Source organism: Lactuca serriola, chromosome 6 (genome assembly GCF_051521515.1).
Source record: "Lactuca serriola cultivar US96UC23 chromosome 6, Lser_US96UC23_V15, whole genome shotgun sequence".
Classification (NCBI taxonomy): Eukaryota; Viridiplantae; Streptophyta; class Magnoliopsida; order Asterales; family Asteraceae; genus Lactuca; species Lactuca serriola.
In genome coordinates, this window is record NC_136413.1 from 60,095,494 (window position 1) to 60,167,582 (window position 72,089).

The following is a 72,089-nucleotide window of genomic DNA, read 5'->3' on the forward strand; positions in this document are numbered from 1 at the left end:
AACCTTATTAATATATTAGAACTTATAATATATTAACCAACCTTAAGTGTTATTTCTCTCATTATAGTCTATCCAAATGCATGATGCCATGCAACCCAAATGGACCATGTCGGGTCGGGTCAAGTCTTACGAATTATAGTTATGGCCTTAGACATTAATCCAACAGTTTATGGAGTACCTTGTAAGGTTAAGGACTTATGAGTATGATGTACTATGATGATAGGTGGTGGAACCTGTGTCAAGTGATTCGAGAGTTGGAGTTTACCTTTTGTGTCGACATCTGCGAGGTGAGTTATCCTCACTATATCGATAGGGTCTATGGCACCAAGGTCGGCCCTTTAGTTGTTATTGTTATGGTATGTTGCATGTGGTTATGATTTGTTAGTTCGGAATCGAGGTAGATAGTATGTTATGCTTTTATGATCCGTAGGGATTGGTGTGTTAGTGACCTGATAGGTTGGTACTCTAGTTACAGGAGAATTATATGATTATGATCAGTGAGATAGATATGCTTGATGTTTGTATATGCCAGTATATGATAGTTATGCGCACATGGTTATTTGCTTGTTGGTTGGATTGAGGCGGTCCTGCTTTGTGCTGAAGGCCAACATATCCTTTGAGCGGTCCGGGGAGACTGTAGGCCCACGTGGCGGACCAGTCATGCCGAAGGCTCGGGATAGATTCAGACAGACTGTAGGCCCGGTAGGGTGGTCCAATCAGGCTGATGGACCGGTATGCATGATGATTGGTTGATTATTACTGATATGGTATTGTCAGTGTGGTATTGGTATTTTGGGGGTAGCTCACTAAGCCCTCAGGCTTACAGTTTTCAGTTTGTTGTTTCAGGTACTTCATGAGTCCATGGAAAAGCGAAGGCGTGACCGTACCGCTCCTCGTCCTTATGTTATGATTTTTTGGGACACTCTGATGGAAAATGATTTGAAAACATTTTGTAAACGATGCTTCACGGTTTTTTTATTTATGATTGAAAATGTTTAAATTTGGCGTAAAATTTATGGATGTTACAAATTTAACTAAAATATGTAAACACTTCGCATTGAAAGTCTATGGTCCAATTCAAAGTCTCTGTTATCAATTCCAACCGAACCAAATTACATATTGTCTCGACATAGATGCATGCATTCATACACAAACATATCAATAATCAAAAATAGATAAAAATAAAACAAATTTGCAAAGAAAACAAACCTTTAGGCAGTGTTTGGAAAAATTAATCATTAATTGTATGTAATACCCAGATTATTAATATTTCAAATTACTAAAAACTCAACAATTTCAATCGGATCAAAAAGATGATTTATTTAGTATGCTTTAATTAGTATAATGCTTTCAAACTATATTTCATTTTATTTGAAATTTGTACGAAGCCACTCCACCTACTCAAAAACTTAAATGTATTACTTTTTGTTGGGTTGCAGATTCGTTTAGTATTGCGTCATTGGGCTCGGTTAAAAGTCCAATTATTTTGTACTCCGGTTTGGGCCTGTCCAACCGTGAGCTGTTAGGTTTACTATATAAGAATATGCTTGCATGCATATTAGGTTAACGATCTAGAATACAATAGAGAGAATTACGATAGATTTGATTTTCTTCATCGTTCCTGTAAACCTTTTAACCCTCTACAGTTGATGTTCTTGATCGAGCTCTTCTGAGGGTTGTTTTATAATCATTCGACACGTTTGATTCATTCTTGAGTTGTTTATTGTTTTCGTGTTCTTGCTGTTTAATCTTTATTTTACCTGTTTAAGATCTAATCGATCTTCAAGATTAAGTTTTAATCTCATCAATTGGTATCAGAGCAGGAGGCTGTGTAATCGATACACTTCTTTTCTGTGAAAAAGGTTTCAATTAGGGTTTTCCGCAATTACTGATATTTATTGAGCCGTCATCTCATTATTGACGTATCTTGATATTTATTGTTTGAACAGGTTATTCGATCATTATGGACGAGTCGCAATCGAATCCCATCAATATTTCAAACAGCATCGGATCAATAACGAAGATTCCCATCCTATACACCCACAATTATGAAGTCTGGGCGCATCACTTTGAAGACTATGTTATAGGATCTGAGGATAATGGATACCTCATCTGGGAAGCAATTGTTAATGGACCGTTTTCTCACTCTGCAACTTCAAGGATTATTAAAACTCAAAAGGAGTATAATGATCTCCTAAAGGATGTTAAAGATATTGCGCAAGATGAAAAAGATAAATTCCAATGCAATATCAAGGTGCTAAGATTGATCAGATTCGCCCTTCAGTCCGACACTTTTAGGCTGGTGAGTTCATGCACGACGGCAAAGTAGATTTGGGACAGGCTACGTGAATTGTACTCTACAGACAAGGATCTTGAACACTCAATTCAAACCTTACTCTTGTCTGAGTTTGGTGAATTTAGGCAAGGTGCCGATGAATCCGTGACCCAAACGTTCGACCGCTTCAATCATCTTCTTAGCAAGATGATCAAACATGACATTGAAAGGAAGCTTATTGAGCAGAAGTTTACGTTCTTAAATGGTCTCAGATTAGAGTGGAGGGCAGTTGTGTCAACTGTAAAAGTCCACAAGCAATTTAAATCATATTCATTGGCGAAACTGGTGGGTATTCTCAAATCTCAGGAGAAGATTGTGTTGCAGGAAAAGAATGTGGTTTCAAGCCTAGGTTCGTTGGCCCTCCTGTCCAAAAGTAAAGCTGTAATGGAGGACGAAGACCTCAACTTGGAGGATTATGACCTCACGTCTGAAGATTATGCTATGATGGTGTCTAACCCCAAGAGGTTCATCAAGAAGAGATTCCCCAACAACAAAAACCGAAACTGGCAGGGGAGTTACAGCTCAGAAAAGGTTAAAGATGAACCGAAGGTTGAAGAGTCTAAGAAGGAACCGAAGGCAGAAGGTGATTCTGGAGTAAGCTGCTACTATTGTGGGGGAAAGAACCACTATGCAAAGGATTGTGTCCTCAAAAAGATGGCTGAAAAGGATGAGGAAGCTTTGCTGCAGAAAAAGCTTGATGAGATAAGGAAGAAGAAATCTACCGCTAACCCTTCTATGAATGCTCTAATTGTGCAGGGTTCAGTTGTTGATGACGAGTTCGGTGGCGTGGAGGTTTGGTCAACCGATTCTGAAGACGATGAAGTGAGGAAGCCGTCTCATGGAAAAGCTTGTGTGGCAAAAGAGGAAAGCAGTGGAGGAAGGTGCTTGATGGTGTCTGACGTATCTCGGATGAGGGGATACAACACTGATGGTGGAAGCAATGAACCGAAGGAGCAGCAGGATATGTGCTTTACAACCAAACCGTTCAGCATGCAGTTCAACAAGCTCGATGAACTGATCAAGAAGGTACAATCGGTTTTTGTTTCATTTAAAGTTCCACAGTGCTCATATGAAAAAGAACTAAAAAGTGTTAATTCAAGAATTTCTCATCTAGATAGTAGTTTAACTCAAACTCGGGTCACCAATTCTAACCTAACTGATCAATTAAGCAGGGTGTCTTAGAAGAGTGAGGAACGGCGCATGTGGATCGAATTGAAGGAGTCGGAATTAGTCAAAATAAAAGATGAAAACATTTATTTACAAAGAGACAATTTAAAGTTGTTGAAACAGCGAAATGTTTTTTGTATGATTGCTAAACGTCTTTACTCTAATATTACTCAGCTTCATTTGGATTGTGAAATAGGACAAAATATTCATCGCATGATTTTGCCCTTCCTTGAGTTTAAGGAGGATGAAATTGATGCTGAAGCGTATAATTGTGAGAGTGTGATATCATCTGAGGACGTTAATCCGACCTATATGTATGGACTGGATAAAATAGAATCTTTCATTAAATCCAAGGACCATAAGGACATGCTTAAAAACCTTTTGGATGAAAATGATAGACTGAAACTGAGAACCGAAACCATACAAAAATTTGACTCCTTAAACTCCAACTTGAGCTCAGAAAACAAAATTGATGTTGAAAATGCATCTGAGCTCAATGAGGATGACAATATGAGTGAAATTTCTGTAGAGGACACGGTTGACTGCTCAGAATTTGTGAAAAGCGAACCTGAAAACCACAAGAATCTAATTTCAGAAAATTCAGTGGAGTTCGCTCGATTGTCCCAACAAAAGTCCTCGATCCTAGCGGAGAAGGCCGTTGTGTATCAAAAGGTTAGGACCTCTCCAAATCAAGTATACAAGGTCACAGGAGTAACCGAACATCAGACTGCTGAACTCACAGCAATTGTAAACGAAGACAATGCTGATGGCTGCGATGAGTTTTTCTGGTCCGCTCCAATCGATAATGCTGATGAAACGGTAGGGTTATCAGAAAGGACCTCATGGAAAAGTAAAGGTAGATACATACCAGAACCCTTGAACAAGCCAGATAATTTTGATGTGCCAAGTACTAGTGGTACGAAAGACATTCCTCAGGAAAATGGAAGTCCGGCAAAAGAAGATACTGACATTCCTCAGGAAAATGGAAGTCCGGCAAAAGAAGATACTCCATCTAGTGAAACTTCCTCAATTGAAAGTGAACCAACCAAAGAGAAACCAAAAATGAAAGCCAACATCCATCATCAACCAAAGCAGATGAGAAATCAGAAACGTCAAAGGAATCAGAGATACAGGAAGAATCTCTCTGAAAGAAAAAAGTTCTGGCAATCCCAGAATGCTTATTTTTCACATCAAGACAACAACCTGAAGTATGAGAAAAATCCTGGTGAAATGCACGAGAGCCACAATAACCGAAAGCAAAGGTTCGGTTCTGAGAATAACTCCAACCGAAAGCAAAGGTTCGGTTCAGAGAACGAAACCAACCGAAAGCAAAGTTTCGGTTCAGAGAACGAAACCAACCGAAAGCAAAGGTTCGGTTCTAAGAATAACTCCAACCAAAAGCAAAGGTTCGGTTCAGAGAACGAAACCAACCGAAAGCAAAGGCTCAGTTCTGAAATCAAAAGAGATCAAAACTCTAAGGTCAGTCCCACCAATGATCAAAAACAAAAGGGTCACCTAGAGTCTCCAGCCAAGAAGTCATCTCAATCTAAGCCTTCTCATTCTCACTCATCTAATTCTTCTAATTCTTCCAATTCCTCTCCACCTCGTTCTAAATTCCATTCTGTTCCTTCTCAAAAATCTCAATCTTCAGCTGAACAAAAAGGGAAACAGAAGGTTTCAGTGTCTAAATCTGAGTCTAAACCGAACGCACCTAATCCTAATAAAATCAAAGTTTTTACCATAAAAAAGAAAGATGAAACAACACTAATAAAACGAACATATCATGTTAACATCTCTCTTACTATTCCTGTACCTGTGAAAGGCTCACGTGGACCCAAGAAACTTTGGGTTCCTAAATCTGCTTAACTTTTGCAGGTTATCAGTGATGAGTAGTTTGACGAAGAATGGTACATTGATAGTGGCTGCTCGCGTCACATGACAGGGAGGAAAGAAGAGCTCAGGGAATACCGGTCTCTTTCAAATGGTGGAAATGTCAAATTTGGAAATAACTCCTTCGGTACCATAAAAGGCTATGGAATGATTACCAATGGTGATTTCACTATAAGGAAGGTGGCATACGTGGAAGGACTACAACACAACCTCATCAGTGTATCTCAGCTCGTTGGAGGTACCGGTCTCAAAGTCTCATTCGACGATGAAGGTTCTGAAATTATTGAGAAGAAGACAAAGAAAGTTATTCTCAAATCGGAGCGTAAGGGTGAAATGTTTTCTCTAAACCTCAAACCCATAAAAGGAAACCCAGCTATATGTCTGTTATCAAAAGCACAATCTAACGAAAGCTGGTTGTGGCACCGAAGACTCTCTCATCTCAACTTTAAATACATCAACAAACTTGTCACTGGAGGTCATGTTCGAGGTCTTCCACTGCTCAAGTATGATAGAGATCATTAGTGTGCTGCATGCGAAATGGGGAAGCAGAGTCGTCAAAGTCATCCATCTATAATTAACACTAAAGTTGTTGAACCACTTGAATTACTTCATGTTGATTTGTGTGGTCCTTCATCAATCGAAAGCATTGGTGGTAGCAAGTATATTCTTGTTATTGTTGATGACTTTTCGCGTTTTACATGGGTGTTCTTTCTAAAGCTTAAATCTGAAGCGACTCACAAGCTAAAGGTGTTTATCAAGCAGATTGAAGTACAGCTGAAGAAGGTCGTTTGCAACATCAGGAGCGACAATGGTCTGGAATTCAAAAATAGAGAATTTGAAGAATTCCTGACAGAAAAGGGGATAAGCCATAACTTCTCAGCTCCCTACACACCTCAACAGAACGGAATTGTTGAAAGACGAAACCGATCTTTGTGTGAAGCTGCACGAACCATGCTAAGTTTCGCTTCCTTACCTCTTTATTTTTGGGCTGATGCTATTTCTGCTGCCTGTTTTACACAGAACAGGTCATATCTCAACAAACGGTTCACGCTCACACCTTATGAAATTCTCAACAACAGGAAGCCCAATGTGAAATTTTTCCACGTGTTCGGTTCACGGTGTTTCATCTTTAACTCTAAGGAACACCGCAACAAGTTCGATGTCAAAGCCGACGAGGGAATCTTTCTGGGCTATTCTCTCACTTCTAAAACGTACAGGGTTTTAAACAAGCGTTCAAAGAAAAGTGAAGAGACTTACTACGTGACCTTCGATGAAAGCTATGTCAAAAGGCTAAAGGCCAGTGAAAACACTGCAGGGGAAATCTTTCCTCAAACTGGCCAGGTTACGGTCTCGATCGCTAATCTATACGAGAAGGTTCTGGAGCTATTCGACGAACCAGAGAAAGCTACTCTCTCAGAAGCAGGCGCCTCAGATAATAAAGTAGATCACTTGAGGCAAATTGTCGAAGAAGCTGCCAGGAGAATAAATGAAGGAGGATCAAACTCTGACGAACCTCCATCACCCAATGCTTCAGTCGAGGGGGAGAATCCACCATCATCATCCCAGCCAAGCTCACAAGTTGAGGGGGAGCCAAGCACTTTGCCAACCGAAAGCACTTCACCAACCGAAAGTGCTTCACCATCCGAAGGTGCATCAACGCCTGAAAGCCCAGCACCACAAGAAACCTCTGAATCTCAAGTTTCTCAAAGTATTCCTGAAAGCTCATCTATTGAGGGGGAGCAAGCTGATATGTCATTCGACTACAAAAGCCAATCCGAGCCAGAAGAAATGATCAATGCTGAACTGGATCCAACCTTTGATCCAAACTACCCTCCCCTTACCAAATGGACCAGAGATCATCCTATCTCTCAAGTTGTTGGTGATGTTTCTGAAAAGGTTCTAACCCGATCACAACTCAAGGCAAAACAGACATCCTTATTTTCCAAAGTTGAATTTTGCATGTTTAACTCATTCGTATCAAAAGTTGAACCGAAGACAGTTAACACTGCTCTTGATCACTCCGATTGGGTTCAAGCAATGCAAGACGAACTGAACGAATTTGAAAGGAACAAAGTCTGGCGTCTCATTCCAACTCCTCCAGAAGCCTCGGTTGTTGGTCTCAAATGGGTCTTTAGGAACAAAATGGACAAGGAAGGAAACGTCATAAGGAACAAAGCTCGTCTAGTAGTGAAAGGATATTGTCAAGAGGAAGGGATTGATTATGAAGAGACTTTCGCTCCTGTAGCTAGGCTTGAATCCGTCAGAATATTCCTTGCCTATGCTGCCCACAAAAACTTTGAAGTTTTCCAAATGGACGTCAAGTGCGCATTTCTTAATGGAGAACTCGAAGAAACAGTGTATGTGGAGCAACCTCCTGGGTTCGTGAATGAAAAATATCCAAATCATTGCTACATTCTGGATAAAGCTGTATACGAATTGAAACAAGCTCCGAGAGCCTGGTATGAAACGCTAACTAAATTCTTAAAGATGTCTAAATTCAAACAAGGTTCAGTTGACCCAACCTTCTTTCGCAAAAAGGAAGGTAACCACCTTATGATCGTTCAAATTTACGTTGATGATATCATCTTTGGCTCAACGAATCCCAGCCTAACAGCTGAATTCAGAAAGCTGATGGAGACTAAATTTGAAATGAGCTCAATGGGTCCTATTAACTTTTTCCTTGGCTTAAATATTAGACAGGGACCCGAAGGCATCTTTATTAATCAGGAAGCTTACACGAAGACTCTCCTAGCAAAGTTTGGTATGATGGGAGATTCCAAAGTCAAAGTCCCAATGGCATTCGGCACCAAGCTAACTCCATCCCTGGACAAACCGGCTATTGATATCACGCTCTATCGTCAAATGATAGGCTCACTGATGTATCTCACAGCTAGCAGGCCTGACATCATGTTTTCTGTGTGTTACTGTGCTAGATTTCAGGCAAACCCACGCGAACCTCACATGCTTGCAGTGAAGAACATTTTACGATATCTCAAGCGAACTGCCTCCTTAGGTCTATGGTATCCTTCCAACTCATGCTTCTTCGTTCAAGCCTACTCAGATGCAGACCTTGGAGGATGTGGACTCGACAGAAAAAGCACCACTGGCGGCTGTTAATTCCTTGACGGGAAGTTGGTTAGCTGGCAATCAAAGAAACAAACGTGCGTGTCGTTGTCTACTGTCGAAGCTGAATACATAGCTGCTGCATCCTGTACCTCTCAAGTGATTTGGATCCAAAGTCAACTTCGAGACTATGGACTCAATATGAAGAAGATCCCACTATATTGTGACTCTGAAAGTGCAATTAGGATCTGTCATAACCCAGTGCAACACTCCAAAACCAAACACATAGCACTGCGGTATCACTTCATCAAAGATCATGTGGAAGATGGAAACGTTGAAGTACACTTTGTTCGAACCACTGATCAACTGACTGACGTCTTTACCAAAGCTCTTCCTGAAGCATCATTCAACAGAATTCTACAAGGGCTAGGTATGATGGAATCAGAGTCAGTACTTCAAACTACCTCTCAACCTCAAACGTAAGAAGCGAAATTGACCGAACGTTCAGGTTCGGTTAAATCCTCTGACTCGCTCATCACCACAAAGGTAGTTTTCTTGCTTGTAAATTTCATGTACAAAGTCATTTATCTTATTGTCAAAAGTATTTTCTTATTACTAGCCTCAATTCCTTGGTTTTCAAAATTTTCCAAAACCGAAACCTACCGAAGGTTCAGGTTCGGTTTTTCAAAATTTTCCAAAACCGAAACCTACCGAAGGTTCGGGTTTGGTTTTTCAAAATTTTCCAAAACCGAAACAAACCGAACGCTCGGGTTCAGTTTTTCAAAATTGTTCTCAACCGAAACCAACCGAACGTTCGGGTTCGGTTACCAATTTTTTCCAAAGTTTTTTTTAATCTTTCTAAGTCTTATTTTTTTTTTCTTGCTTACTTTTTTATTTATTTTATTTTATTTTTTTATATATCAAAAATTCCAAAAATATATTTTTTTATTTTTTTTTGTGTGTGTTCGTTCGTCTATGGGGATAAAAATTGATGGATTAGTTAAGTGTCCCTAGAAGCATGCTGTTGTATGTGTCCCAAGCCTCATAAGATTTTGAATAATAGCCTTAATGACCTGGTATAAACAAACCTTGTCTTCCCAATTAGGCTACCACATTTATTCTAATCGTGAGCTACCTCACTCTCTTCTCATATTAGATAAGAGTTTTCTGCTTGGTCCTTATTTTTGCAGCTGAGGTACTTTAATTTCTTACATCATCTCCATTACATTTCTCCATTACATTCGTTTCATCAACGTAACCCTTGAGACTCTCAGATATTACCACTGAGGTTTATGGTACACAACAACTGTGTTTATGATCTTAGTTTCGTGCCACTACGAGCTGAGTGAAACCCAAAATTCAAAACCAAATCTGAATTGACGGTGAACAATTAATTTGCTCAAGTTTTCACCAAAGAATTGACGGATGTATCTTGATGAAATCTCAAAATTTTATTTTGTGTCATTCCTATGAAATTGTTAAACACCATAACATTTCTTCCCTTGGGATCCAGTTTTACATTTTTTGTGTTGAGATTTCATATCTTCCAAGCCACTTTAAAATTAATTTCTACCTACTTGTTCAACAGACTACACCGGTCTCACAAGTACTTTGTTCACTTTCTTTCTTATTTCAAGATTAGAATTGTTGCATCAAAGCGAAAGCCACCCTTAAGTAGCCTAATTAAAAGAAGCCTTTCAACATTTATTAATAAATGTTTGATCGTCATTCAACGGGAAACCACATCAACACTTTAAGGTCTCTCTTGACCTTGAAGGAAGAGATTCGTGCCCAGGATCATTTGTTTTGTGTCATTATTGACATCACATTTATTCCTAAACAGAGTTGCTTTATTTCTTTTCTCTTTACACTCTTAGCACGAAAATCTTTGATTTTCCGAAATTCTTGTACTAATAATTACAGGTTGTCTTATTGCATTGGTGGTTAATTATTAAGACGTGGTCAAAAATCATCCACGTGGGAGTATCCTTCAAAAGATGCCGTTACACGGATAAGATGAAAGGGTTGCTGACTTAGGCGGGAGATAAATGGATTGAATTTCAAACGGCGGTAAAAAGGGACGCATGCGAATTTGAAACGCCCATTCTTTAACTGACATAATGGACGCGTGTGCGAATTTCAAGCGGTTCCTCTCTGGCACATAAAGGCGCGTGTGGATTTGAAACGGTTTCTTCATAAACGGCGCTTGTTGGGCGGCGTGTTACAAGGAATCTGACACTCTCTCTCCTACGTGATCATCGCATGCCTTAACTGTCACACATCTATCATTCCGGGAAACCCTTTCGTATTTCGATCGAAGATTTGAACAGATTTTTCTCTCTCCTTTCACCCACTATAAAAGGCAGTCTCCTCTCCCATTTACCTCTTTACTGCATCCGAATTTCCAAGAGAGCAAACATTCCCTAAAGCCTTTACTGTTCATCTTCTTCTTCCCAACTTCAACAATGGCAGAATCATCCTCAGTCCATGCTACCTCACACATCCTTCCCATTCGCCCTCAGCAGTGTTTAGTGATTGACCTAACCCCTCAGGCGTACGATTCCTACATGTTTCCGATCATCGAGTGCCTGAAGTACTCACCAATCGCTCCTGCACTTTCTAGGGTTGAGTCTGTGCCCATGGAGCTCCTATCGCAGGTGTATGCGACTGCACATTACGATAAAGCAGTCGATAGGGTTTTCTTCGAGGTTTCTGATCACAAGACCTCCATTTCAAGGCAACGATTTGGCGCATTGCTAGGGTTTGCTGCTGACCCTTCAAGGATTAATCCGGAGACGATTCCGATTGGGCATCTCTACAATATGTTTTACAATATGGGGTACACGGAGACGCTCACCTCCGTCGCGAAATTTACAAAATCATGCTTGTCGCCACAGTGGAACGGCATGTTCACGGTCCTCTTCAAGGGCTTATCTAAACGGAGCTCAGGATCCGACGGCTCCAGTCGACTCTTCTTGTCGATCATGTATGGCGTCTACAACGGTGTCAATCTTGACTATGGGGTTGTTCTCTGGCAACAACTCATCCAGAGCCTCTCTTCTTCTTCACGACATTCTGAGGTGTCGTATGCACGGTTCTGGACTCTCATCACCAAGTGGGCGATGGATAAGTTCGATGTCCCCACTGCTGCCGGTGCATCGATGTCTTCGATCGGTACTTTTCATACCACGAAGATTATCGTCTCAGATGCATCCAAGTTCTCTTTCATTGGCTCAATTCCGGAGACCATGTACGGCGATGTTCCATCTGACAACATGATCATCAGGACTATTAAGGAGTTCAAGGCGTCTGGACCTAGGGCACTCACACAGGAAATGCTCAAATCCATCCATGAGGCTGATAAGCCTGATCATAGAGGCAAAAAGGCAGATAAAGGGAAGCAAGTGACCAAAGGGGCTAAAGGTCCTTCTCCCAGGAAGCGGAAACCAACCAAAGTTGCACAATCCCCGCAGCCGAAGAGGCGGAAGACTCAACCGAAGCGCAAGCTCATAATAGCTTCCTCTTCGAGTGAATCAGAAGGTGAGAGTTCGGATTCGGACGGCTCTCAAAGAGGTGAAACCCCTCCAAGAGGCAACACCCCACCCCGATCACCTACCCCAGACATGGAAATCCATGTCTCACCAATTCCCTCTCATACTCAAACAATCCCTACTTCCATTCCCACCATAAACCCCTCTACCACCATTCCTAAAACCTCTTTCCCTATACCACCACCCATTTTCACTGATACAACAACAACAACAACTGCAAAGGTTACAACCAACGTATCTGATACGGGGGTTCATACCGATGCAACCGAAACACCACCTGTAACCGAACCTCCTCATACAACCGAAACTCAACCATCAACCGAACCTATCCACACTCAACCACCACCCGAAACTACCCCCACCAACACTCAACCTGAACCTACACATACCACAACACCCCCAGCTTCACCACCCCCAACATCTCCAGATCATGCCTCTGATGGAGATAACCCTTTCCTTGGAGGGGAAAATATGACCTTCGATTCGGTCTACTTTAGTCCGTTTCAGGTCCAAAGCGACGACGATGAGGAAGCTCCAGTAACAAAGAAACATCTTAAGGAGCTGCATGAGAAGGTTGATCTGCTTATTGCTTCATCCTCCAACTCACAATCCTCTCTCTCTGAAGCCGCTCTTCAGAAGATCGTTGATGCCTTTTCAAGGGCTCAACATGATTCTGTTGCCTCTGCCACTGCAGCAATTGTTGCCTCCACAAAAGCTTGTGAGGCAGCGACCGCAAAAGTCGATAAACTATTCTCTGAAGCCTCTTCCCTGTTAAAGTCCTTACAGGAGAGCGCAGATGCAACAAAGACAATGTTGGAACCAATCGTTCAACAATTGGCCACGTTCGTCTCAACGGAGTTGAAGTCGTTCACTACCCTTCGCCAATCCATCAGCGACGACAACTCGGCCCTTCGTGCCTCCATTGACGAGCGTCTCTCTAAACTTCAAGAGGATCTTGCTGCCGAAAACTCGTTAATGGACGTTCTTGCTAGTAAAACCACCGCCCTCAAGGTGAAGAGCGCTCAGCTTTCCAATTCTCAGCAACAGATTGAAGCTCTTCGATCCGAACGGGAGGTTATCAAAACATGTGTTTCGGATGTACACTCTGCCCTATCCAACATCCTGGAAGCACACGATCCGATTCTCAATCATTCGGTGAGGCGAACCCTTGCTGAAAAACTTGCTCCTGCCCTGGACCTTCTCAGCAAAATTGAAGGGCTACCTAGTTTCGTGTCCACTCCGAAACAAGGGGGAGAAGTGAAGTCTGGATCGAAACCACCTCTTTCCTCAAAAGCTGCTCACACAACCGAACCTCCTCCTACTGGTCAAACTTCGGGTTCGGGTGTGAAGGATAAAGGAAAGAAGATAGCTGAGGAAGAAGATGAAGATGATAAAGAAACCATTGCTGACTTGCTGAAACGCAAAAATAGTCACAATGTTGAAAATGACAACATTCGTGTGGCGCGAGAAGCTGAAGAAGCCGAACGCAAGAAGAAAGAAGCTCACGATCTCCTCGAGAGCAAGAAGACTCTTTTCCCTGCTTGAACTCGAGAGAGAGAATGATAAAGGAGGCTATCGATACTCCAAGCATCCTATGGCTCGAACCGGTGATCTCCTTCGACTGCTACAATTCTGTCGATTCGCAGTTTGATATGCCCTTGACCCGAAAGGCGTTTATCTTCCACGCCTTCTCCAACATTTTTGAAGTCCCTCATCCTAATCCTGAGGTTGATCGGGAGTTAATCGAATTCTATCTGAAGGCTGCTCAACCACAGTACCAAACATGGAGCGCTCAGAAGATCGTTAATGTTCGGGTTTTGAAGCCATATACCGAAGGGAGATTCATCAACGTTCGGTTCAGGGTGATCAGAGGGTCTGCAAGAACCGAACATCTTATATCCTTAGCAGATCTACCGAACCTCAACCCCCATGATTGGATCGTTCTGCATAACATCCTTTTGACGAATGAAGCTGAATATGGTCCGATTATAGACCATCTCAAAAGGATGATAGTTTGTTACATCATGGAGGTCGCCTTGATGGATCAGGAGATAGCCACAGTCTTCAAGAAGAAACTGAAGATCTCTCCTGTTGGATCGGCCAGTGATCTCAATCAGATGAAGATGGGCAAGATTGACCCGAGGCGTAATTCGATCATGTTCACTAGAGCAGAAAGACAGAAATGTCTCTTTGCCTTAGCGGATAAACATCTTTATACCACTGCTTCTCTAGAGCATGTGCTATCGATCATCCATCGGTGTAAAGAGAACACAGCGGATGATATCAAATACTTCAACGATATGATTCAATGGTACATCAGATTCAGACAAACGATACTTGCTCTTATCTCTCGTCTGTTTCAGACTGTAAAGAAGAAGGTACCTGCCGCTGCTATTGTCCCAAGTAAAAAGTGAAGATCTCGCTCCAATTGATGCAAAGGGGGAGATTGTTGGGTTGCAGATTCGTTTAGTATTGCGTCATTGGGCTCGGTTAAAAGTCCAATTATTTTGTACTCCGGTTTGGGCCTGTCCAACCGTGAGCTGTTAGGTTTACTATATAAGAATATGCTTGCATGCATATTAGGTTAACGATCTAGAATACAATAGAGAGAATTACGATAGCTTTGATTTTCTTCATCGTTCTTGTAAACCTTTTAACCCTCTACAGTTGATGTTCTTGATCGAGCTCTTTTGAGGGTTGTTTTATAATCATTCGACACGTTTGATTCATTCTTGAGTTGTTTATTGTTTTCGTGTTCTTGCTGTTTAATCTTTATTTTACCTGTTTAAGGTCTAATCGATCTTCAAGATTAAGTTTTAATCTCATCACTTTCAATAGCCATCTGCATTTTAGTCACAATAGATACAATAGTTAAATCAAGATCAAGTCTTTTATATTACAATGAATGATAATATCTTTTATAATTGTTTTACATTACCTAAACTTGAAGTGATGATGATCAGAAAATGTGTTTCACCATTGTAGCTCTAATATACCCCTTGAAGCTTCCAAGGATTAACAGAGAGAAGAGAGGGCGACGATTTGATCTACAAAATCTTACTTTAACCTACCCAAGTGATGACTTTCTTTTTTACAAAAATTAACTCACTAATCCATCATCACCGCATACCGCTTTATTAAAAATAAAAATATACATAAATTGTAAAAGTTACCTTGGAAAGATCTTGGTTTCTAATCTGTAGAGATATGTTTCAACCATGATTTTATTAGTTTGGAGATAGGGGCAAAACATGAAGGATAACTTCACTTAGTCATTTCACCAAACATCTAGTATGCAACTGCTCACTTTTTTCCTTAGGTGTATATCAAGGATGTCTTCTTCTTGATGAGGACAATAGATATGGAGAATGTAAAGAAGATGCAGTAGGGGATGAATTGAAGTAGAACATCACTTTGGCACCCCTACCAACAGGACTTAACCCTTCAATAGTATATTTATAGCAATGAATCCATTGTGAAGTGTCATGGAGGATTGCCCATCCTCCTTAGATGGTTAGGATCATGTTCCCTCATTTTATCTCTGCAAACATTCGATGATATTGTCAAATTAAAAAGTTAAAATAGAGACCAGCTATATCTCGATATAAAAAAAAACATTTTGAAAACAATTGGCTGAAACACATAAACCATAGAACACTAAAGCCTGAAGGAGACAATAAAAAATCTCCCAAGAACATATCCCTCTGATCCCATGTTTTTCTGAATCAGAATACACAAACCTAGGGTTTTAAACAATCAAAAAATAAGCTTTTACAAAACTGCAATAAGTTAGAATGTGAGGATGATACAGGAAACACACACACATCGTTAAAGACAGGCACAAAGTTAGTGTTTGGAGGAATTAGAAGAAGCTTGCACCTCCGGAATTGAGAATCTTGGGATTTAAATGTGAGGATGATTTTACAAGGTGATTCTATTTATTTTGCAACCGAAAGGGAGTGAAGGAGGGATTTTGAAATCCAAATAAGAGCGAACCAAATGACCGAGATTTGAGGCTGATTGAAGATTTACAAGATAGATTACTGATTTTTCGTGATTTATTGAAATATGAAATATGAAATTCAAGAACATAAAAGGCCAGAACGATAATTTCGAAATATCACTTTAATAGACCGGGCGGGAAAATAAGGTGGAAAGGGGCGTAAGGAGAAGCCACGTGGCAATATAGATACTTATTTATTAGGATAGGGGATTTTTGAAAGAGATTTACCATTAAAGTGCATTTAAGTGGTTAAAGTTGGTTAAAAATGATGTGTCGGTTGCTTTATGCAAAACATAGGTCGATAATTGTGAATGTTTTTAACACTATAAGTGGCAAACAAGCTATTTTCAATACATTTAAAATATCAATATAACACAATTTATTACATCAACCAAGCAACTTATATGAGGGTTGTTCTTAATTGGTCATTTGAGAGGAGGGAGTCATGGTAAAATGGGAAAGAGGTACCTCTAGTGTCACACCCCAAAACCGGAACGGCGGAAACGTTCTGGGGTGGATGACGTCATGTCAAGTATCACAACATGTGCAGTATAGTAATCAAAGTACAACAACCATTGCATTAATAGTAATAGTTTTACATAAGTTACATTTCAAAGCAACATCGAAGTAATACAAGTAATAATATAGGTGCAGCTCGGTACTAGGCTGTCTCCACAAAAGCTCCTGGGATGTACCTATCTAATGCTGACCTGAGAATACAAGTTATTTTGAAAGCAAGTATCAGTATTTTTATAAATGCTGGTGAGTTCATAAGTATTTAGTGTCATTTGTGTAAGTAAGCATTTTATTCAAAATAACTTTATAAAAAGTAGTAGTTTAGAGTCTACAGTGTATTAGAGTCCTTTCCAGAAAATCCCATATTTTCTAATTAAAAGCAATCTTCTACCAAGACTCGACAGTGTTATGTTTTTAGAGAGAAATTTTCCCTGAAATACTATCATTACCAAAATACGGTATTTGATTTTAAAGGAAGTAGGAGAATATCACTAGTATAAACATTAGGGAAAAATAACATATGCCTCAACAGAAAATACTGCTGACTAAGACAAAAGAAATCATAGACTCCAGGAGAGTATTGACTGAATGATACTCCTAGCTCAGTCTAACATAAGGAAACACAGACCCCAGACGGTATCAAATGTACGATACGGCTAGCAAGGTCTAAAACAAAGAAACACAGACCCCAGACAGTATCAAATGAAAGATACAGCTAGCAAAGGTCTAAAACAAAGAAACACAGACCCCGAACAGTATCAAATGAAAGATACAGCTAGCAAGGTTTAAAACAAAGAAACACAGACCCCAGATAGTATCAAATGAAGGATACAACTAGCAAGGTCTAAAACAAAGAAACACAGACCCCGGACAGTATCAAATGAAAGATACAGCTAGTAAGGTCTAAAACAAAGAGTGATCCTAAGAGTGTTGTTTCAGAAATACAGTGTTAATTCTCGTTACCTTAAGGCCATGAATTATAAGGTAAACATGGAGCTACTCGTAACCATACTGATTGACACTAGAGTACTTGACGCCCTGCAAGCGTCGGAATGAATCTGACATTTGTCACCCCTTGGCTTGGTAGGCCGTGGACTGTAGCTAGCATTCAGGGTGCGGGGGTGTCAATCCCGTATAGATCTATACACACAATGCCCGCTCTCCCTACAGGAGACTCTGGTTACCAACTCGACAACGGGGAGATCCGTGTCTTGAAGATGCATCTCGTATAGTGAATTCTGATGTAAGTGTTGGACTAACGATAGAGACTCACAACTGAACTAACTCCTTTGGAATTCTCGTGCTAGAAAGAGTGAATAGAGCTTCCTAACTATTCCTATAATAGTTAATAGTGTCTCTGATCTATGAGTGACGAGTGGGAGGATGCCCTTGCTACCCAAGGGGAGATGAACTAATCGATGTAAACCTTTATGTCTATACATGTATACATGATATATAATTAATGATTAAACGACCTTCGGACGGATATCCTATCCCACCAGACCACATCCAAACGAGGAAAAGGAAATAGGGCGAACTAGCCTTCCTAAGTCCTTTAAACATTATTTATATAACTATACAAGTACAGGCATGCATTTAACGAAGTAGAAGCGTTTAGCGAAGTAGAAGCACTTAACGAAGTAGTAGCATTTAACGAAGTAGAAGTAGTTAACGAAGTAGAAGCGTTTAACGAAGTAGAAGTACTTAACGAAGTAGTAGCATTTAACGAAGTATAAGTACTTAACGAAGTAAAAGCGTTTAACGAAGTAGAATTACTTAACGAAGTAGTAGCATTTAACGAAGTATAAGCATAGAAGCATGGAAGAAAACTTTGATGAAAAATTTGGAAAACCTTTACACTTAAGAAAATCATGACTTGGTATCCTTTTGTAAAATAAGTTTGAAGACCTTTAGAAATCCTTGAAAATCTTTCATAAACAAGTTTTGAATATAACTTTGATAATACAATATAAGTAAAGGAAAACCTTTGTTTCAAATACTGTTGTAACTGGTTTTGAAGTAAAACATACAGCGCGAGAGTCAATTTGAGAAAAGATTTAAACAAGTAAAGACGTTTTGGAAAACCATTTATAGTACCATACTTGGTAAAACAGCTGACAGTGTAATAAATCCTTGTGCATGCAGGTTATCAATCACATATGATTGATATGATAACTAGCATGTTTTAACTTGTATTCCCCCCCTATAAAAGCATGTAAAAACGTTTAAAAGGTTAATTCATGGGTATGAACTCACCTGTTGTAAGTGGATCGGACGAAGGTGCCGGTATACGATGCTAAGTGTCAAGTGAGGACTTGACCACACACGCGAATCCTATTTAACATGTAATGATACATTTAAGTATCTAATTAGTCATTTAATAGCTAATTAAGCAAGAAATGAAGTCCCACTATATAAAAACACTTTGCTACAAGTGCTAAGAGTACCGAGGGTTGCATATAAGGTGTGTATGGACTCACATTGGAGTTTACTCTTCAAATGATGGCCCTTATGAGTGTTTACGGTTTCAAGACCATTTCCCCCACGAGTTTACGGCCGTAAACTCATGGTAGTGGTGTCATGGGATGTTTAAAGGTCTTATCTCACTCATAGAATCATGCTAGAGTCGAATCAAGGGCTAAAGAAATGATTAGGACTTGAAATGGACACCTTTTGGAGTTTACGGTCCTTGGACCACTCCCTTGGGAGTTTACGACCATAAACACATGAGTTTACAGTCGTAAACTCATGTTTGTCCATTTCATTTGTTGTTTGGTGGCTCTAACTCATGCACGCAAGTTTCTAGTCACTTATATGAGCATAGGAAGGTGTTAAAGGCACTTAAACACCTTGGAAAGGTGTTTACGGTCTAAGGAGGTGTTCTTTGGGGAGTTTACTACCTTAAACACATGAGTTTACAGTAGTAAACTAATGTTAGTCCATGAATCATGTTTTTGGTGCATCAAACGAAGGATTACAAGGCTCTAGGCACTCATGGAAGCCTTTGGAGGTGTTTAAGGTGTAGTTTAACACTCAAAAAGGGGTTTATGGCCCTTGAAGATGGGTTTACGGTCTAAGGATGCTCTTAGACCGTAAAATCATGTTTACTCCCCAAAATGCAAGGTTTTGGTGTTCTAAGTTCGTGTGTGCAAGTCCACAAGTCGTATCTAAGCTCTAGGAGTGGTTTGGAAGGGTTTTTGGGCACCAAAACCCTCTTCCAAGGGGTTTACGGTTTCGGGATGCTCCCAAGACCGTAAACTCTTGTTCTTGGGGTTTTTGGATGTTTAAGCCACGAATTTGCAAGCTAGATGAGATAAACAACAAGCTAGGGAGGTTAACTTACCGATTTGAAGCTCTAAGGGGCGATTTTTGACCAAAACCCGGTTTGTAGAGAGAGAAAGTAGAGAGAGAAAATGTCTAAGGTGAGAAAAAGGTAGGAATGAAAACCACTCAACCCTTATATAGGGTGGAGTTTATGGCCTGGTTGGGGGTTCACCTGACACCAACCGCGAACGGGGTTTTTCACGACTATCGTTTATCACGACAAATTTTAAAATTATACCGCCTTAATTTTGGTTCGCTTGACGAATATTATTTAAAATATTCCAACGGGTTTAAATCCGGTCAAAAATATTTTCGGGATAAATTTGGCTAATTTTTGACGTAATTAATTTCGACGTTAAAACTAACGGAAATTTTTGGGTTGTCACATCCTAGTAACTCCAAGATACTGCTCCCTACCCTCTAGAGCAAGTATGTATCACATGTTTATAAGTTACAAATACGAGGTAGGGTTAAGTACGTTATCTTTTAATAACATTTGATATTTTAAAAATAATTGTTGCATAAATTAGGTCCCAAAAGCTCATCCAAGTTGAATATTTTTAATATACGAGAATATACAATTATATTAAAACAAAAAACAAGGAATAATCACTAAGTAACATGACCTTCTAAAATCCACTAAGCCAAGCATCTATTTTCTACTCTGAATACATGTTAAAATAGTAACGTTGGGCTTGAGAATTCCAGTGACTAAATCCGAAGTTAAACTTTTGAATGAAATTAAATAATCAAGTTAAAATCAAACCAAAATTTATGTATCAAGATATGAAATGCTTATGCTTTAAGATTTCCAACCCTAATTCTTTATCATCAAAGCAAATCCCCTCCCTCTAGGCCCCCAACGATCTAATGTCATAATCAAGGTAATGATCCACATCCAAAACCCGTTTAGAGGCCCGGACATCTAGTCCAACAAACAATGATTAAGATAAACAGACATCCATTAAGATCAATAAAAGACCACTAAGATGTGATAACGATTTAGTGAGGTGCCCAAGCTCCAAGAAGAACTTTTCTAGGTTGAGATGAGAGGCAATACACACGGAGCACAATATATGAGCTGGAATAGGGGTAACCGTCTTACCCCTTCAAAACTTGAAAAAAGACGTAATCGACCAGAAAAAAATGAGTCTGTTCTCTCATAAAACAACAAAATTATTTTTGGGACTAAATTGATCAACCTTAGAAACATCGTAGGACATTTGTGTCATTTCCCCTATTTAATAACTACGGTTGTATGTTATGGTGATTGTTAAAAATATCTAATTTCATGATGTCTCATATTTTTCTTCTATCCTCCGTTAAGTGAACGGATCTTCACAATACATTACTTCAAGAGAGACAAAGGAAATGTTCAATTTTGTTTGCAGGGCTTAGGAATTTGGACAATGCATCCGTAAAGATGATGAAATTATTAAGTGTTCTTAATCTAACTTCTCCATTCTTATTTCCATTTAAGCAGTTACCCTTGCTAAGTAGGTTCCCATTTTGTCTATTCCAAGACATACTAGTGTGCATAATATATATATATATATATATATATATATATATATATATATATATATATATATATAGGTAAGTTCAATTGAAAAAATAAAAAAGGTTGAGAATAGAGGAATCATTCTCAGCCAATCATTTATTTTTGCTGCAAAAGCCTCCAACGTACCGGCAGAAATGGGAAAATAATGCACATGTGTTTTCCAACAAAACATGTTTCCTTAAACTATGCTAATCTTTATTTTTTTATTTTTTAAGGAATTATTTTTATCGAAAAATAATTTTAAATATATCAAAATTCATAATTTTTTATTCTCTATAAATAGACATATATATCATAAGTGAATAAAAACGAATACGCTCCTTACTACAATACATCGTTATTCACTTATGAATAAAAAGTATGATTAATTTTTTTTACAAATTAGTATCATTCATATGTGAATATAGCATATAATAAACATAGTATATTCATATTTAAATATTAGACGATGCATTCACTTGTGAATATTACATAGTATATTCACTTGTAAATGTTAGATGGTATATTTACTTATGAATATTATATGATATTTTCATATGTGAATATTATATAATATTACATAGTATATCACATGAGAATAGTACATAGTATATTCACTTTAGAATATTAGATCGTATTTCCACTTATGAATAATAGTTGATATATTCATATGTGAATATTGCACAGTATATTCATATATGAATATTACAAGGTGTTTTCAGAAATATATATAATTTTTATATGTTATTCATATATGAATAACATACAGGCTTGCATATTTGTTTTGTGTTTTAATAATCACATATTGATTCAGGTGAGAAAACATATTCATATGTGAATATAACGTGATAATTTAGTTTATGCATTTCATCAAACAGTTGGAGTGCATACAAGTTAACTTTTTTAAAAATGTGATAAATATGATACTTTAACTATTTAAATCTTACAAAATAGTAGATTGGTAGAGAAATATATGAAAATTTTCAAACAAAAAATGATTTGATCTTTTTCTAACCTTAATTTTGATGTTTTATTTGATGATTGATGTTGAATGAATGATACGAATTGAATTTTTTGTTGATTATCGATGATGTTGTTCTAATGATGCTGAGAGTATAATTTATTGTAGATGTTGAAGATATGTTCGTATTCAAGCAGAATTGAAGGTTGGATTGAAAGAGCAAAAAACGAATTTTCGTTATCAACTGTTGAATGGTGTTGATAAATGTGTTATTGACGAAGATCGATGATTGATTAACACAGGATGACGTTGATCAATGATTTAATTGAAGAAATCTGGATGATTGTTGAAGGTTGGAGGAGAAATTTGGATGATAAATGATCGATTAGAATAAATTTCAACTGTTATCTAATTCTCTACACTTACGTATTTGTGATTGAAGGCTATTATATCATATTTACAAGTTTGCCACCGTGTCCTTTATGTTTAGAGGATAATTAAATGATTGGCTGAAAATGATTCCCTCATTCTCAACCTTTTTCTTCACTGTGGTGGTCGCACCTCCCCCGGAAGAATGACCCCGATGGTAATCGCTCCTGGATCGGCTGATTCTCCGTTGGTCTTCGGTATCCCCGACCAAAGAGGGTGTCGTCGACGGTCTTGGTTGGTCGGGATGGAAAGGGTGGCGAACGGCAGCGGCTGGAGGGAGGTATAAGGATGACGGCTGCTATAGATGTCTAGGGTTAGGGTTTGGGAATGGTTGCGTTCAAAATGAAGGGGGAGAGGGAAAGAAGCGGCTTAAGTCCCGATCCATATGAAAGTTTGACACATTTTTACAAGTTTGGCTCCTGACTTCATAATTTAATTCAGATAAAGTCCAATATTTACACTACAGCCCCTGCTCTACAAAATTCCTTTCAACACAAGTCCAAAATTTACCAGTCAGTCCCTAGCATCCAAGATTCATATCAATTGAAGTCCCAGAAGTTACATTTTAGTCCCCGACCTCATTATTACTTACAAATTAAGTCCAGATTTTACACTTTTAACCCCCAATATCTTGAAGTATGACAGTTAGCTCTACGAGACCATCATTTGATATATATATATATATATATATATATATATATATATATAATTATTTATTTTAGGGCTTCTATTAGCTCGTTAATTTATTTATTTATCTAATAAATAAACGGGGTGTTACATAGTTATTTCAAAATCACTTTTGTTTACTGTAAATAAGATTTTTTTTATAAAATATGCTTGACAACCTCGATGTGTTTTATTATCTCTAATTGATGTGTCGGTAAACCACATCCTCATCAACAAATGCAATACTCCCCCCAAAGGTAAGGAAAAACTCTTCACACCCAAAACGCATCTCATATCCTACAACATGAAACAACAACTCACCATTAACATGGTCACACAAAATCTAAGAAATGTGCATATCATGCCCTGGAACATGAACTCATAAAACGGGTTGTACGAGCAAGAGAAAGATACAACTTCTCTCTTATTTCTTCAAAAAGTTGCACATTTCCCTTGATGGTTAATAGGGTATGATAATAACCCTAACTCCGATTGAATTTTTATTTTAGAATATATGGCTTGATATTGAAACATTCATGAAGATACAATTTCACACTCACACATATGTAACCTTCACGACACGAATCATTTAAAACACTCATCGAGCATGTTACTCATTCACATACCAATATGATAAACACACAGTTGTAATCCTGTGTAAAAACTTGCAAGCATGTTCATTGTTTACATATTAAATTTTTATAAACACTACTTTATTTTTAGTTAGAACATTGTTAAGGTAGGCTTATATAAGCATATTTAACAGCGATACGAAATCACATAAAATGCCAAAACATACCTGCAAATAGGTTATTGAACCATTGTTTATTGTTAAAAGTACTAACAATAAAGAATTACCGACCACTTACTTGCATCACAATATATATTCTTGAGTAAATTACACGAATGGTCCCTATGGTTTAGGGTAATTTGCGCGTTTGGTCCCTAACTTATTTTTTTAACTTGGAAGGTCCCTACTGTTTGTTTTTGTTACACGTTTGGTCTCTATCTTATCTAAAAAAACTATTTTGACCTTGAATTTTTAAAATATTTAAATAAACACACCCCAACCCCAACCCCCTCATTTTACCCTACCTATCCTACAATTTTTTTCTATTTAAATAATAGTTTTTTTAGATAAGACAGGGACCAATCGCGTAACAAAAACAAACAGTAAGGACCAAACGCGTAACAAAAACAAACGTTAGGGACTTTCCGAGTTAAAAAAATAAGTTAGGGACCAAGCGCGCAAATTACCTCAAACCATAGGGACCATTCGTGTAATTTACTCTATATTCTTGAAATGATGATCATGTGGCACAAAAAGTTACTTTGATCTTGACCGTTTTAGCATGAACAACATAATATATACATGAATGCCTTTTTATATGTGGAGACATATTGTCTTCTATTTATGAGCCGCGATAATAATTCGTGCACAAAATGTTAGTTAGGACCAAAAACATGTGTATAACATATAAGGAACGATTATTTTACTAAATAACTCTGAAAATTAGTCAAAACTTTAGTAATGGATAATCTCTTGATCATACATACTTAACTTAGGCGGGAGATTTCCAAATTCAAAATTTCCAAATACTTTATTCATATTTTTATTGGATTGGTCGTGCCCCACCCGACCATCCTTTTGCTTTCTATATTCGCTCTGCGTCACCACACCATAACCACTATCCTTCCTCAAAGGTACACTAGGGTTCTCGCCAAATTGTTTCAATTTATTACTCGAATTCTCTAATTCTCTTACGCTTCGATTCATATAAACAGATCCCCTTCCGATTCTATCTCACCAATATCTTACTTTCACCAGGATTTTGTCGAATCTGAGAAATCGAAGCGATAATGGGTCAGATCCAGTACTCCGAGAAATACTTTGATGATACCTTCGAGTATAGGTAAATACTGTTTACTCCCTTTTTCAGTTTCTATATCTCTTCTGCAAGATCTACTGTTACGATTTTGACGGTTATCCGAAGAAATTTATATACGTAATTTTCATTTTTCAGGCATGTGGTTCTTCCTCCGGAGGTTGCAAAGCTTCTTCCGAAGAATCGTCTTCTTGCTGAAGTATGTTATCACTTATCCTTGCTCATATATGTTTGAATTTAATTCGAATCATGTTTTAACCAATTAGGTTTTTCGTCAATCATTTTATACATACTTTAATCGAGTGAGGAATCTTTTACAAAATAGTTAAAGCAGTAGGATCTGAACACATATGACATATCATTCCAATAGATTTATGAATGCTCTACTTCATTTTAAGATATGTATTAGATAAGTTCATCAACATTCATGCTAATCTGTACATCGTAGATGAATTCTCCTTCATGATATTCGAGAATTTACTCTATTGCGAATTAATGATATAGTGGAATTCAAGCAACAACCAGAAGCAATAAAAACATTAGTTGTGTCTTAGTGATCAGAAATCCAACTTGCATATGGAGATGAACATTGAACAATCTTTTAATGTTTTTTTTTGTGGTTTTGTATGAATTTATAGGGTGAGTGGCGTGCAATAGGAGTGCAACAGAGTCGAGGATGGGTGCACTATGCAGTTCATCGACCAGAGCCACACATCATGCTCTTCAGGAGGCCTCTTAATTTCCAGCAGAATCAAGAAGCCCAAGCTTAATATTTTTAATATATACTAAAATTTTATTTGGATTCGATTGTCATATTTTAAGGGTGATATTTGTATTCCAGAAACGTTTTTCTTTTTTAAATTTCGATGGTTTGGTTTAAAATACCATTAGGATGACATTGGCCAATGTATTGTAACGGGATCAACTTTTAATTTTCTTTAAAATGGTGAAATTGGCATGAAGTTAACCTTTGGTGAATAGCCCCGAGCCCCCAATAGTTATCATTGTCCCTTAAACTTTGGTGAAAGGTACTTGGTTATTTGTTAAAGGGAAAATGATATAGGAGGTTAACTACCTTTTATATGTGTTTATATATTGACAATTTCTTTTTTGTACATAATAAAGCAACTAACTTGTTTTAATTGTTTAAATTACACAAATATTACCTGCTAATACCTGTTTTAATCGGTAACTCAAAGGGAAAATGACTTAGGAGGGTAACAACCTCTTATCTGTGTTCACATATTGGTAATTTCTTATTTTTTGTACATAAGAAAGCAACTAACTTGTTTTAACTGTGTAACATTCCAAATATCATGACCAAAAATTTCGTTTTTAATTTAATATTAAAACCATAATTGTCAAACCAATAATTTAATATTCCGGCATCGAGCCCCACCTGGCATTGAGCCTCGCTCGGTATACAGATCTGTCTCTCTTAGGCTCCGCCCGATAAACACATACAATCATATAACATGCTAACACATAAAGAAACATACTCTACTGTATCTTTGTCCTAAGAAATATACTCTACTAATAATGAGATACAGAACTTCGTTTGTACTCACTTAGTTCCAGCTAGGGCTTCAGCAGTGCATGGTGAGTCTCCTCACTGTGTAAATGGGTCTAAGGCCACAATGCCAGCCCATGTAGTCTATGAGTATGAAGACCCGCGGGTTAGCCCTAGACATTGTATGCTAGTATGTTATTCCAGACCAAGGTCCGATGTTGGGCGGGTGCCCGAGGAATGTTTGCATGTTAGATTATACTTGTTGTGTGTGTGATACTTGTAAGTGCCTGGTAGGGAGGTGAGTCCGGGCGAGGTCCCGTATCTCATCACTAGTTGAGTACGGACGATGTTCCGTATCTCATTATTAGCAGAGTATGTTTCTTAGGACAAAGATACAGTAAAATATGTTTCTTTATGTGGTAGCATGTTATATGATTGTATGTGTTTAGCGGGCAGGGCCCGGAGACAGATCTGTATACCGAGCGGGGCTCGATGCCAGGTGGGGCCCGATGCCGGAGTATTAAATTAATGGTTTGACGATTATGGTTTTAGTATTAAATTAAAAACGAAATTTTTGGTCATGATTTTTGAGATGTCACACAGTTAAAACAAGTTAGTTGTTTTCTTATGTACAAAAAATAAGAAGTTGCCAATATGTGAACACGGATAAGAGGTAGTTACCCTCCTAAGTCATTTTCCCTTTGAGTTACCGGTTAAAACAGGTATTAGCTGGTAATATTGGTGTAATTTAAACAGTTAAAACAAGTTAGTTGTTTTATTATGTACAAAAAAGAAGAAGTTGCCAATATATGAACACAGGTAAGAGGTAGTTACCCCCTAAGTCATTTTCCCTTTGTTAAATAACCTTGAAGATTACTTGGAAAAATAAATAATGCATATACTATTTGTTTTTGGGAAATTGAGTAATCTAACCACTTTTTAATAGTATTTCACTAATAATAGCAATTTTTTTTTAACTAACCACTTGGCCCGGAATGGGTCATTCCAGACCAAGAGAATCAGCCAAAGCCTAATATTGTAGGATATATATATATATATATATATATATATATATATATATATATATATATATATATATATAGGGAAAATGACATAAAAGCCTTTAAGTTTTCACAAAAATATCAGTTTTACCCTTGGACGTGTTTTATGTCCAGTAAAGCCCGAAGTTTTGTTTAATTTGTTCATTTTTACCCTTGTAACCGGTTTCCTGGTAACCTACCGGTTACCTAGGTTACCTAATGCTAGTAAAGCCCTTAAATTTTCAAAAATGTTCGGATTTACCATTTAGTTTTTCAAAAATGTTCGGATTTACCTTTATCTTGATTGTTATTATTATTATCATTATTATTATTATTATCATTATTATTATTAATACATTTTTAATTGTATAAAAATATTTTTTACATACATTTTTAAATGAATAAAAAATTTTCATACGTTTTTAATACATATTATTATTATTATTATTATTATTATTATTATTGTTATTATTATTATTATATTTTTAAATGTATAAAAATATTTTATACACACATTTTTAAATATGTATTTATTTGTATTTAGTAGGTATAAGTATAAATATATATTTATTTCATATAAAAATATATTATATATATATATATATATATAAATATAAAAATGCATATTTATATGGTTTATATTATATAAAAGATATAATTATATGTATTTGTACATATTACCAAGTATAAATATCTATTTATCATCAAACATCATACTAAATAGATAAGCAAAATAAATATTCGTTAATTAAAAACAAAACATAACAATTATAAAACCCTCGTAATTATAAAACCTCAATAAAAACACTCGATTACAGATAAGATTTAGTATAAAATTTGAAAAAATCTCTATTATTCAACTATATTAGTTTAATAGTGAGTACATAACAATAAATGATCAACAAATAACACTTGTAAATGGAAAATACATAATATAATTAAAAAAAAACCCTCAAACATTTGATCACTGTAAAAATTAAGTATTATCAACTTAAAATCATTCATTAACTATTTTTATCTCAAAAATTGATAACGAAATGTCAAATACGAGTGTAAACTTCATTTATGTTTGTTGTAAGTTCACAAAAAAAGATCACGAAATGTATCATTTTTATATTGATATGAAGCATTTGTTTTTGCAAAATTAGTCATCGACGACATTTTTTATTTTATCAAGCTTTTTCTGTTCGATTCAACAATTATAGATGAAGATTTTGGGTTTTCAAATGTATATAAATACTAAATACAAGTACATATATTTTTAAAAATATATTTATATTAGTACAAATATTTTTATACATTTAAAAATGTGTGTATAAAATATTTTTATACATTTAAAAATGTATGTATAAAATATTTTTATATAATTAAAAATATAATAATAATAATAATAATAACAACAACAACAACAACAACAACAACAACAACAACAACAATCAATCAATCAATGTAATGGTAAATCCGAACATTTTTGAAAAACTTAAGGGTAGATCTGAACATTTTTGAAAATTCAAGGGCTTTACTGGCATTAGGTAACCGGCTATAAGGGTAAAAATGAACAAATTAAACAAAACTTCGGGCTTTACTGGATATAAAACACATCCAAGGGTAAAACCGATATTTTTGTGAAAACTTAAGGGCTTTTATGTCATTTTCCCATATATATATATATATATATATATATATATATATATATATATATATATATATATATGTGTGTGTGTGTGTGTGTGTGTGTGTGTGTGTGTGTGTGCCTTTTGGAATTCGTAAATCTGAAGCATGATCTATCTATATTTTCAGACTTAATTTTCAACATGAATTCGTCAAACTAAGTAAGTTCTACTTTTTAAGTTACTTTACATTTGATTTTATAAACAAATTCATGCATTCTAGTATATATATATATATATATATATATATATATATATATATATATATATATATATATATATATATATATATATATTACAATACACAAAATTTAAAAAAAAAATACAACTAAATCCAGTGTTCATAGTCATTTTTTATGGAACTCAAAATCGCATTTAATATAATAAAAATGTTTATACTATTGACCAAAAACAATTCTAACGTAATGGTATAAAAAAAATGGTTTGATTATTAAAATCCACTTCTCGAAAGCCATCTCACTCAGTGAATATGCTCTAAGAACATCGTTTGGCATAATTTGATACATAATACGACATCTTTTTCAATCTCGTGACCTTACATTATCTTTTTACCAAATGGTTATTGTTGTTCCTAAGAGCACATCAACTAGTTTTTTATTTTATTTTATTTTTATTTATTTTTATTTTTTTTGATCTGTATAGTTTCCAAATATATAAAAATAGTCAATGTACGAGAAAACATTACATAAATGGTCTGCATTTTTTATTTTATTTTTAGATACGGACACATGGCAGCTACACAGCTTTCAAAATTTTCATTTTTGGGACCTTTTCTTAATATTTTCTCGGATTTCGTCCAAACATTCTCCTTAAAAATATTTCAACTTTATTTTTATATGTTCTCTAAAACTTAGTTTGATTTAATAAATAGTTTTTTCAAACTTTTTTTACATCTTTTATTTACAGATGTGTTTTTTACAAAACCGGTTTACGAAATTGTCTTTTAAGGAATTGTTATTTTTAAATATTGTTTTTATGTATATATTCTTATTTAAAATTTTCCTTTTCTGATGCTTTTCTTTTCAAATTTGTTTTCTATTTTTTGCATATTCGTTTCCATATATTTAAGTTCTGTGTTAATATTATATATTATAAAGACCTTATATATTTTCACAAAATAAACATCAACTTTATTATTATTATTATTTTCTAGAAAAGACCTTGCATTCTTCTATTTTTTTTCGATCTGGTCATTTTAGCAAGTTTAATCGTAATCTTTCTGTTTTAGACAACTGTTTCAGGAAAACCCTCATCCTTTTGCCCGAAAAAGACCTTCACAATTAATTAAAAAAATCTAAAGAAAATTTTAAGAGGCGTTTTCAAAAAAAAAGGTTGTAATTTGTCCCAAAAGAAATTGTTTAAAACTGGATTATTATTGGTAAACCTGCTAAAAATGTCGAATCGAAAAAATAGAAAAATACAATGTTTTGTTTAGAACAAAAAAAAAGAGATTTAATCCGGAAAAAACTCAAAATATAAAGTCTTTTATAATCTTAACTAGTAAAACATACTAAAATTTGTCTCGTTTAAATATTCGTTTTTGCAAAACAACATGCATAATAATTTATAGTTATTCGTAATTTTATTGTAACTTAGGCCTTGCTATAGTTAGTGAAATTTTAAAAATACAATGCTTATGTATTTCTCATTGTGCGTGCATTCTATCTCGCAATCCGCGCCATGCAGACTTAAAACTATCGTTTAAAACAATTTGCAAAAGAAAATCCAATACCTTACTATAAATACAATTCCACACTTTTCCAATGGTTTTTATTTGGGTAAATACCGATGTGATAGAGTACTACAATTCAAGTAATACCACATTTTTTCGATGTTCATCTTAACATTTGGTAAGAGTTACTCATGTTACCTTTATCAAAACAAACCAAAAGTGATCATAGATTCAAAACACCAAGAATAATTACATAATACATATGATCTTGACTTTAAAAACAACATTCAAACTACAATACAACAGGGCATAAAACTACCCTTAAAAACCATCCAATCCCATTAAAAAATCGTTCTTTTCAATCTATACATCGCTCCATATCTTCTTTTGATTATTTAGATAACAAAAATGCTTTTGGAAGTCCAAAACCGCCTGAACAAGATGCCGGAAACCAATCTCCGGCCACAAAACAGGCGGCGAATACAACAAACAATTACCACTTTGCCACAATAGAAAATTACTCAAACGGCTCTCACCAGACGTACGTATTATAATATCAGGGTCAGGTGTCACTCCCATGTACATATGTCTCTCAATATCTGTCACATCAATCATACTCTTTTCACCTTTTTTATCCCGTTTTTCTTCACAAGATTCTAGAACAGCATGGAAGATTTCATCGGTTGAAGTATAAGCAATACAAATTAACAAAACCGCCCTCGAGTTTTTAGCAGTTGCCTCCATTGCCCTTTCGGCTGCTAACCTCACGGGTTTGCTTAAGAGTTTAAGGTTACCAATGAAGTAAACCCTAACACCATATTGGTTAACTATGCTCTCTTCATTTATCAACCCTTTGATCTTTTCCTCCATTAAGTCCATTAAAGATTGGACTTCATCAGGGCTTCGTTTGAAGTTTTCTATGCTAAATGCGTAAATGGTAACGTATTTTACTCCCAATTCATAGCAGTATTTAAGCATTGACATTAAGCTTCTAAACCCTAATCTATGTCCTGCACCTTGGATTAAATTATGCTGCTTTGAGTATCTTCTGTTTCCATCCATTATGAAGGCAATATGATTTGGGATTACAGATATAGAAAGGATGCTGAAAATGCATCTTCTTGCAAAAGTACCTAAACCCTCGTAGATTTGTGTTCTTTTTTTAACATCCATAACAAGTTTCCAAGAATTCTGAAATCCCTATTGTCTGTTAGACCTGTTAGAGAAGATTAAATGCTTAGTTAGCCCAACTCATAGGGGAAACACAAACTACACAACAATAAATAAAGAATGAAGTTGTAGAACTAAACATATTTATAGTTGGCATTCAAGTTCTTTTGTAAGTTGTACCTTAATTTATATAATTGAAAGTAACTCTAGTATTGCCTCTTTTGACACATTAGCAGCTAATTGAGGTAATTCATAAAAAAATATTCCAGTAGAAGTGATCAAGAAATTGAATAGGAAAATCATATTTAGATTTCGTGATGGGTAATTGATACTACCGAAACAAACAAGATAAAGTTCAAATTTTGGATTTGTACTTGATTGCAAGTTGCAAGACAGCCAACAAAAATTAAACACAATTACACAAAAACATTAGCGGTTATAATTTCAATAGAAGCGATCAAGAAATAAAGCAAATTTCTTGATTGGTCCTACGATAAGGAAATAAATACAACTCACAATTTGATTTGGACCAAACCGAAAAACTGATAATTGTCCTTGCAACTGAGCATTGAGAATTAACAGTTTCACAAATTAAATCGAACTAAGATCGGTACAAATACATCTAAAACATAATTAGTGAGTACGATTCTTACCGGCATGAAATCAATTGTCGATTTATAGTAATATACAAGCAAAAAAAATACAAACAAACACTTTAATAACGTACGAGAGGCTAAACTAACCACCAAAACGTATCTCTGAAGGGAGATCATCAAAAATGATAAGAGGTTTTTACTGGAACTAGATGAAGAATACAGTAGAGGGAGGTTGCGTAGACGTCGAATCTCGGTGGTGACGACAACAACAACATCTACGTAACCTCCCTCTACCGTATTCTTCGTCTAGTTCCAGTAAAAACGTCTATCATTTTTGATGATCTCCTTCAGAACACGTTTTGGTGGTTAGTTTAGCCTCTCATGCTGGTAAGAATCGTACTCACTAATTATGTTTTAGACTTTTAGATATATTTGTACTGATCTTAATTCGATTTAATTTGTGAAACTGTTAATTCTAAATGCTAAATTGCAAGGACAATTATCAGTTTTTCGATTTGATCCAAATCAAAATGCGAATTTTATTTGTTTCCTTATCGTAGGACTAATCAAGCAATTACAAAATCTGCTTTATTTCTTGATCATTTCTATTGAGACTATAGCCTCTAATGTTTTTGTGTAGTTGTGTATAATTTTTGTTGGCTGTGTTGCAACTTGCAATCAAAGCACAAATCCAAAATTTGATTTTTATCTTGTTTGTTTCAATAGTATCAATTACCCATCACAAAATCTAAATATGATTTTACTGTTCAATTTCTTGATCACTTCTACTGAAATATTTTTTTACGAATTACCTCTTGATCACTTTTTATGAATTACCTCTTGATCACTTCTACTGGAATATTTTTTTATGAATTATCTCGATTAGCTGCTAATTTGTCAAGAATAAAAGACCCCATTCACTTTAATGGAGAATCAAGAATTGTTTCGGGTCTCTTACCTTATCCTCCAATCTATGAAAGAAGGGTAAAAGAAAAAAGAAATGATATTTGGGTACAAATTTTGTTTAGTTCAGATTTCAGAAAAATCAAACGAAATCTCAAATTTCATCATCTTTTAGATTCGAATTCATAAAACTCAGTTGGTCAACAAATGATCGAACAAAACCCTAGTTCTATTGCGTTCAAATTAAGATCCGTTTAGATCCGGGAAATGGAGGAAATTTTGTAATCTGGAAGAATATTCAAATACTTAAAACCCGATTCTTCAACAGATACATGTAATAAAACCCTAGTTTCGTCAAAATACTAGGCGTCATGAATGAAATTTGAATTCTACGCTTAGATGGAGTGCATAACGAAACCATAGAAAGACCTCTAAATCAAGTTCCATTTAATGGAAAAAGTACGATTCATTAAAAAATACTTCCAGAAAAACCCAAGAACCAAGAAAACAAAATTTTCGCCGTTCGATTGACAAAAGATAGTAAGTGGTCATCGATCCTCCAACAGAAACAAAGACCTAACAGATCGCTTGAATAAATTACCAAACCCTAAGCATTAATTCCAATAACAAGAGGGGAAAAACACAAAAGATAATGAAATTAAGAAAGACATGATCAAATACGCACATACCTGTAACGAACCGTATGGAAGAAAATACGAAGCTGGATCGAAGTCCTTTGCCTTTATAAAACTTTAATGGAAGGAGCTTATTTGTGGGTCTCTAAAACCTTCATGGAAGGAGGTTTGCTTTATTTAGTCAAACATTCATACAAATCCACCACAAAAATTCATAAACCAAAACATAATTTTGACAGTAAAAACAGGAGGAACAGATTTGAAAGCATTATATCATAAATCATAAATCAACATATAAATATATATTCAGATCCGACACCAAGAAATATATACTTTTTTTCTTGTTTTGAAAGCATTAATTTAGAGGGTGTTTGGTTTAGCTTTTGTGGGGCAAAAGTCCACTTTTTGGAAAAGTTATTTTTTAAAATGTGTTTGGATTAGCTTTTGAAGAGAAAAGTCAAAAGTTAAAGTGTTTGGTTTAACTTTTATATGTAAAATGACAAAAAAGGACATGTTTACATATTTCATCAGCTTCATATTTCATCAATTTCATTAACTGTTAATTCATTTTTCAACAAGTTCACAAATATAATCCATTAACTGTTAATTCATTTTTCAAGGAAAATTTCATGACAGTCGCATATCGCATTCAAATCACATCTAATTACATAAAGAAACTAAATAATCAGAAGGTTCGATCAGAAAAGGGAAGACTTAAAAAGATGGTGCAAGAATTGAACACCGATTTCATATCAAGAAACCGAATTCTAAGAATCTTTTCATCAAACAGATGGTGCACCACCAAGGACAGTCATATATTCAAACACCAGTTTGATAACTAGAAATCAAATTCTGAGTCTTTTAATCAAAAGATGATGCGCCACCAAGAACAGACATGCATCCAAAATTAAAAAGTCAGCAACAAAAAGAATCACAATAAAGATAATAAAAGCAAACCAATCAAACATTTCATCTCCTAATTCAGTAGCAGCAACGCTGAAGACTTCTCGATGACCAGGATGACTTCCACAGAAAACACAAATCAATTTCACAGCAAATCAATTTCACAGCATATCAATTATTTCACAGCACATCATTTTCACAGCAAATCAATTACATAATATCAATTTCAGAAATCGGAAATCAAATGGAAATCGGAAATCGGAAATCAAATGTAACATCATAGATCGGAAATCAAATGGAAATCGGAAATAGACAGGAAGAGATTGCAAATCTGAGATCGGAAATCACATCTGAGATCGGAAATCAAATTGAAAAGAAACAAACCTGATCGCTCGCGGGGTTGCAGTTCGCGCGGTGTCGCCGGTCGCCGGTGTTTGTTGCAGGTCAAGATGCGGTCGAGATGCCAGAGGAGTGCGTGAGCGGAGAGAACAAGAAGAAACTGTGATACGTGAATGAATGGTAAGGGTATATTGGTAATTTCAAATTTTTAGCTACTGAAAAGTTAGAAAAAGTTAGGTATACGTGACTTTTCAAAAAGTCTCAAAATACTCTATGGAAAAAATCATTTATAAAAGTCATTTTTATCTTACCAAACATCTTTTTAGACTTTTTCCAATAGATAAAGCAAAAGTCATTTTAAAAGTCAAGCCAAACACCCTCTTAGTGGATCCTTAGGAAATAGGTATGCAGTTTATTTTTTAATGTAAAAGAAGTATACTTCATAAAGCAGAGAACAATCTCATCTTATACAATACTATACAGTACACTCGTTTGCACAATTGACAAATCAAATTGCTACTTTTTTTTTTCTTTTGCAAATAATAGCTAAAACTTCAAATCAAATAACCAAACATATCAATTTATAACAGTAAATTACACCAAAATCATTCACTGTTTCTTAATCTAAAAGAAGACATCAACGGATTTAATATACAAACATATGATTTGAAGTTCAAATACTTGGATTAAGTTAAAAAAAAAACAAATCAATCTGCTTAATATTGCAACATACAGTGGAATCGTAGCCTTGCTTCTCCACAATTCATATACTTGGATTATGTTTGTACTGAAATCGAAATCAGAAAAAAAAAAGCAAAAAAAAAACCCTAACCTGTTGAGTGGCGGTCGACTGGCAGCAGAAAAGACGAGCGTCGAGCGGCAGCGGCGAGCGACGGCGGCGATAGGTGTGTGGCAACAAGCGACTACCGATTGGTTCTTCCGTTCTTGGCCGATGGAGACTGTAGAGCGAACTCGTGAGGGTGTGGCTGGCCGACTTTTTTTTTTTTTTTGTTGTTTAGATCAGTTAGAAGCGGTGATAAGAGGTAAACCCAATGCCCCGTTTGGGGGGAGGATGGGAAGAGGTTTTTGAGCCGAACCTTTTAAAAAACAAACTGTTTAAAAGTGCTGTGCGCGTGTGTTGTGCCGTGCAGCACTAAGAGGTTAAAATAGTTTTTTTTTTATTTTTTTTTATTTTTTTTATTTTTTATTTTTTAAAACAAACACAACCTATGCAGTAGCTAATAGGTTTAAGAGAGAAGTAGAGAAATTATAACGAGAAGGATCAGTTCTTCAGTCGATTAAAGATTCTGATCCTCGATCTGGACAACGTGTTTTTCTAGATGACGATCGGCTTCTCAAGAAGATGCTTGCACACACAAGATGACGCCTCCAAATGCCTTTGAATTGAACCAGGGTGTTTGGGAAATCTTTTAATTTTAAAATAGCTAAAAGTTAAAAAAAATAAAATAAAAAAATGTTTGGCATCTTTGCAAATAACTAAAAGTTAAAAAAGAAGTTTGGACATTTCAAAAAGTTTTTTTAAAATAATATTTTAGCAAGAACAAAAATAAGTTTTTATAAAGTCATGAATTTGTGATTTTTTATAACTTTTGAGTTTTAGCTTTTGAAAAGTTAATAGATGAAACAAACATATTTTAAAACTATTTTTTTGTAAAAAGCCAAAAAATCAAAAATAACTTTTATCAAAAAGAACCTTTTAGCATGAAAAGCAATCCCAAATGCTCCCTAAGCTTTGGGACAACCTGTATATGCAGAGTTAATTATTGAATGCAAATACAATCACCCATCAATTTTTTTAGAATTATGTATAAGTTTATAGCATGGTTGTCAAATCGCGATCCTGATCGTAGGATCGTACGATCCTACGATCCTAGGTATGAAAAACAATCTGAATCGTGAATATATCGTATTTAGGATAGGATCGCAGATAGGATCGTAAGATCGAAATCCGATCTGATCCTACCTTCCTTTTTTTTGCAAATGAAAATTATTTTTACCACTTTATGTCTTTTACCCTTTACCAATTTACCATTTATCATTTTGTATTATGATTTATGACTAATATTTTGAAGTTTTTATAAATTTTGAACGAAAAATGAAATGTTTGAAATATTTTTCATATTTAAAAATTATAAATTAAAATTATATTTTATTTTGTGGGATCTTAACATCCCGATCCCGATCTTGCAAACACAAAACTGATCATATGTACGATCCCGATTTTGACAACCTTGGTTTATAGTTTAAAAAATCATATCATACTATATTACAAAAGAATCATTTTTTTCATCGTATTAATATAAACCTCTCAATTCTTTATATTTCCCTTTAATATACTTAAATTAATAACTTAAATATGTTTTTAGTTGTAAACATTATCATCTATGGAAGATTTTGTGACTTATCAATATGATATACTTAATTTGTTAACTTTAATATATTATTAAATAAATAACCTATATTAATATATCAAATAAACTTAAAAATTTAGTGTATATTTTACAACCTAAAGTAAAATACTAAATAATGTTTAAAAAAATTATATATATATATATATATATATATATATATATATATATATATATATATAGTTAACGGAAAAACATTAAATATAATAAATATAAAATAATATAAATTGAAGAATTGAATTAGTTAAAAGGTATCTGAAAACTATATTTTATAATAACTAAAATTTAATTAAATTGTTTTTAAATTAATGTAGGGATATATACATTAAAGTCCGAATATTTTCATCGATTTTACAAGAAAGTCATAAACTTTATTTTTTTGATATTAAAGTCCAAATTGTCTGCAGTTTTTGACATTTTTACAATTTTTTTCCGGTTAGCCGGTAATTAGGATTTTTTTAGTCAAAAAAATAAAGTTTATGACTTGCTTGTCAAATCGTCAATTAGGAATTTACTGTTAAGAGTATATAAACTTAGGTACCCAAACCCATGATAATACGTCATTTTGTTTAATATATTCATTATAATGTTCTTAAACTTCAACCCTTGATTTGATTTACTTTCAAAATTTTCGAAATTTCATTATTATCTTCCTCTTACATCACATATTTTCTCCAAACACCTACTAAGCTATATATATTATAGTTGAAAACGAAAATTATGTAAGAGGAATATCAATGTGAAATTGATAAAAATCATGGAAGTAAATCAAGTTAGAAGTTGAATTATAAGAACATTGAACAATTACAATGTATATATATGATACAAAACGATGTAGTATAGTAAATTTGAGTACCTAAACTTATATACCTTAAGGGTATATTCACTTTTCCCTATATATATATATATATATATATATATATATAGTAAATAATGTGAAAACGTAAAAACACTATTTTTATGTTATTATTCAGCAATGAATTTTGTATCAACAACTTTATATCATTATTTAGCAATGAATAAATGAATAATCATAGATTAAAACTAAATTAGAATTTACTATAAAAATGCACATACATAAATTTATAATACAATAATAACATTCTAATGAATATATGAGAATAAACAGATGTTAATATTCACATTAGAATTCTTCAACAATACACATATACAACATTCATTACAGAACAATAACGTAAACATAGTTTTTTGCGTTCTCACATTATTTACTGTTTTTATTTGAACTTACTTCTCTCTCTCTCTCCGTATATATATATATATATATATATATATATATATATATATATATATATATATATATATGTGTGTGTGTGTGTGTGTCATGAGAAATTATTTCGACCAGATCTAATTTATGGTTGCTGAAAACGAATTTATGGTGCAATGGAATGCTGAAGAACACAATTATGGTGGGGTCAGGCAGATTGTGTTAGAAGAGGCTCATAAGTCTCACTTTTTTATACAGCCAGGAGCCACCAAGATGTATCAGGATTTGAGATTGAACTACCGGTAGGTATGCAGTTTATTTTTTAATGTAAAAGGAGTACACTTCATAAAGCAGAGAACAATCTCATCCTATACAATACACTCGTTTGCACAATTGACAAATCAAATTGCTGGCTTTTTTTTCTTTTGCAAATAATAGCTAAAACTTCAAATCAAATAACCAAACATATCAATTTATAACAGTAAATTACACCAAAATCATTCACTGTTTCTTAATCTAAAAGAAGACATCAACGGATTTAATATATAAACATATGATTTGAAGTTCAAATACTTGGATTAAGTTAAAAAAAAACAAATCAATCTGCTTAATATTGCAACATACAGTGGAATCGTAGCCTTGCTTCTCCACAATTAATATACTTGGATTATGTTTGTACTGAAATCGAAATCAGAAAAAAAAAGCAAAAAAAAAAACCTAACCTGTTGAGTGGCGGTCGACTGGCAGCAGAAAAGACGAGCGTGGAGCGGCAGCGGCGAGCGACGGCGGCGATAGGTGTGTGGCAACAAGCGACTACCGATTGGTTCTTCCGTTCTTGGCCGATGGAGACTGTAGAGCGAACTCGTGAGGGTGTGGCTGGCCGACTTTTTTTTTTTTTTTTGTTTAGATCAGTTAGAAGCGGTGATAAGAGGTAAACCCAATGCCCCGTTTGGGGGGAGGACGGGAAGAGGTTTTTGAGCCGAACCTTTTAAAAAACAAACTGTTTAAAAGTGTTGCGCGCGTGTGTTGTGCCGTGCAGCACTAAGAGGTTAGAAGAGTTTTTTTTTATTTTTTTTATTTTTTATTTTTTTATTTTTTAAAACAAACACAACCTATGCAGTAGCTAGTAGGTTTAAGAGAGAAGTAGAGAAATTATAACGAGAAGGATCAGTTCTTCAGTCGATTAAAGATTCTGATCCTCGATCTGGACAACGTGTTTTTCTAGATGACGATCGGCTTCTCAAGAAGATGCTTGCACACTCAAGATGACGCCTCCAAATGCCTTTGAATTGAACGAGGGTGTTTGGGAAATCTTTGAATTTTAAAATAGCTAAAAGTTAAAAAAAATAAAATAAAAAAATGTTTGGCATCTTTGCAAATAACTAAAAGTTAAAAAAGAAGTTTGGACATTTCAAAAAGTTTTTTTTAAAATAATTTTTTAGCAAGAACAAAAATAAGTTTTTATAAAGTCATGAATTTGTGATTTTTTATAACTTTTGAGTTTTAGCTTTTGAAAAGTTAAAAGATGAAACAAACATATTTTAAAACTATTTTTTGTAAAAAGCCAAAAAATCAAAAATAACTTTTATCAAAAAGAACCTTTTAGCATGAAAAGCAATCCCAAATGCTCCCTAAGCTTTGGGACAACCTGTATATGCAGAGTTAATTATTGAATGCAAATACAATCACCCATCAATTTTTTTAGAACTATGTATAAGTTTATAGCATGGTTGTCAAATCGCGATCCTGATCATAGGATCGTACGATCCTACGATCCTAGGTATGAAAAACAATATGAATCGTGAATAGATCGTATTTATGATAGGATCGCAGATAGGATCGTAAGATCGAAATCCGATCTGATCCTATCTTCCTTTTTTTTGCAAATGAAAATTATTTTTACCACTTTATGTCTTTTACCCTTTACCAATTTACCATTTATCATTTTGTATTGTGATTTATGACTAATATTTTGAAGTTTTTATAAATTTTGAACAAAAAATGAAATGTTTGAAATATTTTTCATATTTAAAAATTATAAATTAAAATTATATTTTATTTTGTGGGATCTTAACATCCCGATCCCGATCTTGCAAACACAAAACTGATCCTATGTACGATCCCGATCTTGACAACCTTGGTTTATAGTTTAAAAAATCATATCATACTATATTACAAAAGAATCATTTTTTTCATCGTATTAATATAAACCTCTCAATTCTTTATATTTCCCTTTAATATACTTAAATTAATAACTTAAATATGTTTTTAGTTGTAAACATTATCATCTATGGAAGATTTTGTGACTTATCAATATGATATACTTAATTTGTTAACTTTAATATATTATTAAATAAATAACCTATATTAATATATCAAATAAACTTAAAAATTTAGTGTATATTTTACAACCTAAAGTAAAATATTAAATAATGTTTAAAAAAATTATATATATATATATATATATATATATATATATATATATATATAGTTAACGGAAAAACATTAAATATAATAAATATAAAATAATATTGAAGAATTGAATTAATTAAAAGGTATCTGAAAACTATATTTTATAATAACTAAAATTTAATTAAATTGTTTTTAAATTAATGTAGGGATATATACATTAAAGTCCGAATATTTTTTATCGATTTTACAAGAAAGTCATAAACTTTATTTTTTTGATATTAAACTCCAAATTGTCTGCAGTTATTGACATTTTTACAATTTTTTTTCCGGTTAGCCGGTAATTAGGATTTTTTTTGTCAAAAAAATAAAGTTTATGACTTGCTTGTCAAATCGTCAATTAGGAATTTACTGTTAAGAGTATATAAACTTAGGTACCCAAACCCATGATAATACGTCATTTTGTTTAATATATTCATTATAATGTTCTTAAACTTCAACCCTTGATTTGATTACTTTCAAAATTTTCGAAATTTCATCATTATCTTCCTCTTACATCACATATTTTCTCCAAACACCTACTAAGCTATATATATTATAGTTGAAAATGAAAATTATGTAAGAGGAATATCAATGTGAAATTGATAAAAATCTTGGAAGTAAATCAAGTTAGAAGTTGAATTATAAGAACATTGAACAATTACAATTATATATATGATACAAAACGATGTAGTATAGTGAGTTTGAGTACCTAAACTTATATAACTTAAGGGTATATTCACTTTTCCCTATATATATATATATATATATATATATATATATATATATATATATATATATATAATAATGTGAAAACGTAAAAACACTATTTTTATGTTATTATTTAGCAATGAATAAATGAATAATCATAGGTTAAAACTAAATTAGAATTTACTATAAAAATGCACATACATAAATTTATAATACAATAATAACATTCTAATGAATATATGAGAATAAACAGATGTTAATATTCACATTAGAATTCTTCAACAATACACATATACAACATTCATTACAGAACAATAACGTAAACATAGTTTTTTGCGTTCTCACATTATTTACTGTTTTTATTTGAACTTACTTCTCTCTCTCTCTCTCTCTCTCTCTCTATATATATATATATATATATATATATTTATATATATATATATGTGTGTGTGTGTGTGTGTGTGTGTCATGAGAAATTATTTCGACCAGATCTAATTTATGGTTGCTGAAAACGAATTTATGGTGCAATGGAATGCTGAAGAACACAATTATGGTGGGGTCAGGCAGATTGTGTTAGAAGAGGCTCATAAGTCTCACTTTTTTATACAGCCAGGAGCCACCAAGATGTATCAGGATTTGAGATTGAACTACCGGTAGGTATGCAGTTTATTTTTTAATGTAAAAGAAGTACACTTCATAAAGCAGAGAACAATCTCATCCTATACAATACACTCGTTTGCACAATGGACAAATCAAATTGCTGCTTTTTTTTCTTTTGCAAATAATAGCTAAAACTTCAAATCAAATAACCAAACATATCAATTTATAACAGTAAATTACACCAAAATCATTCACTGTTTCTTAATCTAAAAGAAGACATCAACGGATTTAATATATAAACATATAATTTGAAGTTCAAATACTTGGATTAAGTTAAAAAAAACAAATCAATCTGCTTAATATTGCAACATACAGTGGAATCGTAGCCTTGCTTCTCCACAATTCATATACTTGGATTATGTTTGTACTGAAATTGAAATCAGAAAAAAAAAGCAAAAAAAAAACCTAACCTGTTGAGTGGCGGTCGACTGGCAGCAGAAAAGACGAGCGTGGAGCGGCAGCGGCGAGCGACGGCGGCGATAGGTGTGTGGCAACAAGCGACTACCGATTGGTTCTTCCGTTCTTGGCCGATGGAGACTGTAGAGCGAACTCGTGAGGGTGTGGCTGGCCGACTTTTTTTTTTTGTTTAGATCAGTTAGAAGCGGTGATAAGAGGTAAACACAATGCCCCGTTTGGGGGGAGGACGGGAAGAGGTTTTTGAGCCGAACCTTTTAAAAAACAAACTGTTTAAAAGTGTTGTGCGCGTGTGTTGTGCCGTGCACCACTAAGAGGTTAGAAGAGTTTTTTTTTTTTTTTTTTTTTTTATATATATATATTTTTTAAAACAAACACAACCTATGCAGTAGCTAGTAGGTTTAAGAGAAGTAGAGAAATTATAACGAGAAGGATCAGTTCTTCAGTCGATTAAAGATTCTGATCCTCGATCTGGACAACGTGTTTTTCTAGATGACGATCGGCTTCTCAAGAAGATGCTTGCACACTCAAGATGACGCCTCCAAATGCCTTTGAATTGAACCAGGGTGTTTGGGAAAACTTTTAATTTTAAAATAGCTAAAAGTTAAAAAAAAATAAAATAAAAAAATGTTTGGCATCTTTGCAAATAACTAAAAGTTAAAAAAGAAGTTTGGACATTTCAAAAAGTTTTTTTAAAATAATTTTTTAGCAAGAACAAAAATAAGTTTTTATAAAGTCATGAATTTGTGATTTTTTATAACTTTTGAGTTTTAGCTTTTGAAAAGTTAAAAGATGAAACAAACATATTTTAAAACTATTTTTTTGTAAAAAGCCAAAAAATCAAAAATAACTTTTATCAAAAAGAACCTTTTAGCATGAAAAGCAATCCCAAATGCTCCCTAAGCTTTGGGACAACCTGTATATGCAGAGTTAATTATTGAATGCAAATACAATCACCCATCAATTTTTTTAGAACTATGTATAAGTTTATAGCATGGTTTTCAAATCGCGATCCTGATCATAGGATCGTACGATCCTACGATCCTAGGTATGAAAAACAATCTGAATCGTGAATAGATCGTATTTATGATAGGATCGCAGATAGGATCGTAAGATCGAAATCCGATCTGATCCTATCTTCCTTTTTTTTGCAAATGAAAATTATTTTTACCACTTTATGTCTTTTACCCTTTACCAATTTACCATTTATCATTTTGTATTGTGATTTATGACTAATATTTTGAAGTTTTTATAAATTTTGAACAAAAAATGAAATGTTTGAAATATTTTTCATATTTAAAAATTATAAATTAAAATTATATTTTATTTTGTGGGATCTTAACATCCCGATCCCGATCTTGCAAACACAAAACTGATCCTATGTACGATCCCGATCTTGACAACCTTGGTTTATAGTTTAAAAAATCATATCATACTATATTACAAAAGAATCATTTTTTTCATCGTATTAATATAAACCTCTCAATTCTTTATATTTCCCTTTAATATACTTAAATTAATAACTTAAATATGTTTTTAGTTGTAAACATTATCATCTATGGAAGATTTTGTGACTTATCAATATGATATACTTAATTTGTTAACTTTAATATATTATTAAATAAATAACCTATATTAATATATCAAATCAACTTAAAAATTTAGTGTATATTTTACAACCTAAAGTAAAATATTAAATAATGTTTAAAAGAATTATATATATATATTTATATATATATATAGTTAACGGAAAAACATTAAATATAATAAATATAAAATAATATAAATTGAAGAATTGAATTAATTAAAAGGTATCTGAAAACTATATTTTATAATAACTAAAATTTAATTAAATTGTTTTTAAATTAATGTAGGGATATATACATTAAAGTCCGAATATTTTCATCGATTTTACAAGAAAGTCCTAAACTTTATTTTTTTGATATTAAAGTCCAAATTGCCTACAGTTTTTGACATTTTTACAATTTTTTTCCGGTTAGCCGGTAATTAGGATTTTTTTAGTCAAAAAAATAAAGTTTATGACTTGCTTGTCAAATCGTCAATTAGGAATTTACTGTTAAGAGTATATAAACTTAGGTACCCAAACCCATGATAATACGTCATTTTGTTTAATATATTCATTATAATGTTCTTAAACTTCAACCCTTGATTTGATTTACTTTCAAAATTTTCGAAATTTCATTATTATCTTCCTCTTACATCACATATTTTCTCCAAACACCTACTAAACTATATATATTATAGTTGAAAATGAAAATTATGTAAGAGGAATATCAATGTGAAATTGATAAAAATCTTGGAAGTAAATCAAGTTAGAAGTTGAATTATAAGAACATTGAACAATTACAATGTATATATATGATACAAAACGATGTAGTATAGTGAGTTTGAGTACCTAAACTTATATAACTTAAGGGTATATTCACTTTTCCCTATATATATATATATATATATATATATATATATATATATATATATATATATATAGTAAATAATGTGAAAACGTAAAAACACTATTTTTATGTTATTATTCAGCAATGAATTTTGTATCAACAACTTTATATCATTATTTAGCAATGAATAAATGAATAATCATAGGTTAAAACTAAATTAGAATTTACTATAAAAATGCACATACATAAATTTATAATACAATAATAACATTCTAATGAATATATGAGAATAAACAGATGTTAATATTCACATTAGAATTCTTCAACAATACACATATACAACATTCATTACAGAACAATAACGTAAACATAGTTTTTTGCGTTCTCACATTATTTACTGTTTTTATTTGAACTTACTTCTCTCTCTCTCTCTCTCTCTCTCTATATATATATATATATATGTGTGTGTGTGTGTGTGTGTGTGTCATGAGAAATTATTTCGACCAGATCTAATTTATGGTTGCTGAAAACGAATTTTTGGTGCAATGGAATGCTGAAGAACACAATTATGGTGGGGTCAGGCAGATTGTGTTAGAAGAGGCTCATAAGTCTCACTTTTTTATACAGCCAGGAGCCACCAAGATGTATCAGGATTTGAGATTGAACTACCGGTAGGTATGCAGTTTATTTTTTTTTTATGTAAAAGAAGTACACTTCATAAAGCAGAGAACAATCTCATCCTATACAATACACTCGTTTGCACAACTGACAAATCAAATTGCTACTTTTTTTTCTTTTGCAAATAATAGCTAAAACTTCAAATCAAATAACCAAACATATCAATTTATAACAGTAAATTACACCAAAATCATTCACTGTTTCTTAATCTAAAAGAAGACATCAACGGATTTAATATATAAACATATGATTTGAAGTTCAAATACTTGGATTAAGTTAAAAAAAAACAAATCAATCTGCTTAATATTGCAACATACAGTGGAATCGTAGCCTTGCTTCTCCACAATTCATATACTTGGATTATGTTTGTACTGAAATCGAAATCAGAAAAAAAAAAGCAAAAAAAAAACCCTAACCTGTTGAGTGGCGGTCGACTGGCAGCAGAAAAGACGAGCGTCGAGCGGCAGCGGCGAGCGACGGCGGCGATAGGTGTGTGGCAACAAGCGACTACCGATTGGTTCTTCCGTTCTTGGCCGATGGAGACTGTAGAGCGAACTCGTGAGGGTGTGGCTGGCCGACTTTTTTTTTTGTTTAGATCAGTTAGAAGCGGTGATAAGAGGTAAACCAAATGCCCTGTTTGGGGGGAGGACGGGAAGAGGTTTTTGAGCCGAACCTTTTAAAAAACAAACTGTTTAAAAGTGCTGCGCGCGTGTGTTGTGCCGTGCAGCACTAAGAGGTTAGAAGAGTTTTTTTTTTTATTTTTTTTTATTTTTTAAAACAAACACAACCTATGCAGTAGCTAGTAGGTTTAAGAGAGAAGTAGAGAAATTATAACGAGAAGGATCAGTTCTTCAGTCGATTAAAGATTCTGATCCTCGATCTGGACAACGTGTTTTTCTAGATGACGATCGGCTTCTCAAGAAGATGCTTGCACACTCAAGATGACGCCTCCAAATGCCTTTGAATTGAACGAGGGTGTTTGGGAAATCTTTTAATTTTAAAATAGCTAAAAGTTAAAAAAAAATAAAATAAAAAAATGTTTGGCATCTTTGCAAATAACTAAAAGTTAAAAAAGAAGTTTGGACATTTCAAAAAGTTTTTTTAAAATAATTTTTTAGCAAGAACAAAAATAAGTTTTTATAAAGTCATGAATTTGTGATTTTTTATAACTTTTGAGTTTTAGCTTTTGAAAAGTTAAAAGATGAAACAAACATATTTTAAAACTATTTTTTGTAAAAAGCCAAAAAATCAAAAATAACTTTTATCAAAAAGAACCTTTTAGCATGAAAAGCAATCCCAAATGCTCCCTAAGCTTTGGGACAACCTGTATATGCAGAGTTAATTATTGAATGCAAATACAATCACCCATCAATTTTTTTAGAACTATGTATAAGTTTATAGCATGGTTGTCAAATCGCGATCCTGATCGTAGGATCGTACGATCCTACGATCCTAGGTATGAAAAACAATCTGAATCGTGAATAGATCGTATTTAGGATAGGATCGCAGGTAGGATCGTAAGATCGAAATCCGATCTGATCCTACCTTCCTTTTTTTTGCAAATGAAAATTATTTTTACCACTTTATGTCTTTTACCCTTTACCAATTTACCATTTATCACTTTGTATTGTGATTTATGACTAATATTTTGAAGTTTTTATAAATTTTGAACGAAAAATGAAATGTTTGAAATATTTTTCATATTTAAAAATTATAAATTAAAATTATATTTTATTTTGTGGGATCTTAATATCCCGATTCTGATCTTGCAAACCCAAAACTGATCCTATGTATGATCCCGATCTTGACAACGTTGGTTTATAGTTTAAAAAATCATATCATACTATATTACAAAAGAGTCATTTTTTTCATCGTATTAATATAAACCTCTCAATTCTTTATATTTCCCTTTAATATACTTAAATTAATAACTTAAATATGTTTTTAGTTGTAAACATTATCATCTATGGAAGACTTTATGATATACTTAATTTGTTAACTTTAATATATTATTAAATAAATAACCTATATTAATATATCAAATAAACTTAAAAATTTAGTGTATATTTTACAACCTAAAGTAAATATTAAATAATGTTTAAAAAAATTATATATATATATATATATATATATATATATATATATATATATATAGTTAACGGAAATACATTAAATATAATAAATATAAAATAATATAAATTGAAGAATTGAATTAATTAAAAGGTATCTGAAAACTATATTTTATAATAACTAAAATTTAATTAAATTGTTTTTAAATTAATGTAGGGATATATACATTAAAGTCCGAATATTTTCATCGATTTTACAAGAAAATCCTAAACTTTATTTTTTTGATATTAAAGTCCAAATTGCCTGCAGTTTTTGACATTTTTACAATTTTTTCCGGTTAGCCGGTAATTAGGATTTTTTTTGTCAAAAAAATAAAGTTTATGACTTGCTTGTCAAATCGTCAATTAGGAATTTACTGTTAAGGGTATATAAACTTAGGTACCCAAACCCATGATAATACGTCATTTTGTTTAATATATTCATTATAATGTTCTTAAACTTCAACCCTTGATTTGATTTACTTTCAAAATTTTCGAAATTTCATTATTATCTTCCTCTTACATCACATATTTTCTCCAAACACCTACTAAGCTATATATATTATAGTTGAAAATGAAAATTATGTAAGAGGAATATCAATGTGAAATTGATAAAAATCTTGGAAGTAAATCAAGTTAGAAGTTGAATTATAAGAACATTGAACAATTACAATGTATATATATGATACAAAACGATGTAGTATAGTGAGTTTGAGTACCTAAACTTATATACCTTAAGGGTATATATATATATATATATATATATATATATATATATATATATATATAGTAAATAATGTGAAAACGTAAAAACACTATTTTTATGTTATTATTCAGCAATGAATTTTGTATCAACAACTTTATATCATTATTTAGCAATGAATAAATGAATAATCATAGGTTAAAACTAAATTAGAATTTACTATAAAAATGCACATACATAAATTTATAATACAATAATAACATTCTAATGAATATATGAGAATAAACAGATGTTAATATTCACATTAGAATTCTTCAACAATACACATATACAACATTCATTACAGAACAATAACGTAAACATAGTTTTTTGCGTTCTCACATTATTTACTGTTTTTATTTGAACTTACTTCTCTCTCTCTCTCTCTCTATATATATATATATATATATATATGTGTGTGTGTGTGTGTGTCATGAGAAATTATTTCGACCAGATCTAATTTATGGTTGCTGAAAACGAATTTTTGGTGCAATGGAATGCTGAAGAACACAATTATGGTGGGGTCAGGCAGATTGTGTTAGAAGAGGCTCATAAGTCTCACTTTTTTATACAGCCAGGAGCCACCAAGATGTATCAGGATTTGAGATTGAACTACCGGTAGGTATGCAGTTTATTTTTTTTATGTAAAAGAAGTACACTTCATAAAGCAGAGAACAATCTCATCCTATACAATACACTCGTTTGCACAACTGACAAATCAAATTGCTACTTTTTTTTCTTTTGCAAATAATAGCTAAAACTTCAAATCAAATAACCAAACATATCAATTTATAACAGTAAATTACACCAAAATCATTCACTGTTTCTTAATCTAAAAGAAGACATCAACGGATTTAATATATAAACATATGATTTGAAGTTCAAATACTTGGATTAAGTTAAAAAAAAACAAATCAATCTGCTTAATATTGCAACATACAGTGGAATCGTAGCCTTGCTTCTCCACAATTCATATACTTGGATTATGTTTGTACTGAAATCGAAATCAGAAAAAAAAAAGCAAAAAAAAAACCCTAACCTGTTGAGTGGCGGTCGACTGGCAGCAGAAAAGACGAGCGTCGAGCGGCAGCGGCGAGCGACGGCGGCGATAGGTGTGTGGCAACAAGCGACTACCGATTGGTTCTTCCGTTCTTGGCCGATGGAGACTGTAGAGCGAACTCGTGAGGGTGTGGCTGGCCGACTTTTTTTTTTTGTTTAGATCAGTTAGAAGCGGTGATAAGAGGTAAACCCAATGCCCCGTTTAGGGGGAGGACGGGAAGAGGTTTTTGAGCCGAACCTTTTAAAAAACAAACTGTTTAAAAGTGTTGCGCGCGTGTGTTGTGCCGTGCAGCACTAAGAGGTTAGAAGAGTTTTTTTTTTATTTTTTTTATTTTTTATTTTTTTATTTTTTAAAACAAACACAACCTATGAAGTAGCTAGTAGGTTTAAGAGAGAAGTAGAGAAATTATAACGAGAAGGATCAGTTCTTCAGTCGATTAAAGATTCTGATCCTCGATCTGGACAACGTGTTTTTCTAGATGACGATCGGCTTCTCAAGAAGATGCTTGCACACTCAAGATGACGCCTCCAAATGCCTTTGAATTGAACGAGGGTGTTTGGGAAATCTTTGAATTTTAAAATAGCTAAAAGTTAAAAAAAATAAAATAAAAAAATGTTTGGCATCTTTGCAAATAACTAAAAGTTAAAAAAGAAGTTTGGACATTTCAAAAAGTTTTTTTTAAAATAATTTTTTAGCAAGAACAAAAATAAGTTTTTATAAAGTCATGAATTTGTGATTTTTTATAACTTTTGAGTTTTAGCTTTTGAAAAGTTAAAAGATGAAACAAACATATTTTAAAACTATTTTTTGTAAAAAGCCAAAAAATCAAAAATAACTTTTATCAAAAAGAACCTTTTAGCATGAAAAGCAATCCCAAATGCTCCCTAAGCTTTGGGACAACCTGTATATGCAGAGTTAATAATTGAATGCAAATACAATCACCCATCAATTTTTTTAGAACTATGTATAAGTTTATAGCATGGTTGTCAAATCGCGATCCTGATCGTAGGATCGTACGATCCTACGATCCTAGGTATGAAAAACAATCTGAATCGTGAATAGATCGTATTTAGGATAGGATCGCAGGTAGGATCGTAAGATCGAAATCCGTTCGGATCCTACCTTCCTTTTTTTTGCAAATGAAAATTATTTTTACCACTTTATGTCTTTTACCCTTTACCAATTTACCATTTATCATTTTGTATTGTGATTTATGACTAATATTTTGAAGTTTTTATAAATTTTGAACGAAAAATGAAATGTTTGAAATATTTTTCATATTTAAAAATTATAAATTAAAATTATATTTTATTTTGTGGGATCTTAACATCCCGATCCCGATCTTGCAAACCCAAAACTGATCCTATGTACGATCCCGATCTTGACAACCTTGGTTTATAGTTTAAAAAATCATATCATACTAGATTACAAAAGAATCATTTTTTTCATCGTATTAATATAAACCTCTCAATTCTTTATATTTCCCTTTAATATACTTAAATTAATAACTTAAATATGTTTTTAGTTGTAAACATTATCATCTATGGAAGATTTTGTGACTTATCAATATGATATACTTAATTTGTTAACTTTAATATATTATTAAATAAATAACCTATATTAATATATCAAATAAACTTAAAAATTTAGTGTATATTTTACAACCTAAAGTAAAATATTAAATAATGTTTAAAAAAATTATATATATATATATATATATATATATATATATATAATTAACGGAAAAACATTAAATATAATAAATATAAAATAATATAAATTGAAGAATTGAATTAATTAAAAAGTATCTGAAAACTATATTTTATAATAACTAAAATTTAATTAAATTGTTTTTAAATTAATGTAGGGATATATACATTAAAGTCCGAATATTTTCATCGATTTTACAAGAAAGTCATAAACTTTATTTTTTTGATATTAAAGTCCAAATTGCCTGCAGTTTTTGACATTTTTACAATTTTTTTCTGGTTAGCCGGTAATTAGGATTTTTTTTGTCAAAAAAATAAAGTTTATGACTTGCTTGTCAAATCGTCAATTAGGAATTTACTGTTAAGGGTATATAAACTTAGGTACCCAAACCCATGATAATACGTCATTTTGTTTAATATATTCATTATAATGTTCTTAAACTTCAACCCTTGATTTGATTTACTTTCAAAATTTTCGAAATTTCATTATTATCTTCCTCTTACATCACATATTTTCTCCAAACACCTACTAAGCTATATATATTATAGTTGAAAATGAAAATTATGTAAGAGGAATATCAATGTGAAATTGATAAAAATCTTGGAAGTAAATCAAGTTAGAAGTTGAATTATAAGAACATTGAACAATTACAATGTATATATATGATACAAAACGATGTAGTATAGTGAGTTTGAGTACCTAAACTTATATACCTTAAGGGTATATATATATATATATATATATATATATATATATATAGTAAATAATGTGAAAACGTAAAAACACTATTTTTATGTTATTATTCAGCAATGAATTTTGTATCAACAAGTTTATATCATTATTTAGCAATGAATAAATGAATAATCATAGGTTAAAACTAAATTAGAATTTACTATAAAAATGCACATACATAAATTTATAATACAATAATAACATTCTAATGAATATATGAGAATAAACAGATGTTAATATTCACATTAGAATTCTTCAACAATACACATATACAACATTCATTACAGAACAATAACGTAAACATAGTTTTTTGCGTTCTCACATTATTTACTGTTTTTATTTGAACTTACTTCTCTCTCTCTCTCTCTATCTCTCTCTCTCTCTCTCTCTCTATATATATATATATATATATATATATATATATATATATATAGGTGTGTGTGTGTGTGTGTGTCATGAGAAATTATTTCGACCAGATCTAATTTATGGTTGCTGAAAACGAATTTTTGGTGCAATGGAATGCTGAAGAACACAATTATGGTGGGGTCAGGCAGATTGTGTTAGAAGAAGCTCATAAGTCTCACTTTTTTATACAGCCAGGAGCCACCAAGATGTATCAGGATTTGAGATTGAACTACCGGTAGGTATGTAGTTTATTTTTTAATGTAAAAGAAGTACACTTCATAAAGCAGAGAACAATCTCATCCTATACAATACACTCGTTTGCACAATTGACAAATCAAATTGCTACTTTTTTTTCTTTTGCAAATAATAGCTAAAACTTCAAATCAAATAACCAAACATATCAATTTATAACAGTAAATTACACCAAAATCATTCACTGTTTCTTAATCTAAAAGAAGACATCAACGTATTTAATATATATAAACATATGATTTGAAGTTCAAATACTTAGATTAAGTTAAAAAAAAAACAAATCTATCTGCTTAATATTGCAACATACAGTGGAATCGTAGCCTTGCTTCTCCACAATTCATATACTTGGATTATGTTTGTACTGAAATCGAAATCAGAAAAAAAAAGCAAAAGAAAACCCTAACCTGTTGATTGGCGGTCGACTGGCAGCAGAAAAGACGAGCGTGGAGCGGCAGCGGCGAGCGACGGCGGCGATAGGTGAGTGGCAACAAGCGACTACCGATTGGTTCTTCCGTTCTTGGCCGATGGAGACTGTAGAGCGAACTCGTGAGGGTGTGGCTGGCCGACTTTTTTTTTTTTTTTTGTTTAGATCAGTTAGAAGCGGTGATAAGAGGTAAACCCAATGCCCCGTTTGGGGGGAGGACGGGAAGAGGTTTTTGAGCCGAACCTTTTAAAAAACAAACTGTTTAAAAGTGTTGCGCGCGTGTGTTGTGCCGTGCAGCACTAAGAGGTTAGAAGAGTTTTTTTTTATTTTTTTTATTTTTTATTTTTTTATTTTTTAAAACAAACACAACCTATGCAGTAGCTAGTAGGTTTAAGAGAGAAGTAGAGAAATTATAACGAGAAGGATCAGTTCTTCAGTCGATTAAAGATTCTGATCCTCGATCTGGACAACGTGTTTTTCTAGATGACGATCGGCTTCTCAAGAAGATGCTTGCACACTCAAGATGACGCCTCCAAATGCCTTTGAATTGAACGAGGGTGTTTGGGAAATCTTTGAATTTTAAAATAGCTAAAAGTTAAAAAAAATAAAATAAAAAAATGTTTGGCATCTTTGCAAATAACTAAAAGTTAAAAAAGAAGTTTGGACATTTCAAAAAGTTTTTTTTAAAATAATTTTTTAGCAAGAACAAAAATAAGTTTTTATAAAGTCATGAATTTGTGATTTTTTATAACTTTTGAGTTTTAGCTTTTGAAAAGTTAAAAGATGAAACAAACATATTTTAAAACTATTTTTTGTAAAAAGCCAAAAAATCAAAAATAACTTTTATCAAAAAGAACCTTTTAGCATGAAAAGCAATCCCAAATGCTCCCTAAGCTTTGGGACAACCTGTATATGCAGAGTTAATAATTGAATGCAAATACAATCACCCATCAATTTTTTTAGAACTATGTATAAGTTTATAGCATGGTTGTCAAATCGCGATCCTGATCGTAGGATCGTACGATCCTACGATCCTAGGTATGAAAAGCAATCTGAATCGTGAATAGATCGTATTTAGGATAGGATCGCAGGTAGGATCGTAAGATCGAAATCCGTTCTGATCCTACCTTCCTTTTTTTTGCAAATGAAAATTATTTTTACCACTTTATGTCTTTTACCCTTTACCAATTTACCATTTATCATTTTGTATTGTGATTTATGACTAATATTTTGAAGTTTTTATAAATTTTGAACGAAAAATGAAATGTTTGAAATATTTTTCATATTTAAAAATTATAAATTAAAATTATATTTTATTTTGTGGGATCTTAACATCCCGATCCCGATCTTGCAAACCCAAAACTGATCCTATGTACGATCCCGATCTTGACAACCTTGGTTTATAGTTTAAAAAATCATATCATACTAGATTACAAAAGAATCATTTTTTTCATCGTATTAATATAAACCTCTCAATTCTTTATATTTCCCTTTAATATACTTAAATTAATAACTTAAATATGTTTTTAGTTGTAAACATTATCATCTATGGAAGATTTTGTGACTTATCAATATGATATACTTAATTTGTTAACTTTAATATATTATTAAATAAATAACCTATATTAATATATCAAATAAACTTAAAAATTTAGTGTATATTTTACAACCTAAAGTAAAATATTAAATAATGTTTAAAAAAATTATATATATATATATATATATATATATAATTAACGGAAAAACATTAAATATAATAAATATAAAATAATATAAATTGAAGAATTGAATTAATTAAAAAGTATCTGAAAACTATATTTTATAATAACTAAAATTTAATTAAATTGTTTTTAAATTAATGTAGGGATATATACATTAAAGTCCGAATATTTTCATCGATTTTACAAGAAAGTCCTAAACTTTATTTTTTTGATATTAAAGTCCAAATTGCCTGCAGTTTTTGACATTTTTACAATTTTTTTCCGGTTAGCCGGTAATTAGGATTTTTTTTTGTCAAAAAAATAAAGTTTATGACTTGCTTGTCAAATCATCAATTAGGAATTTACTGTTAAGGGTATATAAACTTAGGTACCCAAACCCATGATAATACGTCATTTTGTTTAATATATTCATTATAATGTTCTTAAACTTCAACCCTTGATTTGATTTACTTTCAAAATTTTCGAAATTTCATTATTATCTTCCTCTTACATCACATATTTTCTCCAAACACCTACTAAGCTATATATATTATAGTTGAAAATGAAAATTATGTAAGAGGAATATCAATGTGAAATTGATAAAAATCTTGGAAGTAAATCAAGTTAGAAGTTGAATTATAAGAACATTGAACAATTACAATGTATATATATGATACAAAACGATGTAGTATAGTGAGTTTGAGTACCTAAACTTATATACCTTAAGGGTATATATATATATATATATATATATATATATATATATATATATATATATATATATATATATATATATAGTAAATAATGTGAAAACGTAAAAACACTATTTTTATGTTATTATTCAGCAATGAATTTTGTATCAACAAGTTTATATCATTATTTAGCAATGAATAAATGAATAATCATAGGTTAAAACTAAATTAGAATTTACTATAAAAATGCACATACATAAATTTATAATACAATAATAACATTCTAATGAATATATGAGAATAAACAGATGTTAATATTCACATTAGAATTCTTCAACAATACACATATACAACATTCATTACAGAACAATAACGTAAACATAGTTTTTTGCGTTCTCACATTATTTACTGTTTTTATTTGAACTTACTTCTCTCTCTCTCTCTCTCTCTATCTCTCTCTCTCTCTCTCTCTATATATATATATATATATATATATATATATATATATATATATATATATATATAGGGGTGTGTGTGTGTGTGTGTGTGTGTCATGAGAAATTATTTCGACCAGATCTAATTTATGGTTGCTGAAAACGAATTTTTGGTGCAATGGAATGCTGAAGAACACAATTATGGTGGGGTCAGGCAGATTGTGTTAGAAGAAGCTCATAAGTCTCACTTTTTTATACAGCCAGGAGCCACCAAGATGTATCAGGATTTGAGATTGAACTACCGGTAGGTATGTAGTTTATTTTTTAATGTAAAAGAAGTACACTTCATAAAGCAGAGAACAATCTCATCCTATACAATACACTCGTTTGCACAATTGACAAATCAAATTGCTACTTTTTTTTCTTTTGCAAATAATAGCTAAAACTTCAAATCAAATAAGCAAACATATCAATTTATAACAGTAAATTACACCAAAATCATTCACTGTTTCTTAATCTAAAAGAAGACATCAACGTATTTAATATATATAAACATATGATTTGAAGTTCAAATACTTAGATTAAGTTAAAAAAAAAACAAATCAATCTGCTTAATATTGCAACATACAGTGGAATCGTAGCCTTGCTTCTCCACAATTCATATACTTGGATTATGTTTGTACTGAAATCGAAATCAGAAAAAAAAAAGCAAAAGAAAACCCTAACCTGTTGATTGGCGGTCGACTGGCAGCAGAAAAGACGAGCGTGGAGCGGCAGCGGCGAGCGACGGCGGCGATAGGTGTGTGGCAACAAGCGACTACCGATTGGTTCTTCCGTTCTTGGCCGATGGAGACTGTAGAGCGAACTCGTGAGAGTGTGGCTGGCCGACTTTTTTTTTTTTTTTTTTTGTTTAGTTCAGTTAGAAGCGGTGATAAGAGGTAAACCCAATGCCCCGTTTGGGGGAGGACGGGAAGAGGTTTTTGAGCCGAACCTTTTAAAAAACAAACTGTTTAAAAGTGCTGCGCGCGTGTGTTGTGCCGTGCAGCACTAAGAGGTTAGAAGAGTTTTTTTTTTATTTTTTATTTTTTATTTTTATTTTTTAAAACAAACACAACCTATGCAGTAGCTAGTAGGTTTAAGAGAGAAGTAGAGAAATTATAACGAGAAGGATCAGTTCTTCAGTCGATTAAAGATTCTGATCCTCGATCTGGACAACGTGTTTTTCTAGATGACGATCGGCTTCTCAAGAAGATGCTTGCACACTCAAGATGACGCCTCCAAATGCCTTTGAATTGAACCTGGGTGTTTGGGAAATCTTTTAATTTTAAAATAGCTAAAAGTTAAAAAAAATAAAATAAAAAATATGTTTGGCATCTTTGCAAATAACTAAAAGTTAAAAAAGAAGTTTGGACATTTCAAAAAGTTTTTTTAAAATAATTTTTTAGCAAGAACAAAAATAAGTTTTTATAAAGTCATGAATTTGTGATTTTTTATAACTTTTGAGTTTTAGCTTTTGAAAAGTTAAAAGATGAAACAAACATATTTTAAAACTATTTTTTGTAAAAAGCCAAAAAATCAAAAATAACTTTTATCAAAAAGAACCTTTTAGCATGAAAAGCAATCCCAAATGCTCCCTAAGCTTTGGGACAACCTGTATATGCAGAGTTAATAATTGAATGCAAATACAATCACCCATCAATTTTTTTAGAACTATGTATAAGTTTATAGCATGGTTGTCAAATCGCGATCGTGATCGTAGGATCGTACGATCCTACGATCCTAGGTATGAAAAACAATATGAATCGTGAATAGATCGTATTTAGGATAGGATCGCAGGTAGGATCGTAAGATCGAAATCCGATCTGATCCTACCTTCCTTTTTTTTGCAAATGAAAATTATTTTTACCACTTTATGTCTTTTACCCTTTACCAATTTACCATTTATCATTTTGTATTGTGATTTATGACTAATATTTTGAAGTTTTTATAAATTTTGAACGAAAAATGAAATGTTTGAAATATTTTTCATATTTAAAAATTATAAATTAAAATTATATTTTATTTTGTGGGATCTTAACATCCCGATCCCGATCTTGCAAACCCAAAACTGATCCTATGTACGATCCCGATCTTGACAACCTTGGTTTATAGTTTAAAAAATCATATCATACTAGATTACAAAAGAATCATTTTTTTCATCGTATTAATATAAACCTCTCAATTCTTTATATTTCCCTTTAATATATTTAAATTAATAACTTAAATATGTTTTTAGTTGTAAACATTATCATCTATGAAAGATTTTGTGACTTATCAATATGATATACTTAATTTGTTAACTTTAATATATTATTAAATAAATAACCTATATTAATATATCAAATAAACTTAAAAATTTAGTGTATATTTTACAACCTAAAGTAAAATATTAAATAATGTTTAAAAAAATTATATATATATATATATATATATATATATATAGTTAACGGAAAAACATTAAATATAATAAATATAAAATAATATAAATTGAAGAATTGAATTAATTAAAAGGTATCTGAAAACTATATTTTATAATAACTAAAATTTAATTAAATTGTTTTTAAATTAATGTAGGGATATATACATTAAAGTCCGAATATTTTTATCGATTTTACAAGAAAGTCCTAAACTTTATTTTTTTGATATTAAAGTCCAAATTGCCTGCAGTTTTTGACATTTTTACAATTTTTTTCCGGTTAGCCGGTAATTAGGATTTTTTTTGTCAAAAAAATAAAGTTTATGACTTGCTTGTCAAATCGTCAATTAGAAATTTACTGTTAAGGGTATATAAACTTAGGTACCCAAACCCATGATAATATGTCATTTTGTTTAATATATTCATTATAATGTTCTTAAACTTCAACCCTTGATTTGATTTACTTTCAAAATTTTCGAAATTTCATTATTATCTTCCTCTTACATCACATATTTTCTCCAAACACCTACTAAGCTATATATATTATAGTTGAAAATGAAAATTATGTAAGAGGAATATCAATGTGAAATTGATAAAAATCTTGGAAGTAAATCAAGTTAGAAGTTGAATTATAAGAACATTGAACAATTACAATGTATATATATGATACAAAACGATGTAGTATAGTGAGTTTGAGTACCTAAACTTATATACCTTAAGGGTATATTCACTTTTCCATATATATATATATATATATATATATATATATATATATATATATATATATATATATATATATATATAGTAAATAATGTGAAAACGTAAAAACACTATTTTTATGTTATTATTCAGCAATGAATTTTGTATCAACAACTTTATATCATTATTTAGCAATGAATAAATGAATAATCATAGGTTAAAACTAAATTAGAATTTACTATAAAAATGCACATACATAAATTTATAATACAATAATAACATTCTAATGAATATATGAGAATACACAGATGTTAATATTCACATTAGAATTCTTCAACAATACACATATACAACATTCATTACAGAACAATAACATAAACATAGTTTTTTGCGTTCTCACATTATTTACTGTTTTTATTTGAACTTACTTCTCTCTCTCTCTCTATCTCTCTCTCTCTCTCTCTATATATATATATATATATATATATATATATATATATATGTGTGTGTGCGTGTGTGTGTGTGTGTGTGTCATGAGAAATTATTTCGACCAGATCTAATTTATGGTTGCTGAAAACGAATTTTTGGTGCAATGGAATGCTGAAGAACACAATTATGGTGGGGTCAGGCAGATTGTGTTAGAAGATGCTCATAAGTCTCACTTTTTTATACAGCCAGGAGCCACCAAGATGTATCAGGATTTGAGATTGAACTACCGGTAGGTATGCAGTTTATTTTTTAATGTAAAAGAAGTACACTTCATAAAGCAGAGAACAATCTTATCCTATACAATACACTCGTTTGCACAATTGACAAATCAAATTGCTACTTTTTTTTTCTTTTGCAAATAATAGCTAAAACTTCAAATCAAATAACCAAACATATCAATTTATAACAGTAAATTACACCAAAATCATTCACTGTTTCTTAATCTAAAAGAAGACATCAACGGATTTAATATATAAACATATGATTTGAAGTTCAAATACTTGGATTAAGTTAAAAAAAAACAAATCAATCTGCTTAATATTGCAACATACAGTGGAATCGTAGCCTTGCTTCTCCACAATTCATATACTTGGATTATGTTTGTACTGAAATCGAAATCAGAAAAAAAAGCAAAAAAAACCCTAACCTGTTGAGTGGCGGTCGACTGGCAGCAGAAAAGACGAGCGTGGATCGGCAGCGGCGAGCGACGGCGGCGATAGGTGTGTGGCAACAAGCGACTACCGATTGGTTCTTCCGTTCTTGGCCGATGGAGACTGTAGAGCGAACTCGTGAGGGTGTGGCTGACCGACTTTTTTTTTTTTGTTTAGATCAGTTAGAAGCGGTGATAAGAGGTAAACCCAATGCCCCGTTTGGGGGGAGGACGGGAAGAGGTTTTTGAGCCGAACCTTTTAAAAAACAAACTGTTTAAAAGTGTTGCGCACGTGTGTTGTGCCGTGCAGCACTAAGAGGTTAGAAGAGTTTTTTTTTTATTTTTTATTTTTTTTATTTTTTAAAACAAAACAACCTATGCAGTAGCTAGTAGGTTTAAGAGAGAAGTAGAGAAATTATAACGAGAAGGATCAGTTCTTCAGTCGATTAAAGATTCTGATCCTCGATCTGGACAACGTGTTTTTCTAGATGACGATCGGCTTCTCAAGAAGATGCTTGCACACTCAAGATGACGCCTCCAAATGCCTTTGAATTGAACCAGGGTGTTTGGGAAATCTTTTAATTTTAAAATAGCTAAAAGTTAAAAAAAATAAAATAAAAAAATGTTTGGCATCTTTGCAAATAACTAAAAGTTAAAAAAGAAGTTTGGACATTTCAAAAAGTTTTTTTAAAATAATTTTTTAGCAAGAACAAAAATAAGTTTTTATAAAGTCATGAATTTGTCATTTTTTATAACTTTTGAGTTTTAGCTTTTGAAAAGTTAAAAGATGAAACAAACATATTTTAAAACTATTTTTTGTAAAAAGCCAAAAAATAAAAAATGACTTTTATCAAAAAGAACCTTTTAGCATGAAAAGCAATCCCAAATGCTCCCTAAGCTTTAGGACAACCTGTATATGCAGAGTTAATAATTGAATGCAAATACAATCACCCATCAATTTTTTTAGAACTATGTTTAAGTTTATAGCATGGTTGTCAAATCGCGATCCTGATCGTAGGATCGTACGATCCTACGATCCTAGGTATGAAAAACAATCTGAATCGTGAATATATCGTATTTAGGATAGGATCGCAGATAGGATCGTAAGATCGAAATCCGATCTGATCCTACCTTCCTTTTTTTGCAAATGCAAAATTATTTTTATCACTTTATGTCTTTTACCCTTTACCAATTTACCATTTATCATTTTGTATTGTGATTTATGACTAATATTTTGAAGTTTTTATAAATTTTGAACGAAAAATGAAATGTTTGAAATATTTTTCATATTTAAAAATTATAAATTAAAATTATATTTTATTTTGTGGGATCTTAACATCCCGATCCCGATCTTGCAAACCCAAAACTGATCCTATGTACGATCCCGATCTTGACAACCTTGGTTTATAGTTTAAAAAATCATATCATACTATATTACAAAAGAATCATTTTTTTCATCGTATTAATATAAACCTCTCAATTCTTTATATTTCCCTTTAATATACTTAAATTAATAACTTAAATATGTTTTTAGTTGTAAACATTATCATCTATGAAAGATTTTGTGACTTATCAATATGATATACTTAATTTGTTAACTTTAATATATTATTAAATAAATAACCTATATTAATATATCAAATCAACTTAAAAATTTAGTGTATATTTTACAACCTAAAGTAAAATATTAAATAATGTTTAAATAAATTATATATATATATATATATATATATATATATATATATATATATATATAGTTAACGGAAAAACATTAAATATAATAAATATAAAATAATATAAATTGAAGAATTGAATTAATTAAAAGGTATCTGAAAACTATATTTTATAACAACTAAAATTTAATTAAATTGTTTTTAAATTAATGTAGGGATATATACATTAAAGTCCGAATATTTTCATCGATTTTACAAGAAAGTCCTAAACTTTATTTTTTTGATATTAAAGTCCAAATTGCCAACAGTTTTTGACATTTTTACAATTTTTTTCCGGTTAGCCGGTAATTAGGATTTTTTTTGTCAAAAAAATAAAGTTTATGACTTGCTTGTCAAATCGTCAATTAGGAATTTACTGTTAAGGGTATATAAACTTAGGTACCCAAACCCATGATAATACGTCATTTTGTTTAATATATTCATTATAATGTTCTTAAACTTCAACCCTTGATTTGATTTACTTTCAAAATTTTCGAAATTTCATTATTATCTTCCTCTTACATCACATATTTTCTCCAAACACCTACTAAACTATATATATTATAGTTGAAAATGAAAATTATGTAAGAGGAATATCAATGTGAAATTGATAAAAATCTTGGAAGTAAATCAAGTTAGAAGTTGAATTATAAGAACATTGAACAATTACAATGTATATATATGATACAAAACGATGTAGTATAGTGAGTTTGAGTACCCAAACTTATATACCTTAAGGGTATATTCACTTTTCCATATATATATATATACATATATATATATATATATATATATATATATATATATATATAGTAAATAATGTGAAAACGTAAAAACACTATTTTTATGTTATTATTCAGCAATGAATTTTTTATCAACAACTTTATATCATTATTTAGCAATGAATAAATGAATAATCATAGGTTAAAACTAAATTAGAATTTACTATAAAAATGCACATACATAAATTTATAATACAATAATAACATTCTAATGAATATATGAGAATAAACAGATGTTAATATTCACATTACAATTCTTCAACAATACACATATACAACATTCATTACAGAACAATAACATAAACATAGTTTTTTGCGTTCTCACATTATTTACTGTTTTTATTTGAACTTACTTCTCTCTCTCTCTCTCTCTCTCTCTCTATATATATATATATATATATATATATGTGTGTGTGTGTGTGTGTGTGTCATGAGAAATTATTTCGACCAGATCTAATTTATGGTTGCTGAAAACGAATTTTTGGTGCAATGGAATGCTGAAGAACACAATTATGGTGGGGTCAGGCAGATTGTGTTAGAAGAGGATCATAAGTCTCACTTTTTTATACAACCAGGAGCCACCAAGATGTATCAGGATTTGAGATTGAACTACCGGTAGGTATGCAGTTTAGTTTTTAATGTAAAAGAAGTACACTTCATAAAGTAGAGAACAATCTCATCCTATACAATACACTCGTTTGCACAATTGACAAATCAAATTGCTACTTTTTTTTCTTTTGCAAATAATAGCTAAAACTTCAAATCAAATAACCAAACATATCAATTTATAACAGTAAATTACACCAAAATCATTCACTGTTTCTTAATCTAAAAGAAGACATCAACGGATTTAATATATAAACATATGATTTGAAGTTCAAATACTTGGATTAAGTTAAAAAAAAACAAATCAATCTGCTTAATATTGCAACATACAGTGGAATCGTAGCCTTGCTTCTCCACAATTCATATACTTGGATTATGTTTGTACTGAAATCGAAATCAGAAAAAAAAAGCAAAAAAAAAACCCTAACCTGTTGAGTGGCGGTCGACTGGCACCAGAAAATACGAGCGTCGAGCGGCAGCGGCGAGCGACGACGGCGATAGGTGTGTGGCAACAAGCGACTACCGATTGGTTCTTCCGTTCTTGGCCGATGGAGACTGTAGAGCGAACTCGTGAGGGTGTGGCTGGCCGACTTTTTTTTTTGTTTAGATCAGTTAGAAGCGGTGATAAGAGGTAAACCCAATGCCCCGTTTAGGGGGAGGACGGGAAGAGGTTTTTGAGCCGAACCTTTTAAAAAACAAATTGTTTAAAAGTGCTGCGCGCGTGTGTTGTGCCGTGCAGCACTAAGAGGTTAGAAGAGTTTTTTTTTTATTTATTTTTTTATTTTTTAAAACAAACACAACCTATGCAGTAGCTAGTAGGTTTAAGAGAGAAGTAGAGAAATTATAACGAGAAGGATCAGTTCTTCAGTCGATTAAAGATTCTGATCCTCGATCTGGACAACGTGTTTTTCTAGATGACGATCGGCTTCTCAAGAAGATGCTTGCACACTCAAGATGACACCTCCAAATGCCTTTGAATTGAACCAGGGTGTTTGGGAAATCTTTTAATTTTAAAATAGCTAAAAGTTAAAAAAAATAAAATAAAAAAATGTTTGGCATCTTTGCAAATAACTAAAAGTTAAAAAAGAAGTTTGGACATTTCAAAAAGTTTTTTTAAAATAATTTTTTAGTAAGAACAAAAATAAGTTTTTATAAAGTCATGAATTTGTGATTTTTTATAACTTTTGAGTTTTAGCTTTTGAAAAGTTAAAAGATGAAACAAACATATTTTAAAACTATTTTTTGTAAAAAGCCAAAAAATCAAAAATAACTTTTATCAAAAAGAACCTTTTAGCATGAAAAGCAATCTCAAATGCTCCCTAAGCTTTGGGACAACCTGTATATGCAGAGTTAATTATTGAATGCAAATACAATCACCCATCAATTTTTTTAGAACTATGTATAAGTTTATAGCATGGTTGTCAAATCGCGATCCTGATCGTAGGATCGTACGATCCTACGATCCTAGGTATGAAAAACAATCTGAATCGTGAATAGATCGTATTTAGGATAGGATCGCAGGTAGGATCGTAAGATCGAAATCCGATCTGATCCTACCTTCCTTTTTTTTGCAAATGAAAATTATTTTTACCACTTTATGTCTTTTACCCTTTACCAATTTACCATTTATCATTTTGTATTGTGATTTATGACTAATATTTTGAAGTTTTTATAAATTTTGAACGAAAAATGAAATGTTTGAAATATTTTTCATATTTAAAAATTATAAATTAAAATTATATTTTATTTTGTGGGATCTTAACATCCCGATCCCGATCTTGCAAACCCAAAACTGATCCTATGTACGATCCCGGTCTTGACAACCTTGGTTTATAGTTTAAAAAATCATATCATACTATATTACAAAAGAATCATTTTTTTCATCGTATTAATATAAACCTCTCAACTCTTTATATTTCCCTTTAATATACTTAAATTAATAACTTAAATATGTTTTTAGTTGTAAACATTATCATCTATGAAAGATTTTGTGACTTATCAATATGATATACTTAATTTGTTAACTTTAATATATTATTAAATAAATAACCTATATTAATATATCAAATAAACTTAAAAATTTAGTGTATATTTTACAACCTAAAGTAAAATATTAAATAATGTTTAAAAAAATTATATATATATATATATATATATATATATATATATATATATATAGTTAACGGAAAAACATTAAATATAATAAATATAAAATAATATAAATTGAAGAATTGAATTAATTAAAAGGTATCTGAAAACTATATTTTATAATAACTAAAATTTAATTAAATTGTTTTTAAATTAATGTAGGGATATATACATTAAAGTCCGAATATTTTCATCGATTTTACAAGAAAGTCCTAAACTTTATTTTTTTGATATTAAAGTCCAAATTGCCTGCAGTTTTTGACATTTTTACAATTTTTTTCCGGTTAGCCGGTAATTAGGATTTTTTTTGTCAAAAAAATAAAGTTTATGACTTGCTTGTCAAATCGTCAATTAGGAATTTACTGTTAAGGGTATATAAACTTAGGTACCCAAACCCATGATAATACGTCATTTTGTTTAATATATTCATTATAATGTTCTTAAACTTCAACCCTTGATTTGATTTACTTTCAAAATTTTCGAAATTTCATTATTATCTTCCTCTTACATCACATATTTTCTCCAAACACCTACTAAACTATATATATTATAGTTGAAAATGAAAATTATGTAAGAGGAATATCAATGTGAAATTGATAAAAATCTTGGAAGTAAATCAAGTTAAAAGTTGAATTATAAGAACATTGAACAATTACAATGTATATATATGATAAAAACGATGTAGTATAGTGAGTTTGAGTACCTAAACTTATATACCTTAAGGGTATATTCACTTTTCCTTATATATATATATATATATATATATATATAATAAATAATGTGAAAACGTAAAAACACTATTTTTATGTTATTATTCAGCAATGAATTTTGTATCAACAACTTTATATCATTATTTAGCAATGAATAAATGAATAATCATAGGTTAAAACTAAATTAGAATTACTATAAAAATGCACATACATAAATTTATAATACAATAATAACATTCTAATGAATATATGAGAATACACAGATGTTAATATTCACATTAGAATTATTCAACAATACACATATACAACATTCATTACAGAACAATAACGTAAACATAGTTTTTTGCGTTCTCACATTATTTACTGTTTTTATTTGAACTTACTTCTCTCTCTCTCTCTCTCTCTCTATCTCTCTCTCTCTATATATATATATATATACATATACATATATATATATATATATATATATATATATGTGTGTGTGTGTGTGTGTGTGTCATGAGAAATTATTTCGACCAGATCTAATTTATGGTAGCTGAAAACGAATTTTTGGTGCAATGGAATGCTGAAGAACACAATTATGGTGGGGTCAGGCAGATTGTGTTAGAAGAGGCTCATAAGTCTCACTTTTTTATACAGCCAGGAGCCACCAAGATGTATCAGGATTTGAGATTGAACTACCGGTAGGTATGCAGTTTATTTTTTAATGTAAAAGAAGTACACTTCATAAAGCAGAGAACAATCTCATCCTATACAATACACTCGTTTGCACAATTGACAAATCAAATTGCTACTTTTTTTTCTTTTGCAAATAATAGCTAAAACTTCAAATCAAATAACCAAACATATCAATTTATAACAGTAAATTACACCAAAATCATTCACTGTTTCTTAATCTAAAAGAAGACATCAACGGATTTAATATATAAACATATGATTTGAAGTTCAAATACTTGGATTAAGTTAAAAAAAAACAAATCAATCTGCTTAATATTGCAACATACAGTGGAATCGTAGCCTTGCTTCTCCACAATTCATATACTTGGATTATGTTTGTACTGAAATCGAAATCAGAAAAAAAAAGCAAAAAAAAAACCCTAACCTGTTGAGTGGCGGTCGACTGGCACCAGAAAAGACGAGCGTGGAGCGGCAGCGGCGAGCGACGGCGGCGATAGGTGTGTGGCAACAAGCGACTACCGATTGGTTCTTCCGTTCTTGGCCGATGGAGACTGTAGAGCGAACTCGTGAGGGTGTGGCCGGCCGACTTTTTTTTTGTTTAGATCAGTTAGAAGCGGTGATAAGAGGTAAACCCAATGCCCCGTTTGGGGGGAGGACGGGAAGAGGTTTTTGAGCCGAACCTTTTAAAAAACAAATTGTTTAAAAGTGCTGCGCGCGTGTGTTGTGCCGTGCAGCACTAAGAGGTTAGAAGAGTTTTTTTTTATTTATTTTTTTATTTTTTAAAACAAACACAACCTATGCAGTAGCTAGTAGGTTTAAGAGAGAAGTAGAGAAATTATAACGAGAAGGATCAGTTCTTCAGTCGATTAAAGATTCTGATCCTCGATTTGGACAACGTGTTTTTCTAGATGACGATCGGCTTCTCAAGAAGATGCTTGCACACTCAAGATGACGCCTCCAAATGCCTTTGAATTGAACCAGGGTGTTTGGGAAATCTTTGAATTTTAAAATAGCTAAAAGTTAAAAAAAAATAAAATAAAAAAATGTTTGGCATCTTTGCAAATAACTAAAAGTTAAAAAAGAAGTTTGGACATTTCAAAAAGTTTTTTTAAAATAATTTTTTAGCAAGAACAAAAATAAGTTTTTATAAAGTCATGAATTTGTGATTTTTTATAACTTTTGAGTTTTAGCTTTTGAAAAGTTAAAAGATGAAACAAACATATTTTAAAACTAGTTTTTGTAAAAAGCCAAAAAATCAAAAATAACTTTTATCAAAAAGAACCTTTTAGCATGAAAAGCAATCCCAAATGCTCCCTAAGCTTTGGAACAACCTGTATATGCAGAGTTAATTATTGAATGCAAATACAATCACCCATCAATTTTTTTAGAACTATGTATAAGTTTATAGCATGGTTGTCAAATCGCGATCCTGATCGTAGGATCGTACGATCCTACGATCCTAGGTATGAAAAACAATCTGAATCGTGAATAGATCGTATTTAGGATAGGATCGCAGGTAGGATCGTAAGATCGAAATCCGATCAGATCCTACCTTCCTTTTTTTTGCAAATGAAAATTATTTTTACCACTTTATGTCTTTTACCCTTTACCAATTTACCATTTATCATTTTGTATTGTGATTTATGACTAATATTTTGAAGTTTTTATAAATTTTGAACGAAAAATGAAATGTTTGAAATATTTTTCATATTTAAAAATTATAAATTAAAATTATATTTTATTTTGTGGGATCTTAACATCCCGATCCCGATCTTTCAAACCCAAAACTGATCCTATGTATGATCCCGGTCTTGACAAACTTGGTTTATAGTTTAAAAAATCATATCATACTATATTACAAAAGAATCATTTTTTTCATCGTATTAATATAAACCTCTCAATTCTTTATATTTCCCTTTAATATACTTAAATTAATAACTTAAATATGTTTTTAGTTGTAAACATTATCATCTATGGAAGATTTTGTGACTTATCAATATGATATACTTAATTTGTTAACTTTAATATATTATTAAATAAATAACCTATATTAATATATCAAATAAACTTAAAAATTTAGTGTATATTTTACAACCTAAAGTAAAATATTAAATAATGTTTAAAAAAATTATATATATATATATATATATATATATATATATATATATTAACGGAAAAACATTAAATATAATAAATATAAAATAATATAAATTGAAGAATTGAATTAATTAAAAGGTATATGAAAACTATATTTTATAATAACTAAAATTTAATTAAATTGTTTTTAAATTAATGTAGGGATATATACATTAAAGTCCGAATATTTTCATCGATTTTACAAGAAAGTCTTAAACTTTATTTTTTTGATATTAAAGTCCAAATTGCCTGCAGTTTTTGACATTTTTACAATTTTTTTCCGGTTAGCCGGTAATTAGGATTTTTTTTGTCAAAAAAATAAAGTTTATGGCTTGCTTGTCAAATTGTCAATTAGGAATTTACTGTTAAAGGTATATAAACTTAGGTACCCAAACCCATGATAATACGTCATTTTGTTTAATATATTCATTATAATGTTCTTAAACTTCAACCCTTGATTTGATTTACTTTCAAAATTTTCGAAATTTCATTATTATCTTCCTCTTACATCACATATTTTCTCCAAACACCTACTAAACTATATATATTATAGTTGAAAATTAAAATTATGTAAGAGGAATATCAATGTGAAATTGATAAAAATCTTGGAAGTAAATCAAGTTAGAAGTTGAATTATAAGAACATTGAACAATTACAATGTATATATATAATACAAAACGATATAGTATAGTGAGTTTGAGTACCTAAACTTATATACCTTAAGGGTATATATATATATATATATATATATATATATATATATATATATATATATAGTAAATAATGTGAAAACGTAAAAACACTATTTTTATGTTATTATTCAGCAATGAATTTTGTATCAACAACTTTATATCATTATTTAGCAATGAATAAATGAATAATCATAGGTTAAAACTAAATTAGAATTTACTATAAAAATGCACATACATAAATTTATAATACAATAATAACATTCTAATGAATATATGAGAATAAACAGATGTTAATATTCACATTAGAATTCTTCAACAATACACATATACAACATTCATTAGAGAACAATAACGTAAACATAGTTTTTTGCGTTCTCACATTATTTACTGTTTTTATTTGAACTTACTTCTCTCTCTCTCTCTCTCTCTCTTTATATATATATATACATATACATATATATATATATATATATGTGTGTGTGTGTGTGTGTCATGAGAAATTATTTCGACCAGATCTAATTTATGGTTGCTGAAAACGAATTTTTGGTGCAATGGAATGCTGTAGAACACAATTATGGTGGGGTCAGGCAGATTGTGTTAGAAGAGGCTCATAAGTCTCACTTTTTTATACAGCCAGGAGCCACCAAGATGTATCAGGATTTGAGATTGAACTACCGGTAGGTATGCAGTTTATTTTTTAATGTAAAAGAAGTACACTTCATAAAGCAGAGAACAATCTCATCCTATACAATACACTCGTTTGCACAATTGACAAATCAAATTGCTACTTTTTTTTCTTTTGCAAATAATAGCTAAAACTTCAAATCAAATAACCAAACATATCAATTTATAACAGTAAATTACACCAAAATCATTCACTGTTTCTTAATCTAAAAGAAGACATCAACGGATTTAATATATAAACATATGATTTGAAGTTCAAATACTTGGATTAAGTTAAAAAAAAACAAATCAATCTGCTTCATATTGCAACATACAGTGGAATCGTAGCCTTGCTTCTCCACAATTCATATACTTGGATTATGTTTGTACTGAAATCGAAATCAAAAAAAAAAGCAAAAAAAAAACCCTAACCTGTTGAGTGGCGGTCGACTGGCAGCAGAAAAGACGAACGTCGAGCGGCAGCGGCGAGCGACGGCGGCGATAGGTGTGTGGCAACAAGCGACTACCGATTGGTTCTTCCGTTCTTGGCCGATTGAGACTGTAGAGCGAACTCGTGAGGGTGTGGCCGGCCGACTTTTTTTTTGTTTAGATCAGTTAGAAGCGGTGATAAGAGGTAAACCC

The 72,089-nt window shown here is 32.0% G+C and overlaps 2 protein-coding genes across 5 annotated transcripts; one reads left to right on the forward strand and one right to left on the reverse strand.

Annotated features, from left to right (window-relative positions):
• The first annotated feature begins 25,018 nt into the window (after positions 1-25,018).
• On the forward strand, positions 25,019-26,309 carry LOC145059116 (cyclin-dependent kinases regulatory subunit 1). Of its 2 annotated transcripts, XM_079006975.1 has the most exons (4): positions 25,019-25,149; positions 25,274-25,358; positions 25,470-25,530; positions 25,970-26,309. In XM_079006975.1, exons 2-4 carry the CDS (start codon positions 25,306-25,308, stop codon positions 26,099-26,101), a joined length of 246 nt encoding a protein of 81 aa, XP_078863101.1. In that variant the 5' UTR covers positions 25,019-25,149; positions 25,274-25,305; the 3' UTR covers positions 26,102-26,309. The 2 variants fall into 2 exon arrangements, with proteins under 2 accessions (XP_078863101.1, XP_078863100.1); XM_079006974.1 differs by lacking the exon at positions 25,019-25,149 and having other exon boundaries at positions 25,159-25,358.
• Positions 26,310-31,443: 5,134 nt separating this feature from the next.
• LOC145058646 (dehydrodolichyl diphosphate synthase CPT3-like) lies at positions 31,444-35,988 on the reverse strand. Of its 3 annotated transcripts, none has more exons than XM_079006536.1 (3): positions 35,836-35,988; positions 34,603-34,700; positions 31,444-32,460 (listed from the first exon to the last, which is right to left on the reverse strand). In XM_079006536.1, exon 3 carries the CDS (start codon positions 32,415-32,417, stop codon positions 31,608-31,610), a length of 810 nt encoding a protein of 269 aa, XP_078862662.1. In that variant the 5' UTR covers positions 32,418-32,460; positions 34,603-34,700; positions 35,836-35,988; the 3' UTR covers positions 31,444-31,607. The 3 variants fall into 3 exon arrangements, with proteins under 3 accessions (XP_078862662.1, XP_078862663.1, XP_078862661.1); XM_079006537.1 differs by having other exon boundaries at positions 34,603-35,571; positions 35,836-35,966; XM_079006535.1 differs by having other exon boundaries at positions 34,603-35,960.
• Between the last annotated feature and the right edge of the window lie 36,101 nt (positions 35,989-72,089).

Bases quoted from the DNA above. Each gene is read 5' to 3' on its own strand.
- LOC145059116 (XM_079006975.1), top strand. From the start codon at position 25,306: ATGGGTCAGATCCAGTACTCCGAGAAATACTTTGATGATACCTTCGAG. The intron at 25,359-25,469 runs GTAAATACTGTT...TTCATTTTTCAG, and splicing joins GATGATACCTTCGAGTATAG to GCATGTGGTTCTTCCTCCGG. The intron at 25,531-25,969 runs GTATGTTATCAC...ATGAATTTATAG, and splicing joins AGAATCGTCTTCTTGCTGAA to GGTGAGTGGCGTGCAATAGG.
- LOC145058646 (XM_079006536.1), bottom strand. From the start codon at position 32,417: ATGGATGTTAAAAAAAGAACACAAATCTACGAGGGTTTAGGTACTTTT.